We start from the raw sequence: 72,089 nt of genomic DNA, 5'->3' as shown, positions 1-72,089 counted from the left end.
ATTATGTGAATTGATATTTAACATGTAGTAAGACTAGCCATCCATTACTAAGTTGTTCTCATGTTGCAACTGATAATTCCCAAAACATTCAGAAAGAAAATTTAAAAATCTACAGCCAAAAGAGGGAAGGAATTTCTGCAAACATGTCTTTTTAGAATATTGTCAGAGATCACATAAATATATGCAATATCCCAGATAGGATTTGCTTCCAAACAAACTCTTTTCATGCACTGAGCTGACACTTCTGATGCAGGACACAAAGATGCAAAGCTTTGTTTATATCTTGACATGTATGGGTCCTAATGCATTCAGCACTGGTTGAGCAGATGAATACACAATATGCAAAAAAAATCAGCATTTAGTTTTCTGTTTTATCCATATAAAATTATATTAAAAACTGGTGTTGAATGAATACCGGTGTTAAAGGAGAAGAAAAGAAAGCATCACATAGCAAATTAATAATAAATAAATATTATTGATATGTTATATTGCTTTTATTAACCTTTTGAAATCTAAATTTATCCTTTGTAATTTAAATAAATAATGCAACTGATGCAAAAATTTCCTCATGAGTGTGGGTTTAAAGTAGTCACATTGCAAGGCAAAATGCAAATATATTTATCCAGTTTATTTTCTAGATCTGAAAGGTAATTTAGTAGAGCTCCCTAGCAGTCTCTGAAGCACAGCATCTTCTGGAAAAGACTGAGACTTTCCTTCATTGCACAGAGAAAACATCAGGTGGAATTTTTGGCATCCCCATGAAGTGCTAATGCTGGCAGGGTGTACAATACATTTAAGGAGAAACAGGCCAGAGGGAGAGTATGTGCTCCGTGAATCCTGATGCGTGGTCAAGTCTTGTGGTTGCCCAAAAGGGATCACTGAGGATATGCCTCCAGTTGCTGGGTAAATATATAGAGGTAATAGGATATTATACAATAATGTGTTTTATTTCTGTGCTCCCTTGAGAAGTAGCCATTTCTACTGGCCTTTGAGATCTATTTATTTTATCTGAATTAATTTATACAAAAGGAAGTACTCATAATAAAACATGTAATATTTATGATACAAAATACTAATTGATCATTCTTTTATTCTCTTTCTTGTTTTTCATCTGTGTGTGTATGTGTGTGTGTGTGTGTTGTATATATGGCATGTAGTCTTTAGAATTTATAATTATGAGCTTATTATATAATATATTATATAATAAATTAGTGTAACTATGAGCTTATTAGGGTGAGTCACAGGGTAGTCCGCTGTTTCTCCCAGCCTGGCCTGCTCTACCACTCAGCTGTCACCCTAACCAGGCACTTGATGGTGCCTGCACTTCTGTTCCAGGGGCTGTACCCTCTCATGCTCCTAGGACACAAATGCTCTGATCCTGAAGCTACCTCCTGATGCAATTACTGCTGGGCTAGGCACCCTGCTCCAAAATGGTTGCTCCTAAGCAGGGTGTGGACAATTACTGACTATCCCCTGACAGCTCTGGAGCCTAGCCATCAGTGGATGGATTCTTGCCATTGCAATACCTACTTACACTTAAACCCAAGATCTTTCACCCTCCCCAGGAGATCAGGAAACTTCACCGATTCAGCTTGTAGGACAGTGGTATTTGGATCCACACCTCAGCATCAGTGCTCCATATTTCCCCCCAACCCCATGCATGTACCCAGGCACATAGTCCCCACTCCTCTCCCTTTTGCAATAGGTACATGCACATGAACCTTTGTCCCTTCTTGGCATGACCAAGCCTCATGTATGGGTGGCTGGTTTTCTGAATTAATATTTATTAATAATAATAAATAATCAATTGCAACTCAATTGTCAAGAATGGCTTGATGATGTTGGTTTTGGTTTTTATTTATCATATTGATTGCCATAGAGGTATAATTGATTTTTTATCATAGCACAGGCCAATTTCATGTGTTTTTGTAAGCCCCAACAGCCAATCCAGGGATACTGACTAAGGACAATGCTAGAGCCTCAAATTCTGTTTTAAAGAGAAGGATTGCTGAATCATCACAGTTTTCATCAAGGGGGATAGTTCTTTGATGGTAGCCTATCAAATCCTGTAAGGATGATATAAACACAGTCAAGCAGCTAAGACAACAATGGATACCATGATACATTAGCAGATGTATAGTTACAGGTATATGCTCCAAAAGAAAAGAACGATCCTGGTGGTAAGGAGATATAACCATTTTCATACACAATGGGCTCCACCTGGGTACAGGGATGTCCCAAAGAAATACATTTGTGTGTACAGTTTTGAACCTTGGTGCAAGTGTCAGTTTTGTTTAAGGCAACAGTGGGTGTAAGTAACAACATAGTATTGGAAGGCATAGAATACTGAGGACTTCCCCAATTATAAGAATCTTTGTAGGATATTGGCTTTTGGATGCCTTTTTTTTGGAGAACATTGTCATATTTGTAATTTTGTGTACAGGACAGCATATAGGAAGAAGACAGGAGCCCAATACACTTCCCATATCAACACCCTGATAGATACAAATGTCAGATGAATTGACAGTTTCAGCCAGGCAAACCTAGATATTATAATGGGCTTTAGAAGTTAAGGAGTCTGATTTTACTGGATTTCCTACAGCCAGGGTACAACAGCAAAACAACATTATAATAAGAATCAAGACATTTATAGAATCTTGTGTAAGTTTAGCAAACAAAGCAGTAACCAAATTTTTCAGAGTGCATTCTAACCCCATTTGAGCCAACAGCTGTTGAGCTGAGGTTGTAAATGATTTTATATCTCCCCAAGTCACTAGAAGTCGAGTATCTGGGGAACTTCTTGTGGTGTTACTTCTTTTTTGAGGAGAGTGGTCATCCTTTTGTTTGGTGGAATCTTCCTCATTCAGAGTCAAGTGAAACTTGGTGATTGGGTTGTGAAGTCCCTGATGCTAACTCATGATTGACAGGTCTCACACACACTGGGCTGGAAGTCACACAGTATCTGTTGGTATAAGCATGGCAGCATAGCATTTCCCCTGTGTGATCAGAGGCACACGGTCTCCCAATCCTGGGTTGGGAAGAACCCTGTATTTTACATAAATTTTTGGCAATTGTTGTTTGGGAATAAAATGTCTATCCAAAGCAGATGACAAATTGTGAGGACTACCTTTGTATTGCATGTTTAGCTCCTTTACTGTCATGTGTAACTAATTAAAACAAATAAAAAATGCAAATAAATCAATATTTAAGGCATTATTAAAATGAGAGAGGCTAGGTCCCCTTTTTGTGTTTGTATTAAAAGGCCTGTTTTAAGAGTATAATGTGCTTGTTCACCCAACGCTTGTCTGGTAGGATCATGAGGAATTCCATGGGTAAAAATTATATTTAAATGAGTATAAAATTGTGCAAAAGCATGGGATGTATATGTAGGAGCATTATTCATTTGTAAACAAATAGGCTCACCCATAGTGGCAAAGCAAAGTAATAAATGAGAAATATAAGCAGATACCTTTTTCTTTAGACCCATGGATGCTGGTCCAAATAAACCTACAATGAGTATCAATGGAAACAGGAAGAAAGGAGTAAGGATGAAAAGGAGGGTAATAGGAAATATCAGATTATCAAAGTGTATTAGAATGTAGGCTTTGTGGATTGACAGTTTACCATATAGGGGCCTGGAAGGAATAATAAAAATGTATTGGATTATTCAAATTCTAATGAAGGTAAGGGAGGGGGATGGAAATAGGAAAGACAATAGAATTAATTGGTCATAACTTTTCTAGCCTGCATTTATACACTCGACCAGGGTAATTCCACATGTACAACCACATGTACAGCACATATCAATCTGGGGTCCTAAAGGCATTCCAAACATGCACAACTAATATGCTTTCCCAGATTTAATAAAAGCTCTGTTGTGACTTCCCCAAATATGTTTTCTTGTCCTTAGCCTTTACCTCTTCTCCCCATGATATGTCTAGAAGTCAGATATTTAATTCTCTGATGGTGTCCCCTCCCCCACCAGGCCTTTTATGTTCTCAGCATTCTGTCCTACTGTTTGTCCTCATTGCTGTCTGAATGGACTATTTTGTCCTAAAGCATTTTACCTTTTTCTTGATCTAGACTGTCATTGAGGCTTTCAGCTGAGGCTTTATGTGACATATTGTGCTTCTCCCTTCCTAGATTTCTACTTGCTTCTTTTTCAAAATATTTATCTCTGGATTCAAATGCTCATTCATATTCTGCATTAGCCTTCTTAATTCCTTCTGCTGTTATTTGCTTTCTCTTGGATTTTATTGATCTTTTAAAAAGATTATTCTTTTGAGTGACATGTCTGGTATTTCACTTTGAAAACTTTGGCATCAGTGCCAAGAAAGTTATAACTGTAGAATGTATCAAGTTGCCTTATTTTATGAATTTTCTTGTGCTCATTTTTAAATGTGCACTGATGATTAGATGGATATTCCCTCTGTATTTTCTTTCTTACTTTCTTTTTTTTTTTGGGGGGGGGTGCAGGGGGGGGCTTCCCAAGGAATAAACCCAGGGGTGTGTAAACTCTGATATCCTCAAAACATTTTTTTTTAATTTTGAGACAGTATTTTATTAAGTTGCTTAGGGTCTGGCAAATTGCTGAGGATGACTTTAAACTTTAAACTTTAAACAGTCATTCTGCTTCAGACTTCCAATACACTGTGATTGCAGGCAAGCACCACCAAGCCCTACTCCCTTTTTCACTTTTACTTGAGGCTCCTGTTAGTAAGCAGCCTTCTCTTATCACTGTAGTGTGGGAAATGGGTTTGTTGTGTAGTGTTGAGTTTAATTTCAGATGCATTTTATTGCCTTTATTCCCTGTTGCATCTCTGGTTCTGACCAGTGAGGACTGACCCTAGACATTGAGTTTATAGTGTGAGGGTCCCAATCTCTGTATGTGTCAATTGAATGAAGCCCTCTGGAATTCCAGGTGATGTGATGTAGACAGCAGAGTACAGTTGGTTTGTCCTCTGTCCTTACTCCTACAATGGAAAAGGAAGCACCTACTAGCAGTTGGAACTTTCCAAGGGCATTGCTTCTGTTGGATGCAGTCCTTATAACCAGCCCTGCTTCTGATTTTTCTGATTATGGTGAAGGGTCTGGAGTTTTTATGCTGTGTGTAGACATGGGTGCAGCTCAATTCAGAACAAAGGGAGAAACAGGGAACAGGATCACAGCTGCCCATCTGTAGTGCTTCCTTTAGTCTCATTGCTCATGTGTGACATCACAGGGCTTGCAGAAATTACCAGAAAAAGATACTCTCTGGGGATACTTGAGCCAGGCCCTCCAGGAGCAGGATGCATGTCATTGCTGGAGTGTGTCAGTGAGCAAGTGAAGAATGATAAACACCAAAAATAGTCTCTCAGGAGACTTTTCTGCTGTGCTCTCAGAGGGTGGGGTAACACCAGTTGTGTGTAATGATACTAGATGTGCCTTATGGTAGGGATAGCAATGGAGTGTGTGATTGGGACCTGGAGGAAAGGCAGAAGTCTGCAAATCCTGGGTCACCTGCCTGTCTCCAAATGTGTACAACTGTAGAACTCCTGGTGAGTTTGTGACAGAGTCTCTCCCTCCAGGGTTGAATTGAATCTGAGATGCCATTGACTGAGCAATTGCAGCAATATTTCTTTGAGGTCCCAGAGATTAAAAACTCAGGGATCTTTCTCCTAAAGCACAAGAAATAAAATCAAGAATTAATAAAGGGGATGGATTCAAACTAAAAAGTTTCTTCTCAGCAAAAGAACCAATCAATGAGGTGAAGAAAGAACCTACATTTTGGAAGCAAATTTTTTCCACACACACACGCCAGATAGAGCACTAACCTCAAGGATATATAAAGAACTCAAAAACTTAACAACAACAACAAAAAAAAACTCAATTAATACATGGGCTAAGTAGCTTAACAGATAATTTTCAGAAGAAGATATACAATCAATCAACAAATACATATATTAAAAAAAGTTCAATATCTTTAGTAATCAGAGAAATGCAAATCAAAACTACTCTAAGATTTCATCTTATGCCAATAAGAATGGCAGTTATCAAGAATACAAACAATAAGTGTTGGCAAGGATGTGGAGGGAAAGGCACACTCATACATTGCTGGTGGGACTGCAAATTGCTGCAGCCACTATGGAAAACAGTATGGAGATTCTTTAGAAAACTTGGAATGGAACCACCATTTGACCCAGTTATTCCCACTCCTCAGTTTATACCCAAAAGACTTAAAATCAGCATGCTATAGTAACAAAGTCACATCAATGTTTATAGCAGCTCAACTCACAATAGCTAAATTGTGGAAGCAATAAATTGTGGTATATATACACAGTGGAATATTACTCAGCATTAAAAGAGGATAAAATATGGTATTTGCAGGTAAATTGTTAGAGTTGAAGAATATCATGCTAAGTGAAGTAGGCCAATCTCAGCCCCCCAAAAAATAAACAAAGGCTGAATATTCTCTCTGATACATGGATGCTGATCCATAATGTGGATGTGGGGGCATGGGAAAAATGGAGGAACTCTGATTGGGCAAGGGGGAGGCAAGGGAGGAGAGGAGGTATGGGGAAAGAAAAGATGCTGGAATGAGATGGCCATTATTACCCTAGGTACATATATGATTATATGGTGTGACACTACATTCTGTACAATCAGAGAAATGAAGAATTGGGCTGCAATTGTGTAAAATGAATCAAAATGCATACTGCTCTCATATATACCTAATTAAAATAAATTAATTAATTTTTAAAAAAGTCATAAAAATTATGATTTTTATATAAAAAATTCAGTGGTCTTTGACTTTCAGAGCAGTAGGTTTGAAAAATAGGGCCCCTTTTGTAATGACTTTCACTTTACTGCACCATAAGAACATGCAGTGAAGTGAAGAGAACATCCCTAGAGCCAGTTCACCATCCACACCCCTGGTCTATCATCTGTCTAGACTACTTTGCTACAGACTTCTAAGTCCTTTGTCTGTAATGCTCCTGAGTCTTTCCTTTTTATCACCTCAACCCTTGCTAATGAGTTACTTCCCTAGCTCTGCTGAACCCATGATCTCTGCTGGACATGCTCTTTCATAATCAAGTGTTCTATATGTTCCCCCAGGTCTGTGCCTGTCCTCTTTTAAACTACAGCATTCTCCCATGGTTGAATACCTCAATGGGCAGCCTCTCTCCAGCAGATTTGATTCCATTTCTGGACAAGTAGGCAAGTGCTGGGTGCCTCTAACCCACCACCTTGCCCCTCTCATTTAAATTTGATTGAAATACATTTCCCCCTGAATATTTGAGAACTCAAGGATGGGGTTTTCAGTAGTTGAGAACCTCTGAAACTGCAAGTTGAATCCTCACAGAGGTATTTTTTTAACCAGGAACTTAGGATTTGTCATAGTTGATTCTATTCACCAAGCCTCTCATTATGGGCCAGATATGTTTAGAGACTTTATGAGACCAAACCTCAGAGGACTGGGGTTGCTCTTGGCAATATAAAAGGTGGCCCAAAGTTCCAACTCTGTGCCCAAAACGGCCTGCCAAAAAGAGGTGGAGCCAAATTTGAAGGCCATATAATTTTAAATATTAACCAGTGAACTTCACTCAAATAAAGATAGGTGAAAACATGAAAATTTTTGAGTTTTCAAAACACTTTCTCTAGTTTTGTTGCATCATAGCCCTCAAGAATGAAAAGGCCTCAGAAGTGCCTTGAGACTGACTGACTTTAGACAGTGACATCAAGTGAGTGCATTTGTCTCTATTTATTAAGTTCTTACCTTATCTCCAATGTAATCAACAGCTGAGTAAATCTTGAGGAGTTCTTTGGATACTGTGTGTTGTCTTGATACATCAATCAACAAGAAAGACAGAAAAATGAGCCACATCCTGAAACTAAGGTACAGAAAAGAGCTGAAATAGGCAGATAGGAGACTTGGGCATCAAAGTCAGACTTCTGTTAACAGAAATACCACAGTTTAACAGAATATAAAGACCACAGATACAAATGTAAGCCTAACAAAAACTGAGAGACCTCTCTAAAAGGGGACAAACTGCAGTGTAGTAATCTTAACCTGACTGGAACAAAGAGCACATGAAGAGCTCATGGACATTGAATGTCTTACCCAGAATTGGGTCAGGGGCTGACTTCTTTAATCCCATACATTCATGTAACCCTGAGAAATCTGTCACTCACTGGCAACCCTTTCTTGTAACCCCTCCTCTGCAGGAGTTCTGCTTCTTTCTATTACTTTAATAAATTCTGTTACTCTGCCCTAACTCTTCCACTATTTGTTTCTGTGAAATTCATCTGTTGAATTTGCAAAACAAAGTGTCAGAAAAACAAGCCTGATTCAAGAAAAATTATTGCTTACTGTTCTTCTCTGCATAATTGTGGACCCCAGAATTGGGCTAAAATTGAATGCCTATGAGATTACACATAGGAGACCCTTTCAGATCTCATTAAGAAGAATGAATTCTCCACATTGAAAATACAAAGATAGCATATTCTGTATAGCTGAGAAAAATTTTAACCTCCATATAGGAGCTTCCTTTTTATAGGACAATGCCCTACCCTCAAGACCTTACACATTCTTCTTTCAGAAGACTTTATCCTGCTGAAAAAAATGGAAAAACCAGGTAACAGAGGAGAAATTCATGGAAAAGTGGACAGTCGCTAGCAATGAACTCCTAACTGCTCAGACATGTCTAAACCTCACAGGTATGAAAGTACAGTTTACCACATCTCAGGAGGAAAGACACCATCAGAAGATGATTTCCCCTGCTAAACCTGGGTATCCATAGTCACATGGCTAGCTGGAGAACCTCACATATCTCTTCGGGAGACAAGCCCCAGATGCGACATCTCAACCAATCATGGGTTCAATTATTGTTCCTCTTGACCATCTGTATTTCTTCCTAAACTCCCTTTAGATGCACTTCAACCCAGTTACAGATTAGGCTCTCAGTTTCTGAGGTCTATCATCAGGTTGATGGCTGAGAATGTGGAGAGCTCCCCATGTTGACCACAGGCCTACTGTCTTGGAAAATACAGGCCACCAATCTAACTATCATGGCAGTAGTTTTCTAATTGGCTCAAGAACTAGATGGAATACATTCTTGCATGCGTGATGGAAAATTCTTGCTTATTTCTTCTAAGCAGAAGAACTCTGGGATGTGCAAAATCAAAGCTGAGACAAGACAACATTTGTTCCAGGATGAGAAAAGGTTTACACCACTCTAGACAAAGACTATGAAGTTGGTGATGAATCCATATGTCTATTGGCAGGATAAGCTCAATTGGATGAGAGAGTGGCCTAATATACTGATGTACTAAATTACTTTCATGAGACTTCCCAGATAATAAATTGGACTCACTTACAGATGTTTTTTTTTTAGTCAGCTATTTTGCTGTTGTGGCTTAAACACACAAAAAAAATGTAGAAGAGGAAAACTTTTTTTGAGTATTCACAGTTTCAGAGGTCTTGAGGGCTCATGGTTTCAGAGGTCATAGTCCAAAGAAGGCTGCTTCCATTGGTCTGGGTTTGAAATGCAGCTAAATATCATGGTAGAAATGTGTGGTGCACAGAAAGAGCTCACATTGTGATCATCAATCAGGGAGAGTCCACTTGCCAGATACAAATATATACCCAAAGCCATGTCCTAATACCCACCTCCTCCAGCCATATGCTACCACTTTAGTTACCACTCAGTAAATCCCTATCACTGATGGCTAAGACTGTCATGACCCAACCAATTCTCCTGTGAACTTTTTTTTGCATTGTCTCACATGTGAGCTTTTGGGGGACACCTCACATCCAAACCATAACAGATGTAAAATGCCACTGTTATTCCAACAGCAACCATGTGTCTTGGACTATATAAACATTCTTGAAAAACAAATGCATCTTCTTATTAATTTTTTTTTTGTATTAAAGGAGCACTCACTGGAAGACTAAAGGGAAGACTCACTCTTGCTGTCAGAATTGCCACTTCTCACATACCTCCCTTGCCTGGAGAGGGCTACATCATCTGTAATATTCACCATTGCACACATTTATCTTTTTCATAGGTGGGCACCATTTTATTATGCTTTTTGCTATTAGTGAGTCTTAGGCCAATCCCTCACATGAACATCTCATCAAGAGAATAGAGTCTTGGCATCAAAACACCTGGAACAGGAGAAACAAGAACAGTGAACTAATTTTTTGACATAGGAATAAAAGGATTTTGTTCTTGTTTTTGTTTTTTAACACAGGAAGACATTAATTCAAGAATTAATATATTCTTAAGTGATTAGAATAGGAAAGACTCTCACCCATGACCTGCACAGGTGATGGAATGATGGAAAGAGTTCCTCTTAGTGGAATGGGCTGGCTGCAGAATAAAGACTGAAAAAGAGAAAACAGTGGTAAAAAAACATATGACACAAAAATAATTTTAAAAAGCAAGGGCAGGACAATCTAGCTGATCTTTGGGAATGAACTTTCACACTGAGAAGAAAAAATCAAGATAGAGTCTGTTCTTGCTTTATTTATATCAGGAAACATCAAAGGTTTTCCATGGAATATTCTTTGCCAAATAAGGTAGGAGGTGAGCTGCCCAGTTGCCAATGGATTACATACAACTCCGAAGCTATGAGAGCAGTCTTCCTTATAGAGCAAAGATAGAGTTCACGTGCATTGGGCAATCTATTGAGTGGGAGGAGCCAAAAATAGTTTACAATGCCAAACCTAAATCTTCCTGGCTTCCAAACTGAGTGAAGATCCTCAAAAAATTAATGGGTGGCTTCTTGCAAAAGATAGTGGAATAAATTCAACTATACTTTCTTATGTACACATATGAATATGTGTGTATATATTTGTATCTGGCAAGTGGACTCTCCCTGATTGATGATCACAATGTGAGCTCCTTCTGTGCACCACACATTTCTACCATGATATTCAGCTGCATTTCAAACCCAGACCAATGGAAGCAGCCTTCTTTGGACTATGACCTCTGAAACCATGAGCCCTCAAGACCTCTGAAACTGTGAATACTACATGTATATCTTCACATCATGTACAATACAAGATTGGGATCCCAATTAGAATAATTAGCATAAATATGTCAAAATATACTCTAATATACAAAATATGCATACATGTACAACTAAAAAGAACAAATTTTAAAAGCTTTAATAAAGAATATACTAAGATGTTTATTTTCTACTTATTATCTCATTTCCATGAGAAAAAAAAATAAAACTTCGTACCCCCTAGCAAAAAGAGGAAAAAATGGGGTGGGGGGAGGGTGGTGAAGTTCAGTACCAAAGATTAGCTCTCTGTTTGGCTGTCACCTCTAGGTTTTTCAACTGTCATTTATCTTGACTTACATATTCCCACTTCTACAGAGACAGTATGTTTACAGACAGCTGCACACCTGCCCCAGAAGGCTACCACTTGGTAAAGATTAATGCAGGTTTTCCTTCTGTGCCTTCTAGGATTTTATCACACAAATACCTTGTGACCATCCTCTTATCTTAAATGGTAGGCTGATTAACACTCCCCCACTCATAACAGAAGTTATATATGAATTATGATGACTCAGTTTTAGAGAGCTGTCCTGTTCTCAAGATTGTGGTGAGAATTAAAATAAATCTTCCTGGAAAGCCTTATCTATTTTTCCCATACTTCTTACTGGTGCATTATAACTATATAATTGTGGGATTTGTTTTTATATATTTATGTATACACACAATATAACAATATAATTTGGCCAATTTCACTCCATGACACCCCTAATTCCTCCCACCTTTGGTCACTTTTCTCTACTGATCTCCCCTTCATTTGCATAGGATGCACCACCATTTTTTTTTCCTTTTTTCAATATACCTTTGCATATGAGAGAAAATACATATATACTGTATTTTTTATCTAAGTTCATTTTTTTAACTATTGGTCTGTGGTTTTGTTTTGATTTGTTTTGTTTTGTTTCTCTTGACTTGTTAATATCTGATTTTGATATAGGTGTTATACTGGCTTCTTAGAAGAAATTTCCTTTCCTTTCTATTTCATGTAATAATTTGAGGAGTATTGACATTAATTCTTCTTTAGAGGTTTTGTAGATCTCAGATGGGGATCTACTCAGTCCTGGTTTTTTTTTTATTTGTTAAAAGACTTTTTATTACTGCTTCTATCTCATTACAAGTCATTGGTCTGTGTAAGGTTTTCTATTACCTTTTGATTCAGTTTTTCATATCATATTTATCTAGAAATAGAGCCATTTCTTCTAGATTTTTCAATTTATAGAAATACAAGTTTTCAGAAATAGTCTCAAATGATCCAGCAGATTTCTGTGACATCTGTGGTGTTTCTCCTTTTTTTAATTACCATTTTTTTAAATTGGCTTTTTTTTTCTTTTTCTATTGGTTATGTTTGGCTGAGGGCTTATCAATATTCTCTATCTTTTCCAAAAACCAACTGTTTCATTTATGTTTTTATTGCTATTTTATCCTGAAGTTCATTGACTTTGGCTATGATCTTAATTATTTTCTTCCTTCTGACCGTTTTTGAATTGGCTTGTTCTTCCTTTTCAAGAGATTTGATATGCATCAGTAGGTTGTTTATTTGGGATATTTCTTATTTTCTTTTTTAAAAACTCATAAAAATAAATTTTCTTCATAGTGTCTCAGAGGTTCTGGTATGTGTACCAGTAGGCACATTGGTGCCTGAGGATTTTTAAAATCTCTCCTTTGATTTCTTTCTATCACCCATTCATCACTCAAAGATATATTATTCAATCTCCATATGTTTTTATAATTTTTGTGGAGCTTTATCATGTGAATTACTAATTTTCTTAGTTTATAATCTGATAATATGCAAAGAATTTTATTAATTCTTTGTGTTTCCTAAGTGTTATTTTGTGGCCTAAAGTATGATCTATTTTGAAGAAAGTTTCCTGAGCCACTAAGAAAGTGTATTGAATTGTTGTTGGATGAAATATTCTATAGCTGTCTGTTAAGTCCATTTGATTGACATTTTTTTTCTTTTTAAAAGCATCTTTACAGTGTCTGGATGACCTGTCCAATGGTGAGTTAGGTGTATTAAAATCATCCAGTATTATGGTACTGAGGTCTATATGAAGCTTCAACTTGAATAGTTTCTCTTTTATGTAATTAGTAGTGCCCACATTTGGGCATACCTATTTGTTATTGTTATATCTTCTTGATGAATTTCTCCCTTTACCAATATGAAGTGATCTTCTTTGTCTCTTCTTATTAATTTTGGTTTTAAGTCTACTTTTTCAGATATAAGTGTAAGATACTGCTGCATCTTTTCAGGCTTCATTCACATGGCATATCAGTTACTATCTTTTCACTTTCAGCCTATGGCTGTTCTTGCTGTAAGATGTGTCTGTTGCAAACAAATTCAGATGGATCTCATTTTTTAATTCATTCTGACAGCCATGCCTTTAATTGGAGAGTTGAGGCAATGTACATTTAATGATATCATACAAAGATGTTTATTAATTTCTCTTATTTTGATTTATCTATATCGTTTAGCTTGGTCCTATATTTTTATTTGTTTAGCCACTCTTCAAATGAAATTTGTTTATTTGTGTGATCAGGGGTATATTGTTATTTTTTCTGTGTGGAGTATTTAAGTACGTTCTGCAGTGCCAGTTTAGTCATCATAAATTTGTTTACTTTCTGCTTATCCTGGAAGATTTTTTATATTCTATTTGAATTTGGAAAACAGTTTGAGGGAATATAGCAGTTTGGATTATTTTTTCACTTTTTTAATAAATTATTGATTTATTTAGTTATTTATGACAGTAGAATCCATTTTGACATAATTCACTTCCTAGTACTTTTCCTTCCCCTTCACTTCCTACACCTTCTGATCTCTTCTTTCTACTGGTCTTTCTGACATTTACTCAAAGTTATTATTAATTAATTTCTTCAGGATGTACATATTGGTGAGATTCACTGTGGAAAATTCATATATGTATACAGAAAATTTATGTCCGATTATTTCCACTATTTTTTTCTTTTCCAATTTTTTGTCCATGCCTTTTATTCCCCTTTGTCTACTACACAGAACTTCTATTCTTTTTTTATCCCCTCTTATTGTGAGATAGATTCCATATATCAGAGAAAACATCCGGCCTTTTGTATTTTGGGATTGTCTTATTTAAATATGATAGTCCCCAGATCCATCCATTTATCAGCAAATATCATAGAGTCATTTTTATTTATAGCTGAATAATATTTCCTTCTGTATATATACTTCATTTCTTTAATCTGTTCAGTTGTTGAAGGGCATTTCAGTTGGCTCCATAGCTTACCTATTGTAAATTGTACTGTTATAAACATTGATGTGGCTGCATGACTGTAGTATGCTGATGTTAAAGCCTTTGGATATATACCAAGGAATGGAATAACTGGGTCAAATGGTTGTTCCATTCCTAGTTTTCTGAGGAATCCTCATACTGCTTTCTAGAGTGGTTTTCAAAGTGAGTAGAAGGATTATCAGAGCAAAAATCAATTAATCTGAGAATTTAAAAATACAAAGGATCAGTGAGACAAAGGGTTGGTCCTTTGAAAAGATAAAAATATTGATAAGCCAATAGCCTAAATAGCGAGAGAGAGAGAGAGAGAGAGAGAGAGAGAGAGAGAGAGAGAGAAATCACCACAGTCATCTCAGAAATTCAGTCAACCACTAATTTGAAAACTTATACTCCCAAAATTGGAAACTAAGAAGAAATGGATACATTTCTAGATAAAAAATATCTCCCAAAAACAAATTAAGAGGACATAGAAAACATAAAGAGAACACAGTAATTTGTAATGAGACAGAAGAAGTAATAAAAAGCCTTCCAGGGGCTGGGACTATAGCTCAGCAGCAGAGTGCTTGCCTGGCATGTGTGAAGCACTGGATTTGATCTTTAACACTACATATAGATGAAATAAAACAGAGGCATTCTGTCCATCTACAACTATAATTTTTTAAAGCCTTCCAAAAGAGAAGAGCCCAAGACCAGATGAATAAATTCTCAGCTAAATTCTATCAACCCTTTAAAGAATGACTAAAATGAATACTCCTCAAATTATTCCATGAAGTAGAAAGGGATGTAGAACTTCCAGATTTATCCTATGATGACAGTATCACATTCACCAATACCAGAAAGGGAGGGACACAAGAAGAAAAGAAAATTACTGATCAATATCCCAGAAGAACTTAGATGCAAAAACACTTCTTAAAATATCAGCAAATCTTGTTGAACATATTAAGAACATTATACACCATGGTCAAGTCCTTGAGAAGCCAAAAAAGTGCAGTCTCTTCAAACAACAGAATGGGTGAAATACTAAATCCTCTTCCCATGAGTGATGCCCTGGGTAGAGTAGTGTGGTACAGTCTTAGAAGTCCATTGATTCATTAACACTTAAAAACTCACCACATGATAAAACAACTGGCAATACCAGACTAAATCTCAGGCACTAGAAGCTTAATGCAGAAACTTATCTCACAGAACTCAAAAGCAACAATCCCCAGGAAGTGAAGCCAAAAGCATCTTCCATAGATCCTAACAACATTCCACTGGGAAGAGAAGCAGAAAAATGCAAAGGCAGTTTGGCACAGACAGTGGGCAAAAACTCTTTGTTTTTGTACTATTTTGTTTTGGTTTTGAATGTGCAATGATTAATACATGATGGGTATTTATCCATTTTTATACATACATATTTGTTTCTGCCTTTTCAATTTAAGTGTATCTTGAAGTAACTATTTTTTCATGCTCTTTTATTGAGAGTTGGGGGTTTTGATTGGTATATTAGTATAGTTTGGATTGATTTTCTATTGTCTCTTTCACAACTGTTTTTCTTTGTTCCTATTTCTCTCTTTTTTCTTACTAACAACCAAATCATGTTGTTCTCTCTCTCATTCTTCCTTTTTTTAACTTCCATTTTTTGTTCTTCCCCACTCTAAATGTATCCTATGTCATCTCTGCATTTGCCCTATTCACGTCTTAAATCTACAAACTCTTTTCTACCACCCCATCTCTTCTTTTTTAAAATATTTATTTTTTTAGTTGTAGTTGAACACAATACTTTTATTTCACTTATTTATTTTTTATGTGGTGCTGAGGACCAAACCCAGTGCCTCAAGCATGCCAGGTGAACGTGCTACAACTTGAGCCACATCCCCAGCCCCAATCTCTTCTTATTTTCTCTTTAAAAAAACTATATTTAAATGTATACATATATATTCATATACTTTTATTTTTCTCATTTCCACCATTTTACTTAAAGAAAGTTATTTTTCATGAATCAGTATTTTGAAAACTAAGGTATTTGATTAGAATATGTCAGTATTAATTTTGCTCTAGTAATGTTTTATTTTTTTATAATTTCTATTTTTTGTTTATATACTTTATTTTATTATAATTTTTTTAAATTTTTTTATTTTATGACTTTTTACTTTCACTTATCAGTTTTCCTTGACTCTTTTTTTCTATTTTCCTTCACTAACAGCCAATCTATATCGTTCTCTTTCACTCTACCTTTAATTTTATGCTTCTGTTTTTCCCCACCTCCTTCATAATCATCAAATCCTACATCACATCTGTTCTGTCCTTGGTCACTACTTAAAATTGTAAACCCTCTTGTAAACTTACTGCTCTTAATATGGGCAATGACTGATTATAACATTCATGATTATTGTGACAATTGACATTGTAGGTTTTATAGTAAGAGCTATTTGGTTTAATGCTATAATTGTTTGCATTGGTTGTTGTTATTATCTGTCTCCCCCTAAACTGTGAGGTACTGGGAACATTTAGGAACACTATAAGTCCACAAGATTATAATGTGTTAAAACTAACTATTACATAGGTGGACACACAAATATGAAAAAACAAGGGAACAAAACACACCAAAATACAAACAAAAAGAGAACTCATCAACATCACAGTGGAAAAAAATGTCAAGAGAAGATGATTATAATGTGCATAGTTAAATTGATCTTCAAGGTAAAGAATGATGTAAGAAAGAAAATATGGGAATCAACATATCACTTAAAGAAATAGAGATTTTCTAACAAAAAGAAAAAGAAATACTTAAAATGAAGGAATCAATAAACTAAATTAAAAAAAAATTCATTGGAAAATATTACCAGCAGACAAGACCACTTGGAAGACAGAGTTTCAGGCAACGAAGACAAAATCTTGAAAATAAAGTTGACCATAGAGAAAAGATGTTAATATACTGTGAACAGAACTTCCAATAAATATGGGATAACATGAAAAAAAATGTTAAAATATATTAGGGTAGATGAAGGTTCAGGAATACAAATCAAAGAATATATAATTTTCTCAATGAAGTAATACCTGAAATTTTCCTAAACCTTAAAAAATAAATTATACAGAATAAGAAAAGAATTTTAAAGGCTGCCAGAGAAAATGACATGTCACATTCAGAGGGAAGCCAATCTCAGCTGATTTTTCAACCCAGACACTTAAAGCTAGGATGTGTTGAAATAATATACACCAAACTCTAAAAGAAAATGGATGTCAATGAATAATACTATACCATGCAAAATATAAGTTCAGATTTGACAATGAGATAAAAACCTCCCATGATAAACAAAAATTAAAAGAATTTACAACCAGAAAGACAGGACTACATAACAGTCTCAACAAAATATTTAATGAATTAAAAATGACACATAAAACTGAACACCAACAAAGGAAGGAACTGTCATAGAAGAATAGTAAATCAAAAGAGAAACTGATTCAAATTAAAAATAAGAAATAGTTAAAAATGACACAAAATAAGAATCATTTCTCAATAACAACATTGAATGCAAATGGCCTAAACTCAACAGTCAAAAGACATATAATGGCAAACTGGATTAAAAAACAAGACCAAACAATATGCTGTCTCCAAGAGATTCACCTCATATACAAATACATGCACAGACTGAAGGTAAAAATATGGGAAAAAATGTATCACTCACATGGACATCATAAAGAAGAATAAGTTTCTATCCTTATATCTGATTAAGTAGATTTCAAGTGAAAATTATTCAGAAGGGACAAAGATGGCCATTTCATACTGCTTAAGGGAACTATATATCAACATGATATAACAATCTTAAATATTTATGCCTCAAACAATGGAGTCCACAAACCTCAAACAAAACCTTCACAATCCCAAGAATCAAACACATTAATACTGAGTAACTTCAAAAAGCCTCTCTTACCAATCAATAGTTCTTCAAAACAAAAACTTAATAAAGAGGCTATAGAACAAAAAATACAATTCATAATTTAGACTTAGCAGACATGTATAAAATATTTCATCCATCAAAGACTGAATACACCTAATTCTCAGCAGGACACAAGTCCTTCTCTAAAACAGACCATGTCTTAGGCCACTAGGAAAATACCAAAAATAGAGATTATGCATTTCATTGTAACAGATCATAATGAAATGAAATTAGAAATCAATTATAAAATAAAAATCAATGATAAAATAAAAATAAAAAATAAAAGCTACTCTAACACCCAAATTGAACAACCAAAGGATAGCTGAAGAGATCAGGAATAATAATAATAATAAAAAAAACTTACAGGTAAATGAGAATAGCAACACAACAAAATCACTGGGACACTATGAAGTTGGTTCTAAGAGGAAAGTTCATTACATGGAGCTCATCCATTAAAGGAATAGAAAGTCACCAAATGAATAATCTAACTTTACATCTCAAAGCCATAGAAAACAGAGGATACATCAACACTAAAAGCCATAGGAAAAAAGAAATAATTAAAAGTGTAACAAAAAATAATGAAATTGAAAAAATAAAAATGACAAAATAAAAGCTGGATTTTTAAAAAAAGAAATAAAATTCATAAACCCTTAGCCATACTAATGAAAAGGAGAGAGAAAACTCAAACTACCACAGTTTGTGATGAAAAGAAAATATCACTAGAGACACCACTGAAATACAGATGATAATCAGATGCTACTTTGAAAATTTATACTTCAATAAAATCGAAAATCTTGAAGATATAAACAAACTTCTAGAAACATATGACCTACCCAAATTGAATCAAAGGAATAGCAAAAAAGAAAAGCCTGAGTCTAGAAAGATTATTTGCCAAGTTCTCAGCCAAGTTCTATCAGACCTTAAAAGAAAAACTTACACCAGTATCCTCAAATTATTCCATGAAATACAAAAAGGGATAACCCTTTCAAACTTATTCTATGAAGCTATAATCACCCTGATATCAAATCATTCAAAGGCAAATTGTGAAATAAAAGTATCAGGCCACCACCCCTGTACAAAAATTCTCAGTAAAATACTGGCAAATCATATACAAAAACATATTTAAAAGATAATGCACCATGACAAAATGTGGTTCATTTCAGGGAGGCAAGGTTGGTCCAACACATGGAAATGAATAAACACAGTTCATCACACAATCTACTTAAGACAAGAATTATATGACTATATCATATGTAGAAGAAATATTTGACAAAATAGAGCATCCATTCATGCTCTAGAAAAACTAGTAATAGTAGGAACATACCTCACTTATAAAACTATATATGCTAAACCCAAGTCAAATATCATTCTAAATGGAGAAAAATTAAATGGATTCCCTGTAAAAATGAGAACAAGTCAGTGATGTCCTCTTTCACCACTCATATTCAACATAGTCTTGAAACCCTAGCCAGAGCAATTAGACAAAAGACAGAAATTAAACAAATATAAATAGGAAAAGAAGAGCTCATTCTATCCCTATTTGCCAATGATGGGACTTTATATTTAGAAGACCAAAAAAAATTATTAGAAAGCTTCTGGAACTAATAAACAATATCAGCAAATATTTTAGCAAAGTAGCAGGTTAAAAAGTACCCATAAATTAATTGTGTTCCTAGACACCAATGATGAATTAAATGAAAGAGAAATCAGGAAGACTATCTCACTCACAACAGTCTCAAAAAAATTAAAATACTTGATAATCAATCTAACAAAAGAGGTGAAATACCCCTACATTGATATCTATAGAACACTAAAGAAATAAGTTGAAGATCTTAGAAGATGGAAAGATCTCCCATGTTCTTAGATAGGAAGAATTAATATAATCAAAATGGCCATATATCCAAAAGCACTACACAAATTTAATGCAATTCCCATTAAAATTTCAATAAAGTTCTTCATAGAATAGAAAAAGCAGTTTTAAAATTCATTTGAAAAAATAAGCAGCCCAGAATAGACAACACCTAGAGAGAAAAGTGATTCAGGCATTAAAATACCAGACCTTAAATTATACTACAGAGCTGTTGAAGCAAAAATAAATAAATAAATAAACAAACAAACAGATAGTATTGGCACCAAAACATGCATCAAGAAGAATGGAACAGGATAGCAGACACAGAGTCATATCCATATATATCCATATCAAAGGAACTGAACAAGCATATCATAAAAAAGAAATACAAGTGGTCCAAAAATATTGAAAAATTGTTCAACATCTCTAGCAATTAGAGAAATGCAAATTGAAATATACTGATATTCCACCTCACTCCAGTCAGAATGGCAATTATGAGTGTCAGTAACAATGAAGTTGGCAAGGATGTGGGGAGAAAGGTAAATCCATACATTTCCAATTAATTCCAAAATTAATTGTAAGTTGGTACAACCACTCTGGAAAGCAGTATGGAGATTCCAAAGAAAACTTAGAATAGAGCAACCATTTGTCCCCATTATCCCACTCCTCAGAATATACCCAAAGGACTTAAAGTCAACATACTAGAGTGACACAGACACATCAATTTTTATAGCAGCTCAATTCACAATAGTCAAGCTATGGAATCAACCTAGGTTCCCTTCAGCAAATGAATGGATTAAAAAATGGGGCATATATGCACAATGGAATATTTCTCAGCCTTAAAGAAAAATAAAATTTTGGCATTTTTAAGTAAATGGATAGAACTGGAGACAATAAAATTAAGTGAAATATGACTATTGAAAAATACCAAAGACCAAATATTCTTTCTGATATGTGGATAATAACCCATAACAAGGGAGAATAGGGAGGGTAACATATAATTTTATTGGATTAGACAAATAGTAATGAAGGAAAAGAAAAGGAAGGGGACAGGAAAGACAGTAAAATTAATTGGAAATATTTTTCCTATCCTTGTATATTAATACATGAGTAGGGTAACTCCACAACACATACAAACCCAAGAATAGAATTCTAATTTGAATAAGTTATACTTCATAAATGTATAATATACCAAAATACACTCTATTGTCTTGTGTGTGTAAAAAGAACAAATAATAAATAAATAAACCACATTTCTTTCATACAATCTTGCCTATTTATATCTAGCAAATTCTGAAGTAGCAAAAAAGATTCAGTAAAATATTAAAATATTTGAAGTTTAAAAAAACAAGAGGAAATGCTTCAATTTTCCAAACTTTTTATCCTCTCCCACTGGAGTGATAGACAATGCAAGGGAATGCTAAACCCTCTGGACAATAATGTGGAATTTAATAATGAAATGTTTTCAACCAGGCTCACCCTAGTTTTGCATTCAGAATATTTTGAGGGGCTTTCCACATAAACTCATTGACCATCTGCAAGACTGAATTTAAGCTCCAATGAAATGGAAAAAAACTCATTTTAATTCTACATCTTTGAACAATTTCTTTTTAAATTCTCTAAATTAGTAAAATAATTCTCACTTAAACCAGATGTAAGTACAACGTAAGGCTCAAAATAACTTCATCAGACAGCTGGTCATGAAAACAATTGCCTTGATTCATTCTAAACAGGTAAGCTTAAGACCTGGCAAACATGAAACTGAATTACACTTAGAGATTTCAACTAGCATTAGGAAATACATTTGAACTGCAATGAACACAGAAGAGACAGGCAATGAATTTGAGTCAGACTGGGTAATACACTGGAATTGTCTTAAAAACAAATGAACAGTTATTTTTTAAAAGCTTCAGACCATACTTCTTCAGACAATGAAGATTCCAATGGGTGCTGTGAACTTACTTGGATGACTTAGTTCAATGTACTGGACCATATACAGTTGCTTACTAGTCCATGTACGATTTAAGAGCAGCTGCTTCCCCCCACAGGGCAAATCCACAGATAAAATCTCCCTGTTCCACTTCTGACAGTGTAACTTTTATCAGGACCAAGTACCAGTGGGTGTAAGGAGTTGATTAAGTTTTCATACTGGCATAATGCACCACATAAACACCACTATAGTAGAGAAGACACTTGATAGTGAGAAACTGCAGTAATCACATTCAAAATATCAGAATCACAGTATTTAGGAATCAGACTAGAATTTTGTGAATAGAGGAAGTGGCCTGATGAGCAGCACAATCTAGGCTCTCAGGTCTCAGTACTAGGGTGATTGTGTGCACTGTGACCAGCAGGGAGAGCTGTGGAACTGCTCTGTGGTCCATACACACAATACAGTATAGACCATTTAGTGAAGGTATCCTGGCCCTTTCTTTGCTCACAGATTAGAACTCACCAACTGTGTCTTCTCTGACCTGGCAAGGTACACTGAGCAAGGACCTCAATCCTTAAGCCAAAGGTATTTTCTCCCAATGCCCTCCAATGACCACTGACATGTCTTCTTTAGTGAAGTAACAAGTTTGGTGAAGAAATTATTAAAGTACAAATCACTTCCCATGTTTAATTTAATGACCCAATGCCACTTTGTAATACTTCTTTATTGAATCCTTTACATTAATGTACATGTAGACCATGTTTCTCATTACAAATAGGAAAAGAACTACTAGAGTACACTGTCCATTGTTGAAGCATTCTAGGAAACAACAGAGAACTGTTGGTCAAGCTCTGGGGAAAAAAGGTCAGCTGGGAAATTGGCCTCCAGGCCCTGGGCCAATAACACATGGTCACTGATGTGTGAAAACTCAGTATCTGTGATCTGGCTGAGTTCACCTTAGGGAGAAGCTCATTTGAATGAAAGTCCCACTCCTACCCCTACAGGGTGTTAAGAGCTATAATAAAGATTGTGGAGCTCCTTGTGTGGTGAACAGTCTTGAAAAGCTCAGCCCTGGGTTTTCTGTACCATGACCTGGGCTCCACTCCTGCTCACACTTCTGGCTCACTGCACAGGTCAGGGGAAACTTTGTGGGCTGAAGTTGGGGGTGGGGAAGGCACCATTAAACCTTTATGCCACAAATTCTCTCCTGATCGTTGGGTCTCTCTGTAGAGCTCCACTTCTCAGGCTGTGGTGACTCAGGAAACTTCACTGACCACAACTCCAGGAAGGAAAGTCACACTCACCTGTGGCTCCAGTACTGGGGCCATCACCACCACTAACTATGCAAGCTGGATCCAATAGAAGCCGTACCAGGTACCCCAGGGTTTAATAGGTAGCACCTGTTGGTTCTCAGGAGTGCCTGCCCATTTCTCAGGCTCCCTGCTTGGAGACAAGGCTGCCCTCCCCATCATGGAGGCCCAGACTGAGGATGAGGCAACATATTACTGTACTCTGTGGTTCAGCAACCATTTTCACAGTGGCACATGTAGATAGGGAAATGAGAGACAAATACCATAGCTCAGCCTCACTCTTGGCTCCTAATATCTCAATATTTTTGCAATAAATCTACATTGAACTAATGTGGGATCACTCAGTACACCTCTTCTCCATTGTTCCAGAAAAGTCCATCAAATCTATTGTTAATACCTCCAAAATATTTGGTTTTAACACATTTTATCATAAAGATGAATTCTTGAAAGTCAATGTATAAATCTTATCTGCTGCACAATTATGGACAGGAGAGGCAAAATACACACACACACACACACACACACACACTGATTTGAGTAGCATTTTTTTTGCCAAGAGAAAATTTTGGTGATAAGATACACAGTTATGATTATATTCATATAAAGATAGCAGAGGTTTATATAATGTAAAACATAGAATAAATATCATTGAAACTGGGAAACAATACATGTCCTTCTCACCAAATTTTTGAAAAGAATAAAGAGATCTAAAATGGACAAAAAAGATTCAAAGAAAAGTGATCTGAAATTAACAGAAAAGATCCAAAGGAAAAGAATTAATTAGTTTTCAAAATTTAATAATAAATGTAAATTTCCAGGTAAGTGTACCTGTACCTGTACAGGAATACTCAATACTCTACTCAATGCAGCTTTTTTTTTCCCAATGTTAAGCTAATTTACCAAAACTCATCCTCCCTGTGTGAAAGAGGAAATCCTGAGTCAATGAGCTGACACTCTATCCTCTCTGCCTGCAGTGAATGTTCCCAAAAGAGACTCCACAGGACCCTGCAGTATATGCTGAGAGTTCTGAACCTCAGGCTTGTAATGGCAGGTGTACTACATGTCATAGGACCAAAGTCTGCCAGGCAGGGATATTAGAGTACAAGGTTCATTCTATTCAAAATCAAGCCTACTTCACATGTGAATTACCTTTATTCTTCCCCCAAAAAAAATTCCATTAAAAGAAACTCAAAGGTAGGAGATACCATGAAATTCAAAGAGATATCAGTACAGTATAGAAAATGAACCAGGTGGAGAGAGGAGGAAGGGAAAGGGGAAATATTTGGAAAAATATTGGTCAAATTATATTGTTATATTGTGTGCATATATGAATATGTAACAAAAAATCCCACAATTATGTACAAATATAATGCACCAATTAAAAATAATCTCAAAGATATATTTGAAATTATAAAACGTGAGCAAATATTTTCTAGGGGAAAATAATTGTGATATATTCTGCAAAAACATTTTAAATATTTGAACATATAAAGTTTATCCTAATTTCTTACAAATTTAGTGAAGTAGAAATCCAACAACATTCATGTCTTCTAAAGGGTATGCCATCCCTTATATCCACAGCAGATGCTAAATCATCTTTTTCAGAATATACCCTATAGCAGCTCCTTCATTCTCAGGAACAGGAGAAACATACCTACTGATTCTAACATGGCTCATGTTTTCTCAACCTGATAATTTTACCAGGTTAACCTCATGAATCATCCTTCCCCACTAATTTGGTTGGGATTGTGTTGAAATGCATCACAGTTCTTTAGAAAGTGGTAGAATAAATATCATACCCCAAAAGAAGCTCTGACCTATTCAAGCAGAATCTCTCAAGATACCTCTATGCTTCATCCCCCATGGTGATAGGCTCCTGTAACCTTGTGTTCTGCCATATCCAGTTTATAAATCCATTGTCCTCTGGTTACAAGGGGATGGGAAGAGGGGAGATAGAGGATAATTTGTTAATAAGTTTAGAGATTATTTGGGTGATTATACAGAAAACACCATAAATTTTGTAAATTATTTCTCAGTATCTGCCGCAACAAAATTCTGAAACTCATGGAAATTTGGGCTCAAGAATATGAAAAAGAATTTCTCTGGCTTGCCCCAGAGCTGATATAGAAAGAGTCAAGAGAGAAGTTCTGCTTTGTGTGGCCCATGAAGAGTTATGCTGTTCAGGGGCTCAGGTGCAATGTGGGATTCTAGAAAACATCTTTAGGAGAGCTGAGTTTGTTGGATTATGCAAAACACAAATTGGGCTGCACACTAGATGGTCTGTGGAGGAGGTCAAAGGACAGAGATGGTAAAGTCTTCATATAATGTGGAGATTGCCTATTGTGACAATTAGGGGAAGAACACATAAAAAGTAGAGAGTGAACAAAAATTAAAAAGAAAGACAGAAAGCATAATTTAAGTTTGTGAAGAAAAGTCCAGAGTGCTCATCATGGTAAAGGTAAGAGTGAAGTTAGTGGGACAAGCTGGGTTATTGGAAGAGATTTGACTGCAAATGTTTTGTTGAAAAATGAGACTGAGGCATTATGGAATGTCACCCATTAGGAAATATGATTCATTGTTGGCCTTAAATGAGACTGGATGGAAGTAAGCTGCACTGGTGCAGGAAAGGTTCATGGAGAGTGGTGTAGGGTTGAGTCCCCACTCAAGCTCATCACCATGCTACAGATATTGTCAATAGCCTCCAACCTTGCTCAGTGATAACAGGAGATTCCTTATCACATGTGAGGAATCTTATTCTAAGCTTTATTTGAGATGTATCTTCTCCATAAACTGGTCCCTGCATTCCCCCATAACGAGCCACACTCATAATCATTCAGGTATATTAATTTAAATTCAGTAGAGGTAAATGCCAAAAAATAAATGAATAAATACTCCTTAAGGCCCCAACACTTTCCAGAAGTAAGAAGTGTAGAGAAAATTCCAAAAACCTAGCTTTGGCTCCCTGCCAACCACATCTGGATGCCCCTTCTATACTTCCCTCAGGGGAACACCAAACACTGGGCTCAGCACAAATGTGTCTCTGGCCACATGTTCCAAGTGACACCTCCTTTTTCTCACATCTCAGCACAATTGCTCCCCAGGAATACTCAACAGCACTGCTTAGATTCTCTACCTCATGAACCCTGGTCATAGAGGTGCTATTTCAGATACCTCCTCCTGGTATGATAGGAGCTGGGGTAGAGTGAGCCTGAATTTGAGTCTTCTGTGACTTCACCTTAAACCAGGACACAGAACAGCTATTGGGAGTGTTGAATAAATTTTCCTGGTGTCCCTATCTAGGAATTTCCTTCTCAGTACCTACTGGGTTGCTTTGCCATTACGCAGTAACGTATAATATACTCAGGCTTTGAAACTTCATTTTTCAAATTATATAACCCCGTTAGGTTCTCATCTACTTTCCCAGCTCCTGTAAACTGAAGACCCCAATATTCATCTCTATCTCATTATCTTATAACAGGTAAGGATCTCTAGAAAGCCTTGGGAGCAATGAATGTAAATATTTATTATCTGTTGGGAAACATGCCAGGACACAAAAAAGAATCTCTGACATTAAACTAAGTTCTTTCTTCAAATACCATGGAATGTCCTGTGTATCTCTCTGGGTCATTTCAGTGAATAAATTAGCAAAGGGGGGGGGAGAATATTTTGTTCAAAAATAAGCCATGATTCATGTTAAATGTATAAGTAACAAGTATCAAATATTTTATTCAACTTATCTAGCACAAGGAGAAAAATAAGATGGCAAAGCTTCGTCAAGGACTATTTTTTAAAATACAGTAAATACAGACCAAGAAGGAAGAATCTTTCAAACAGATTTTTGTGCTGGTAATAAACTGGATGACATCCCTCATCTTGTTAAAACTACAAACTTTATGTTCATCCCCTTGGTCCTAATGTATAAAAATTTATATGAGAGAAACCACATCAATTATAACCAATGAGCAGTTAAAAGAGTTTTCAACAGGTTGCCCCTCAGGAGTCTGACCAGAGCAAGAAGAATGCCCCAGGGTACAACATCATGCAGTAGGTATAATTTTCTAAATTAGAAAAAGAACGGTAATATCCTATTGGTTTGGCTTATGTATTAAAAAAAACAGATTAACAAACCTGGGGAAAGGGAAAAAAACAGCTAAAAACAAAAACTAAACAATAGACAAAGTATTTTGTCTATTTTCTTTAAACAAGGTTGACAGCTCTTGGGAAATCTTTATCCCTACCATTTACCTGAACTTTATTTCATTGATATTTTTTTATGAACAGTTTTTTATTGTGACCAGAGTCTTTTATCACAACACACGGTTCTGTCCGCAATAATATTTTTAGGCTGCAGAGAAAGTTCAGAATTCAGAAGTTGTTAAAAGAAATGTAGTTTAGAAGACAAGGAGCATAACTTTTAATAAAGTAAGTCCTAATGCAGAGAAAGGGAAAAGGTAGGTGCATTTCATTAAAATAGAAGATGGCATGAGTTGTCAAGTAAATGAAAAGGTTGAGGGAGAGGAAGAGACAGGATGAAATAAGAAAAGAGCAGTGAATGAATATAACCTAATTTCATATGTGCCACAGTCTGGCTGGGCACAAATCACGAGCCACCAAAGAAGGAACAAACTTTATCTCCGAACTCCCACCAACGCCACACACGCGGCCTTCTCCTGGGACACACCACACCAACCAGAAATCTCTCCTCCGGAAATCCCTCCTCCCACACTTCCCCAACCAATGGGAACTCTCCGGGAATCCCCGCCAGAACTCCAAAGTAGCACAAGAACTGCAAAGTAGCAGGAAGACAGCAGGGGTCTAATATAAAATTGAATACACAGCTTAACATAACCATTATCATCTCAATGGCTTTCAGGCATCACCTCTCAACCACACCATTCTGGCAAAAATGCCATGCATCATTCCAACTGGGCTATGGCTCTCAGTACATATGTACATATATGAATCTCACTGTTATGTATCTCCCCACGATATTAACTAAAAAACAAAACTAAACTGTATTAAAAGCAAGTAGCAGAAATATCAATAGAACAGAGGAAAGGAAACAGGGAAAGGTAGGAGGGAAGGTAAAGGAAAACTATGGAGGACTTAATTAAAGAAAATATATATTCCATGCTTCTATCAAAATCGATTCTATTGTTATGTGTAACTAAAAAGAACAAATAAGAGAATTTTCTAATAGCTTAACATAAAACTAGTAAACTAAATTTAGTTATTACATGTTACAGATTCAAATCCAATTTAGTTATTGAATGTTACAGACTCAAATCTAAAAAAAAAAAAAAATAGACTGTATTTCCAATTGATTATAAATGACTGAAAAATATCATTGTTAAAAATTCTAGGAGAGGCAAAGCCGCCCCCTCCCCCTGCACCGGCAAGGTAGAGGGAATGGTGACCATGCACAGAGCAGGCCCAGCGGCCTGCTGAGGGGCAGAGCCACCCCCCACCCCCCGTGCCTGCCAGGTGACCACCGACAGAAAAGGCCCAGTGGCCCGCGGTGGGACAGAGCTTCCAATCACTCCTGCAAGGTAGGCGGGCCTGCGACCCACCGGCAGAAGAGGAGCAGCGGCCTGCTGAGAGGCTGAGCCGCCCCCTCCCCCTGCACCGGCAAGGTAGAGGGAACTGTGACCACGCACAGAGCAGGCCCAGCGGCCTGCTGAGGGGCAGAGCCACCCCCCACCCCCTGCGCCTGCCAGGTGACCACCGACAGAAAAGGCCCAGTGGCCCGCGGTGGGACAGAGCTTCCAATCACTCCTGCAAGGTAGGCGGGCCTGCGACCCACCGGCAGAAGAGGAACAGAGGCCTGCTGAGAGGCAGAGCCGCCCCCTCCCCCTGCACCGGCAAGGCAGAGGGAACTGTGACGATGCACAGCAGGCCCAGCGGCCTGCTGAGGGGCAGAGCCGGCCCCCACCCCCCGCGCCTCCCAGGTAGGTGGAACGGTGACCACCGACAGAAAAGGCCCAGTGGCCCGCGGCGGGACAGAGCTTCCAATCACTCCTGCAAGGTACGCGGGCCTGTGACCCACCGGCAGAAGAGGAGCAGCGGCCTGCTGAGAGGCTGAGCCGCACCCTCCCCCTGTGCCGGCAAAGTAGAGGGAACTGTGACCATGCACAGAGCAGGCCCAGTGGCCTGCTGAGGGGCAGAGCCGCCCCCTTCCCCCAGCGCCTGCAAGGTAGAAGGAACTGTGACCACCATCAGAACAGGGCAGACCTGCAACCGAGAGACAGAACAGGCCCAGTGGCCTGAGGAAGGGTAGAGCCGCCCCCCCCCCCCCGCACCTGCAAGGTAGGCGCACCTGCGACCCACTGGCAGTACAGCCCCAGAGGCCAGCAGAGGGGCAGTGCCGCTGCCTGCGCCTGCAAAGTAGACAGAACTGTGACCACCGACATAACAAGCCTAGCGGCCCGCAGAGGGACAGAGCCGCCGCCCGCACCTGCGAGGGAGACTTTGCAACTATACAAGACCAATATAAATATATAGGGGGAAAATTCAATAGCACAACAGTTTCACCAAGTAGAAAGGAACGCGAACAGTATGAAGAGACAAGGAAAGAAAGGACCACAAGCATTGCAGGTCAACTCAACGTTAGAAGAGGTAATAGCTGCAGCAGATGGAATGTCAGATAAAGAATTCAGGATATACATGCTTCAGATGATCTGGAGTCTCAAGGAAGACATCAGACAGCAAAATCAGACAATGAAAGATCACTTCAACAATGAATTACATAAACAAATCCAAGAAGCAAAAGATCAACTATACAGGGAAATAGAGGTTATAAAAAACAAACAAACAGAAATCCTAGAAATGCAGGAAGCAATAAGCCAACTTAAAAACTCAATTGAGAATACTACCAGCAGAGTAGAACACTTAGAAGACAGAACATCAGACAATGAAGATAAAGTATTTCAACTTGAAAAGAACATAGACAGCTCAGCAAGACTGTTAAGAAACCATGAGCAGAACATCCAAGAAATATGGGATAACATCAAGAGACCAAATTTAAGAGCCATTGGGATACAGGAAGGGACAGAGTTTAAAACCAAAGGAATGAGCAATCTATTCAATGAAATAATACGAGAAAACTTCCCAGACTTGAAGAATGAGACAGAACCCCAAATCCTAGAAGCCTACAGGACGCCGAATGTGCAAAATCATAAGAGACCCACACCTAGACACATTATAATGAAGATGCCCAACATACAGAATAAGGAGAGAATTTTAAAAGCTACAAGAGAAAGGAAGCAGATCACATTTAGGGGTAAGCCAATCAGGATAACAGCTGATCTTTCAACACAGACTCTGAAAGCTAGAAGATCCTGGAATAACATATTTCAAACACTGAAAGAAAATGGGTTCCAACCAAGAATTGTGTTTCCAGCGAAATTAAGCTTCAGGATGGAAGATGAAATTAAAACCTTCCACAATAAACAAAAGTTTAAAGAATTTGCAGCTAGAAAACCATCTCTTCAAAACATCCTTGGCAAAACATTACAGGAAGAGGAAATGGAAAATAACAATGAAAACCAACAGTGGGAGGTAGGACACTAAAGGGGGGAAAATAATCAAAGAGGAAAACAAACCATGTTTAGTAACATAAATAAACAAATATGGCTGGAAGAACAACCCATATCTCAATAATAACCCTAAATGTTAATGGCTTAAACTCACCAATCAAGAGACACAGGCTAGTAGAATGGATCACAAAACAAGATCCAACAATATGCTGCCTACAGGAGACACATTTGATAGGAAAAGACATACATAGGCTGAAGGTGAAAGGTTGGGAAAAATCATATCACTCATATGGACTTCGGAAACAAGCAGGCATGTCCATACTCATATCAAATAAAATAGATTTCAAGCCAAAGTTAATCAAAAGGGATAAAGAGGGACACTACATACTGCTCAAGGGAACCATACACCAACAAGTCATAACAATCATAAATATATATGCCCCAAACAATGGTGCAGCTATGTTCATCAAACAAACTCTTCTCAAGTTCAAGAGTCTAATAGACCACCATACAATAATCATGGGAGACTTCAACACACCTCTATCACCACTGGACAGATCTTCCAAACAAAAGTTGAATAAGGAAACTATAGAACTCAATAACACAATCAATAACCTAGACTTAATTGACATATATAGAATATACCACCCAACATCAAGCAGTTACACTTTTTTCTCAGCAGCACATGGATCCTTCTCAAAAATAGATCATATATTATGTCACAGGGAAACTCTTAGACAATATAAAGGAGTAGAGATAATACCATGCATCCTATCTGATCATAATGGAATGGAACTGAAAATCAATGATAAAAGAAGGAAGGGAAAAGAATACATCACTTGGAGAATGAACAATAGGTTACTGAACGATCAATGGGTTATAGAAGACATCAAGGAAGAAATTAAAAAATTCTTAGAGATTAATGAAAACACAGACACAACATATCGGAATCTATGGGACACATTGAAAGCAGTTCTAAGAGGAAAATTCATTGCTTGGAGTTCATTCCTTAAAAAAAGAAAAAACCAACAAATAAATGATCTCATACTTCATCTCAAAATCCTAGAAAAAGAAGAGCAAAACAACAGCAAAAGAAGTAGAAGGCAAGAAATAATTAAAATCAGAGCTGAAATTAATGAAATCGAAACAAAAGAAACAATTGAAAAAATTGACAAAACTAAAGGTTGGTTCTTTGAAAAAATAAACAAAATCGACAGACCCTTAGACATGCTAGCGAAGAGAAGAAGAGAGAGAACTCAAATTACTAACATACGGGATGAAAGAGGCAATATCACAACAGACACTTCAGAAATACAGAAGATAATCAAAAATTATTTTGAATCCTTAGACTCCAATAAATTAGAAGATAGTGAAGGCATAGATAAATTTCTTAAGTCATATGATCTGCCCAGATTGAGTCAGGAGGATATAGACAACCTAAACAGACCAATATCAATTGAGGAAATAGAAGAAACCATCAAAAGACTACCAACTAAGAAAAGCCCAGGACCGGATGGGTATACAGCAGAGTTTTACAAAACCTTTAAAGAGGAACTAATACCAATACTTTTCAAGCTACTTCGGGAAATAGAAAAGGAGGGAGAACTTCCAAATTCATTCTATGAGGCCAACATCACCCTGATACCTAAACCAGACAAAGACACTTCAAAGAAAGAAAACTACAGACCAATATCTCTAATGAACCTAGATGCAAAAATCCTCAATAAAATTCTGGCCACTCGGATACAAAAACTTATCAAAAAAATTGTGCACCATGATCAAGTGGGATTCATCCCTGGGATGCAAGGCTGGTTCAATATACGGAAATCAATAAATGTTATTCACCACATCAATAGACTTAAAAATAAGAATCATATGATCATCTCCATAGATGCGGAAAAAGCATTTGACAAAGTACAGCATCCCTTTATGTTCAAAACTCTAGAAAAACTAGGGATAACAGGAACATACCTCAATATTGTAAAAGCAATCTATGCTAAGCCTCAGGCTAGCATCATTCTGAATGGAGAAAAATTGAAGGCATTCCCTCTAAAATCTGGAACAAGACAGGGATGCCCTCTCTCACCACTTCTGTTCAACATAGTTCTCGAAACACTGGCCAGAGCAATTAGACAGACGAAAGAAATTAAAGGCATAAAAATAGGAAAAGAAGAACTTAAATTATCACTATTTGCAGATGACATGATTCTATACCTAGCAGACCCAAAAGGCTCTACAAAGAAACTATTAGAGCTAATAAATGAATTCAGCAAAGTGGCAGGATATAAAATCAACACGCATAAATCAAAGGCATTCCTGTATATCAGCGACAAAGCCTCTGAAATGGAAATGAGGACAACCACTCCATTCACAATATCTTCAAAAAAAATAAAATACTTGGGAATCAACCTAACAAAAGAGGTGAAAGACTTATTCAATGAAAACTACAGAACCCTAAAGAGAGAAATAGAAGAAGATCTTAGAAGATGGAAAAATATACCCTGTTCATGGATAGGCAGAACTAACATCATCAAAATGGCGATATTACCAAAAGTTCTCTATAGGTTTAATGCAATGCCAATCAAAATCCCAACGGCATTTCTTGTAGAAATAGAGAAAGCAATCATGAAATTCATATGGAAAAACAAAAGACCCAGAATAGCAAAAACAATGCTAAGCAGGAAGTGTGAATCAGGCGGTATAGCGATACCAGACTTCAAACTATACTACAGAGCAATAGTAACAAAAACAGCATGGTACTGGTACCAAAACAGGCAGGTGGACCAATGGTACAGAATAGAGGACACAGAAACCAATCCACAAAACTACAACTACCTTATATTTGATAAAGGGGCTAAAAGCATGCAATGGAGGAAGGATAGCATCTTCAACAAATGGTGCTGGGAAAACTGGAAATCCATATGCAACAAAATGAAACTGAATCCCTTTCTCTCGCCATGCACAAAAGTTAATTCAAAATGGATCAAGGAGCTTGATATCAAATCAGAGACACGCCGTCTGATAGAAGAAAAAGTTGGCTACGATCTACATATTGTGGGGTCGGGCTCCAAATTCCTCAATAGGACACCCATAGCACAAAAGTTAATAACTAGAATCAACAAATGGGACTTACTCAAACTAAAAAGTTTTTTCTCAGCAAAAGATACAATAAGAGAGGTAAATAGAGAGCCTACATCCTGGGAACAAATCTTTACCCCTCACACTTCAGATAGAGCCCTAATATCCAGAGTATACAAAGAACTCAAAAAATTAGACAATAAGAGAACAAACAACCCAATCAACAAATGGGCCAAGGACCTGAACAGACACTTCTCAGAGGAGGACATACAATCAATCAACAAGTACATGAAAAAATGCTCACCATCTCTAGCAGTCAGAGAAATGCAAATCAAAACCACCCTAAGATACCATCTGACTCCAGTAAGATTGGCAGCCATTAGGAAGTCAAACAACAACAAGTGCTGGCGAGGATGTGGGGAAAAGGGTACACTTGTACATTGCTGGTGGGACTGCAAATTGGTGCAGCCAATTTGGAAAGCAGTATGGAGATTTCTTGGAAAGCTGGGAATGGAGCCACCATTTGACCCAGCTATTCCCCTTCTCGGTCTATTCCCTAAAGACCTAAAAAGAGCATGCTACAGGGACACTGCTACATCGATGTTCATAGCAGCACAATTCACAATAGCTAGACTGTGGAACCAACCTAGATGCCCTTCAATGGATGAATGGATAAAAAAAATGTGGCATTTATACACAATGGAGTATTACTCTGCATTAAAAAATGACAAAATCATAGAATTTACAGGGAAATGGATGGCATTAGAGCAGATTATGCTAAGTGAAGCTAGCCAATCCCTAAAAAACAATTGCCAAATGTCTTCTTTGATATAAGGAGAGTAACTAAGAACAGAGTAGGGTCGAAGAGCATGAGAAGAAGATTAACATTAAACAGGGATGAGAGGTGGGAGGGAAAGGGAGAGAGAAGGGAAAATGCATGGAAATGGAAGGAGACCCTCAGAGTTATACAAAAGTACATACAAGAGGAAGTGAGGGGAAGGGGAAAAATAATATAAGGGGGACAAATGAATGTCAGTAGAGGGAGCAGAGAGAGAAGAGGGGAGGGGAGGGGACGGGGGATAGTAGAGGATAGGAAATGCAGCAGAATACAACAGACACTAGTATGGCAATATGTAAATCAATGGATGTGTAACTGATGTGATTCTGCAATCTGTATATGGGGTAAAAATGGGAGCTCATAACCCACTTGAGTCAAATTGTGAAATATGATATATCAAGAACTATGTAATGTTTTGAACAGCCAACAATAAAAAATTTAAAAAAAATCTAATATACATTATATACATTTTTGCTGAGCACCATGATATAGCAAGTTTATCCCAAATTATTTTACATAACTAGCAAAAATGCTTTCATCAAATTTAAGTATCCTAATGGCATGCCATTTTAAACTTCTATTCAAACAAAAATGAAAAGTTATTTTGTTTTTAAGCTCTGAAAATCGAAATGATACAAAATTAATGTGGTCATTTAATAACTTCTTCTACTACACCCTCTGATTTGTATAGGAAAATTCTGAAATACCTTTCCAGACAAATTGGAATTTGAATCTTGTATTAAGCACAGATATCACACTAAAAGAATGAGTTCATTAAATTGCTTTAAAAAATTCAGGGGTGTCTATTCAGTGGAAGCCAAAGTATACAGATAAACATGCATAAAATTTATTATGTATGCAATGGAGAAACAAGCAAAAGCAACAGGAAAATTAACTTAGAATTCTGGGAACAATTTTTTCTAGTTATCATTATTGAAAGTTGTTTTTTTTTGGAAAATTAAATGTAAATTTTTTTGACACGGAACAAAAACTTCATAAAAATTTTACCTATGCAATAATAAAGAAAAGATGAGAACTGACATTCTTGTGTATAGTTCTCTATAGCCTTTCCTTCTTTTGCATATTCTCATTTCCACAGAAGGCAAGCTTATTTTTCAGCAAAGGGTAACACTTGTTTAAACTACATGACTCAAACAGGCTGCAAAGGTAGAAATGGGGAAGCACAGTGTTCTTGCCTTGATAAATCAGTGCCATACTCTTGGGCTTGTGAACTAGAAAGCAGCCTACAATGCCTTTGTGAGGGGATCTTAGGGCTTAGCACACTGGGTCCGGATTTTTGTGGTTTGGAACACTGACAATGACTAGCCCCATCACCATGGTAACCTGGCCACCCTCAGGTGCATAGTGTTCCTTTTCCTTCCGCTTTGTGCCACTGTCCTTTTAGCCCATTGGTTGCCAATAGTAAGGGTGTTGCTAGCTCATTGGATTAATATGGCCCTCAGGTAAATTTGCCTGGTAACAGGCTGCACATAAAAAGTTTGCCTATGCAATAATAAAGTGGATTGAGTTCTCTGAAACTGGTCTCTGGAGGTCCCTTTTCAACTCCCTCCCAGCCATACCCTCTTCATCTTTTTGTTGGACTTCAGCTGGACTAAGTGAGCCTACACCACACAGAACTCACATTTTCTACAGCATTATCTTTTTTTATAGAGCCATTTGATTCCACTAGAGAAGTCACCCACTTCCCTTTCCTCTACTTGATATTTGGCATAAGAATGTTTCCACCCACTTGCAGCTGGGAGATGATGATAAAATATTGCTTTAATTCTGTCTGGCACTGTAGCTTGATGTTGTGCTTGGAGAAATCTGGTCCTGAGACAGACACAGGAAGGATATGATTTGGTTGTTCCTTTGTCTCAAGTCACCAGGGTATGCTTGAGGGGATGGTAGATATACAAGGAATTTAGAGTCAGGGAAGACTTCAGAGTAGAAAGGTAACCTGCCACAAGCTCCTGAGAGTGGATCAATTGGAAGCTATTTATTTGTGCTTTCTGAAGCAGTTCAATTGTAATAGGACGCCAGTGAGGAATGAGTTTCTCCATTTCCAACTAACCAGGGCCAGAGTAAGCATGGACCCTTTGACTTGCAGGCAATTTAGTTGGTTGATAAGGAAAGCAAGTATTTTGATAGGTTCAATTTGGGCAAACTAAAAAGTTAACTAAGGCCTCACTGCACTGCCATGGAAAATGTGAAAAAAAAATCCAAATATGGCTATGTGAAGACCCCAGTTTGATGTATCCAGAATAATTCTCTCCAGTCTCAAAATTTCACATGCTCAAAATTTCATGAGAAACATCCACAGAAACTTTTTCTTGCAAATGAAAGGAAATCCACATGTGGTTATATGAAGATCCCAGTTCAACAGATCCACAGAAACTGTCTCTTGCCAATGCCTTCAGTATTGAAATTCTTTCATCCTCTTCAACAGTCTTTGCAGCTAGGGAAAAAATATGATGGTCATACATCTCAAATATTTTGGGTGGGCCTTTGTAGTAGCTAAAAGCCTGCCCAAAAGGATCCTAACAAAAGCAAATGTTTTTGGATAAAGGTTTAACTTGTAATTTGGTTTGGCCAGCCACTAAATTACCTCATCTCTCTGTATGAGAAATATTTCAATTTATTTGTAGAAATTTTTCACACATTCACTTCTACATGTGGGCTACCTTAGAGATTGTCTTTTCCAATAGGAAAGCCAATCTAGTTTTCCAAAGATCCTGGAAACTTCATGATATCCTTTGGAACTGTGTGCCACCCAACTCTTCTGCTTCTTTCTCCTCTTTCCCAGAAGAGCTGTAAGCCTTACAATATTGACATGGGGTCATCCAGGAGCAAATTTACCACCTCATTTTCTTCAGCATGAGGCTGCAGGGTAATATGGAGGAGGACCTGGAAGACTGAGGAGAGAAAAGAGGAGGATGAACTCCCCAAGGCTTGGTATGGGCAGGGACAACATACTGGAGACCGATGCATGAATTCAGTGGGTAGCCAGTGAATTAGTTGTATGATGAACTTCAACCTGAGGCCTCCACCACCAATCCCTCTCCTCCAACTGCCACAGCTGATGTCAGGTTAGGAGGGTGCTCCCTCTCCCATAGAGCAGAAACAGCCAAAGAGAGGCATGGGTGAGAGCTGCTCATATCCTCCCAGGTGAAGTGCCTCCAAGAGGGAAATGGTGAAAGGAAGAAAACAGAGAATACAGAAAAAAAGGAAAGAGGAATATGAAAAAACAAGAGAGAGGGGCTTCTGAGTCAGCTTTCTGGGAATTCTGGGGAGGTAGCACTATTTTAATTTTAATTGACTCAGAGTTTATTTAAATGAAGCAGCTACATCTCAGTGTATATGCTAAAACCATCAGAGTTATCCATTAACATCAGAAATAAGTGAGGCAGTATAAAAAATTTAAAATAAGAGACTTACCAAACATGAGAAAGAAAAACTAGAGCATAGGAACTCCTTGGGTGGTTTTAAAAATCTCTGACATATTCCTAGGTCTCTAGAAAACCACTTGCTTTTTCCTGGGCTATCTATCAGGTAGAAAGAGAAAAGACCTTAAGTTCTCTTCTCTGGCTGAAATTGCATCTTTGGTAGATGAAGTGAAGGACAAGATAGAGGTGTAAACTGATGCTATATTAATTAATGTCAAGTGTTAAAGTTGTACCCCAATACTCAGCAAAGACTGAAAAAAAGTATTGCTTCTGTGCATTTTTGGAAATATCTGTTTAATAATTAGCTAACCACTAATGTTTTACATGCAGAAGTTAGCCAATACATATGCAAATAATTCAGTTAAAGTTATAGCCCAGAATATCACAAAGCAATGCAACATCAATGACAATAATACCTACAACGGAAACAGCAGTGACAAAAACAACAATAAAATTAAAGCCCTCCTAGTAAGAGCTCTAATTTCCAGTCATTACATTGTAATACCCTAAGTCCATGTTTTTCAAAACCAAATATGAGGCAGTAACAGGAAAGTTTAACCCAAATATATTGAAGCCAGGAAAGTAAATTCAAATACACACCAGAATCCCACAAAAACCAGTTGATAGAAACTATTCATGAGGAACCAAAGACACTGGGAGTATTAGACAAAGACCTCATTTTTGAACGGTAATAAATATGTTAATACAAATAAAGAAAACCATGGAAATAATTTTAAAGGAAATTGTGAAATAAATATGTTATCAAATATAGAATAGATAAGAAAGGGAGAATTGCTGAACTAAAGTTCATATCAAATTATATTGTCCAAGGAAGCAAAAAATAAATAATAAAAACATGTGCTAAGCCTACAGGATCTATGTTTCACCTTCAAGCAAACAAAAATACACATTACAAAAGTTCTAGAAAGATATGTATGGGCAAAAGTACAATTTTTTGGAAAAATTATCAAGAAAATATTTCCAAATTTAATGAAAAAATAATAATCTATACATCTACAAACTTAATACTAAAAGACCTTTATCACAGTTCATATCTATACAGTCTATGGAAAGCACCATGAAGGGACAAAACTTACTAGATCTAAAAACTCAAATAGGAAGACAATTATACAAAGAATATGTGGAATTGAATCGCCATTTCTGAAGCAATGATTCTCAATAGGCACAGCCCTCCAAGATGCACAACTGTTAAGACAGATAAAAATTATGCAATGCCTCACTTCATACATTCTACATTAGCAGATCCAGACTCTGTGTCCTCAGAGAAAGGAAGCACATGTATTTTCGTACAATGAAAAGAAAACACAAATGTGTATGCATGCACATGCAAACACACACACACACACACACACAAATGAGCCCAACAGTGGCCACCAATTACTTTTTGGGAACAACTGCTGATCCAGAAGGAGGTTCAGAGACAAAGGCCTAGGAGGCCCCCAAGTTGGCTCCAGTCATCAAATGAATACATGAGGCAATGGAGGAACAAACAGCGGAAGAGATATATGATGTTGCATACTTATAATCTTTGAATCCTAGGTATCACAGAGCCAGAAAACAGGAGGAAATGCTTAGAAATAAAACAAGGTTTAACATTGGAATCAAACTTCTCACCATTTGCTCTGAAAAGATCAACTGCCTTAAAAGTTCCAACCTGCCTTGTTTGGAGGATGTGAGAGAATTAGGAGTCTAGCCTCTGCATGGGGATCTGAATGACAGAGCTCAGAGAGGCTCCATCATGGCCTGGTTGCTCTTTGACCTCCTCACTGTCCTAACCTCCACAGAGAACAGCCTCCCAGATACCAAACCCTGTTCTTTCCCCTCTAGTAACAATTCTTACTTGTCTCACATCTAGAGCCTTAATGAGGCTCCTGTTTCCAGGGTTCCACTCTGACACTGTGCTGACTCAGGTGCCCTCTGAACCTGCTTTTGTAAGACAAAGGGTAAATATTACCTGCACTATTTAAGTAAGAAATTACAGTAATTATAGATAGTGTGTTTTAGTCTGCAAACCAGACAATCCATGTGTGAATAGACTCAGTGACCTGCAGAGCTGCAGAATCAAGGTGAAATTTCAGATCCTGGGACCAACAGAAGGTATGTGTTCTGAGACCACCAGAGGGCACTTTGGGACTGCTGAGGGGTCCCAACAAAGCAGTTAGAAGCATTCACTCCAAGAAGCCCTGGTCTTGCAGGTGGGCACTCTGTTCACTGATGGAGACAGCTGTGTTTTGTCTGACCTGACTGAATCCCTGGAGGAGAGACCTTTGTCTTGTCCCATCAGGTGTTTCCTCCCAAGGGTCCCCCAAGGTGGAAAGCAAAATTTCATTCTCCTCAGTCTGAAATGTGTGTTGGACTCCTGCACTAGGGCTTAGCAAGGGGCTGGGCAGCCATGATGAAAACCAGTTGCATGAGCAGCCTTCCATTAGCAGGATGGTGCAGAATTAAAGAAGGCCTGGAACAGCCCATTCCTATTGTGAGAATCAGGGTCTGTGTCTACTATGACTTCTACTCCCCTTGCTGTTCCACATTTAATGCTCAGGTTAACAGTAGTCTTTAGCAAGTCTCAGTTTTTCTTCACATCAACCACTCAGTCTCAGAATCCATGAGAAATTTTTATCTTGCCCTTACTTCACCTCTTACTCCTATCTGTGTTTGCAGGTTCCCTCTCCTAGGGTGTATTCAGTCAACTGTCCTCCATCTCTGCAACTCCTGGATCACCAGTATTCTGAACCACGGCTTTAGTGTCAGCAGATCCCACATACAATGATACCAGTAGACTACAGGGAACCCTCCCTGGTGTCTTCCATGCTACTCAGACTCAAGGTAAGTATCAGGATTATGAGCTCTCAGAAACTTGCCAAGATCAAAAATGCCTTGACAAATACAGGTATTCTTCATATCCCTGACCTGCAACTGTAGGATAAGCTGATTAACATTGTAGTACAAGGTATGATGGTTCTAAGTCTTACAAAGGGCTATTAACCCACAGAGAAGGGACAGGAAATTCTACTTTCTATTATATTTGGTGCTAAAAGTCACAAAACCAGAATAATATTCATGATATATATTCTCAGGGAATTCTGATGCATAATAATAAAATCGTAGTATAAATTATATATAATTATAAATTTTCCAATGTGTTATGAAGTATCATACATGTGTAATGAAAACACAAAACTCCAAATTTTACTTCTTTCTGGCTTTTTAGTGATGTCTTATTATGTTTTCAACAATGAGTATGCATAAATAATTAAAAGTTCCCTTGAGAAGAGCACTGTGGTTAGCAGAATAATGGACACCAAAGACATACATGCCCTAAACCCTGTTAGGAAGCATGATAAAGTGATAATACATTACATGTGTAATTAATGTTATTTATCAACTCACATTAAGAGGAGAGATAATCCTGGAATTTACCTGCACACAGAGAGATCATGAGGGTCCTTAAAAGTAAAATAGAAAATTACAAGTGGCCAGAGAGATGTGATATGAAAAAGTTTCAATTACTGTTTCTAGCTTTCAAGATGGAAGAAGTGACCACCATCCAAGGAATGTGGGTGACTCCTAGAATCTGGAAAGAGCAAAAATATGGTTTCTCCCCTGGAGCCTCCAGAAGAGAGCATAGCCCTGTCAACCCCCTGAGGTTAGCCCAGTGAAATCCACGTCACTCTTCTGATCTCAGCAAATGTAAGACAAGTAGTTTGTATTGGTTTATGCCTCTTAATTTATAGTCATATATATATATATATATATATATATATATATATATATATATATATATATATATATATATATATATATATATCACAATTTTCCCCTTAGTCCAATGGCTTAATGTTTATGAGTAAATATTATTCATTTGATCAGGGTGATCTAAACTCTGGAACTTGTGCTCTGATATGTCTTTGGGCAAGTGTCTTACCAGATGAGCCAAATTCCTCTCTGTAAAAATGGACATGATAACATAATCTAAGCAAAAGGTTTATTATGACTCCATGAGTTTGTTTTCTAATGACTGTAAGCAGTGAGAATTCCTGCTCTATTCTGTTTCATGGCACTTTTATATTTGGTTATCAATTCCTGGTGAATTTTCCTGGGAAACAACAGGTCCCCCAAAGCATACAGTGTCCACATACAGTGGTAATATTAATCTGGGAACATTGCTTGACACACAAATATCTCCATCAGTATTTCTAGGAAAAAAATTAAAAAGATGGAGTCAGGAACCAATAGGAGACTAAATTTTTACATGTAATCTTCAGGAAACTTCATGGAACACTTTCTGGGGGCCCATAAAAAATGTTCACAGATGAAGATGTCCCCACAGGACTCTACATCTCAATAGGGGTAGACAGAGGAAGTTAGCTCTATGTCACTAATGTGGTCTCAGCAACTGTGATCTTCTGTGTAATCCGAGGACCTGCTTAATCCTAGGTTCTGCCTGTCAGGCAAATGAAAATATCACCACCCTCCAGACTGGGTCTTGAATCATTCCAGGCCCAGAAGTACAACCAGTGAGAGGCAGTGGATGGAGGCACATTCGCATGACCTGCTCCTCCTTAAGGTCAGTGGGGAGGAATAAGAAAGGCTGGGGTAGCCCACACCTGCTCTGGAACTCAGGGAACTGTGTCCAACATGGTCAGGACTCTTCTCCTTCTTATGATGCTCACTCACTGCCCAGGTAGGACCAGACCTCTGTGCCCCATGGCAGACCCCTGTCCTGAGTCTGTCCTCACTGGCTCAGATCCCCAAAGACATGCACCCTGGCCCTGACTTCCACTGTGATGTGTCTGCTTTTACAGGGTCCTTTTCCCAACCTGTGCTGACTCAGCCACCCTCTGCATCTGCCTCCCTGGGACAAATCACCAAACTCACCTGCACCCTGAGCAGTGGCTACAGTAACTACTATGTGGACTGGTACCAGCAAAGCCCAGGGAAGAGCCCCTGGTTTGTGATGGAAGTGGGCACTAGTGGAAATGTGGGATCCAAGGGGAATGGGATTCCTGATTGCTTCTCAGGCTCAGGCTCGGGCCTGGATTGGTACCTGACCATCCAGAACATTCAGGAAGAGGATGAGAATGTCTACTACTGTGGGGCAGCCCATGGCAGTGGGAGCAGCTACGTGCAACACACAGTGACACAGGCAAAGGGGAAGTTAGACAAAAACCTCCAGGCTGATGGGCCCTGTTATACTTCTCTTCCTAGTGTCCTGACTCGTAGTTCATAAGGAGCCTCCTGACCCTGATTAATGATTTCTACCTTCCCAGATATTTTATAAATTTAATTCACATTAATTATCCCCCATATGCAAATATGTTTTTAGTAGTGTTCAAAATATTGAGTCTGTATTTGGAGATGTTTGTTTCTAGTCATGAGTTTCCTGGTGTAATTTTATTTTAGAGATTGTAAAGTTGTTTACATATTTGTACATCATACAGTCCTTTTAGCACCATCTTCTGTTACTTTTGCTCATATTCAGCAATTATAAGTATTCTTCACAGTGATGGGATATGAATAGTTCCCTTGAAATTCCATATCTTGACCCTGATTAATGGGATAACATGTGCATAGAGGGTCCACCTGGGCTTCACCCACATTGCCACCTTCCACCACTTGCATGTGTTTGTTCCTGTTAGACATAGCACCAGAAACAAATAGAACTGAAGCAACACCTAGGATGAGGATTCTGAGCCTGCTCTATACCTGAGGCAGCTTGGGGAGTTATCCCATTGCTATTCATAGAGTGAATTTTTTCATGTGCAGGTAAGATCACTCTGATGTGTTTATTAACTAATTATCTGGATCAAGGGCATCTCTCACAGATGTAGAAGTTCTGTGTTTGGGATTGGGGTTCTCTGGTGATGTTATTATTGTGGCATCCTTTGTGGCTAGAAAGTTTCTGTACAAAGACACAGAACACCTGACTGCTGGGAAAACTTTGTGCAAAGACACAGAAAGCCTAGCTGCTGTAGCAATGCCCTGCATTAGGAGGTTCTGTGCTAGAGTATTATTAGACAGAACCTTGATCTCAGGCACACAGCTCCTTGGAATAAAGAAACTCTCTTATTAGACAACCATAACATTTTACCAAGCAATAGTAATTTCAGACAATGGACTTTCTTGAGAGTTACACAAAGCTCCTAACATTGCATATTGTAACCGTAGAATGTAACTGCAAAATAAGCAACCTCACTGATACAATTGTCCTTCTCCTTTCTTAAATTATCTGGGGACAGACCATGAATCAGCTCATGAGCATGAACTTAGGTGTGGTCCCTGAGGAAATCCCAAGACAAGTAGGGATCAGGATAAAGGTAAGACTTATCCTTGTATAATGTTAACTCTTCATTAATTCATATTCATATTTTCTCTCTCTCTCTCTCTCTCTCTCTCTCTCTCTCTCTCTCTCTCTCTCTCTCTCTCTTTCTCTCTCTTTCACATTTGACCACACACGACAGGACATGACCCTTGCTCTGAATAGCTGTCATGGTCTCTGGCCTAGGAAGTTTAACCAGGGTGAAATGAAGATGGAAAGGATTTCAAGGAGAGACCCCTCAGGGTTGCTTATAGGGTGGAATTTCTTTCACTACTCAAAAAATGCCAGGTGTTAGAGAGTATGTATATGTTAATTTATGCTCAGACATGGAGTCATAAGTTACATTTAATTTTCTCATTGTCTCTTATTCCTACATGAAGAATTCAGATCTTATAAAAATCCATAAGGCAATAAAATTTTATCTTGATAACAACATAAGTATAGACTTTTAAGCTGGAAAGTAAGTTTGAGATCATGTACTTTACTGTCTGGTGTAACCCAGGGAGGTTTAGTGTGATATTTAAACCACTTACCTGAGGAAAAACTAAATTTCCTTAACAAAATTTTCTTGTTAAACTATTTTAAGAAAGTCTTTCAGGATCTCTGGTGAGACACTTCTCAAAGTTGTTCATGATTAAAGTCAATGTTGACAAATACATTAGAATCTATATGATTTGTTGAATCTGGATAACTGATTATAATCAAAGTGATACTGTTCTCATTCAATGTCAGAATATTAAATAGTTAAAGAAAATAATGGTAAAATATACAATAGTCATATCAAGTATAAATTTTTACAGTTAATTGAATATAAAAATAATGGATGGAATTGTACCCTTATTCTTTGCTGTGAATTTCTATGTTTAAATTTTAATTATGGAAATATTGGCAATGGCAAAAGTGGTTAAAGTTTTCGGTTTAGAAATTTCCTCATACAGTGTTACCATGAAAGCAAATGTCCATCCAACTCATGGTAGTACTTTTCTAGTAGATTATTTGAATTCTGATCATACACAAAGATAGTGAGGTAGGGGCAGAAGCACAAGAAGGACTCAGAGACAAAGAGACCCTGTGGTCCAGAAATATGAATCCTCTTTGCAAATAAAATCTACTTGTGGTTCTGTAAAGGGTATGGGAGGAGGAGTTGAGGTAGGATGACTAGGAAGTAGCTCAAAGAGATTTTGAATGTGAAAATAAATCTTTGTCTTATCTTGACATAGTAAAGGATCTAAAAGAGTTTATTTAGGTAGAAAAATGCTTTTATCATACACATGTATGTGATTTATCCCCATGGATACCATGTATGCAATTTTTTAAAAGACAAGATAAAGAAGAAAGGGGACAGAAGAAAAGCTAGCCAGAGACTTTGCATAACTCAGGTGAGCAGTGCACATAAGGCAGGACAGGGAGATACCCAGTGATGGGAGGTTATGAACAGAATGTGAAGATGTTCAGTACTTATGTCCTGTGAGAGGCAAAGGGCCCTTTGCCATAAGAAATGGGCTCCAGATGCTCAGGGTGAGCATGGTCAGGTGGTATCAGCCACATGAGGACAATTCACTGTGACTCTTCTCATTGTGTGTTTCTCCACTAGGAACTGAGTTCATTCAGAACAGAAATTCTGTTTTGTTTTGACACTTCTGTATATACATAGCCCATAACACAGCCTGACAAAAAGAAATAACTGCATGAGTATCCAGATTGACCTCATGAATTCACCAGAAGAGGAAACCCAGAGAAAAATAGAATTAAGGCAAAGATCATGATTGATGCTCATTTCTAGACATTTCAAGTTGGGGTACTAAATTTATTCAAAAGGAGAAATTTGATCTTAGGTCTATGGAAGAGGTAAGGAATGTGGCCTTGAATGAGGGAAAGGTAACCAGTAGGATAGACTGGATTTCGTAGGTTTATGTGAAGACAGTACAGAAGCTCCTGATGGTTCTCCAGGTCCTACGTAAAGAAACCACAGGTGCAGGTTGATGGGGGTAAAAATTCTAAACACAGAAGATGGATTTCATGAACAAATGCATTGCAGAGCAGGGTGAGTTGTATGATTACCTAGCAACATTTATATTAATTAAGATCTGTTCAGATAATCATTAACAAAATGTCAAATCCAGAGGTCAAAATCCATCATGTGACTCCCCCAAATTGCAACATTCAAGATCTCAACTCAAAGTTCCACAAATGATTCCAATGCAAGAACTTGTGCATAAAGATTGAAGGACTTTTGGGCTTGCTGTCAACAGTAGAGCTGCTTCTGCACTGAATAAAGTGTATAAAGGAAGGAAATAATTGATTGGAAGAAAAGGTATGTGCTAAACTAGAATTCATTCTGTACAATATGGCATGTGAATAGCCCAGCAGGTATAAACCTTCTTGTTCCCTTGTACTTCTGTTATTTTATTAAATACTAAAACTGCTGTATTATCTAACATATAGATCAAAGCACACATCAGTTTATATTACAGTAGTTGGAATCCAATTATTGATTCACAATGGTGAAGCACTAAGTATGTGTCTGACTCTAAATTTATTTATTAGTAAAAGGATATCACTTTTACATCTTCAATGAGTTATTAACACTGTATATTGTCACTTAATTGTATATTTACACCTCCTAAAGACAGACACAACTTCTTGAACTGGCAAAATACAGTATTTACACTCAATGAATTGGTCGCAAATTATACAAGGTTCCGACTAATGCTTGTGTGTATGGAGATGGTGACCTGGTGAATTGTAGAAACCAGCTGAGGTCTCAGGGCTCTGAACCAAGAGGGGTTCTGTGTCCCATGACCTGTAAGGTACACTGTGGAACTGACCTAATGTCCCTACATAGCTCCTCAGTAAGGACCATTCATTCAAAGGAACCCTGGTCTGAGTGTTGGGTGCTGCCTTCACTTTTTCATTTTTTTTCCAACAGGTAATACCTTGCCAAGAGCCATCCATGAAATGTGCATGAACCCAATCTACATGGAAGCCATTGGGTAGAAATGTTTGGTATCTGGGAACTCCCAGCGGTAATTCTGCTAGTTTGAGGCTGCCCACTACTTGTAACTTCCTACTCAGCTCTGTCAGGTTCAGCACTGCAGTGTAGATGGGAAAACCCACTGGAGCCACACATTCACCCAGCCTCTCAGAGATGGGTGTGGCTTCCCAAGATGGCAATCAACTTGTTTGCAGTGGGATAAGGTCCCCTTGAAACCTTATCTGTGTCTTTGATGCACTCCCCTTAAATAAAGAACCAAAGCCATTTTCTAGTTGTTCAGTTCCAGCTCTTAATAGGACTGAAGAATCTATCAGGTGCTCCTCTTTGAACCTCATTTCTGTCTCTTTCTCTTGTTTCTTTACTAATTGTTTCAGACTGTCTTTGTCTTAGGTGTCTAACAACCTTCTGAGCAGGAAACTACCCTGGTGAGGCTAGACACCCTGTGATATCTTGTGCCTGAATGTGGGGCAGCTCTGAAGGAAATTAAGAGGAAAGACAAGTTTAGGTGAGCCAACCCTCCCCCTAAATCAGAGGATGAACCCCAATTTAAAAAGAGACTGGAGGCGGGGAAACGGTTCCACCAAAAGGTCTTACCAAAAAAATTTATTTTTTCTCTCTATTCTTTCCAGGACTAACCAGCCAAGATAAGAGAAGAATTTTAAGGTTAAAAAAATGTTCTAATTATGCTTTTTAATAGATTAATTTTTTGTTTTATAAGGATGATACTAAAAATAAGTCTGACAATTATTAAAACAAGAAGCTGGTAATCTGAAATATTTTATTTAACAATATTTTCATAGTTTTCTGATGTAATTTATCTATTAAAGCAAGCCTGTCTTATAACTAAATCTTATAAAAATTAATTAACTGTATTTTGAATTCCTAAATAGGTTAAATCAAATAAAAGTTCTGATAAGTATTTGAATCATATGGTGGACTTCCACTTACAAAATTTATAAAAATATTTTTCCTTTTATTTATTTGTCTGATTTGTAAATGTGTAGACACAATGGTTATATTTACATTATGACTGAATTACATGATATCAAAATTGGCCTAAATTAATAAGTGCACTCATAATCTAAAATTAAAATAAAAAATAGATACAAATACCTTTAATTCATATGATTCAATAAAATTCTATTTAAGTTTGGTAAACAAATAAAAATAAAGATGCCTTTAAAATTATTAATCTGATTTTTTTCCAGCTGGTTAAATAATTAATAAAGTCACTAATTCCTATACTGTATAAAATTTATGTCCATTTGCTTCTAACAATTTTCTTCAAAGGAAAAACATAACAAATACTGTTACCTACATTTGCCTGATGCCCTGACTTCTACAGTTAAAACTAAATGAATTAAATTTAAGGTAAATGGAATTAATTACAAAAATCATTATAATAAGAAATACTTATTGAATTACAAAGTTAAGACGGTAACTGTTAAATGTAACGTCAAGTATTCTTAACTCTTTTTTTAAAGAGAGAGAGAGAGAGAGAGAGAGAGAGAGAGAGAATGAATATCTTTTTTGTAGATGGACAGAACACAATGCCTTTATTTTTATGTGGTGCTGAGAATCAAACCCTGGTAGCGCCCGTGCTAGGCAAGTGCTCTACCACTGAGCACAATCCCAGCCCAGGTATTCTAAACTCTTTAATTTCCATGGGGTAGCATACATAAACATTATTGATGTTTTCATAGATTGGTAATAAAAAGAGATTTAAAACTGTTTTATGTCATTACTAAAAACACGGTTACTAAGAGATGAATCCCAACAAATATATTTCTATATACAAAGGGGTCCAAAAGTTTTGACTACATTTCAATTAAAATATTTCATCTTATTAAAATAAAACAGTTTAACTAAATTCAGAAATTTACAAGGTTGTTTCAAATATGAACAAAAAGAATTTACAGATAGGAAAGAGGAATTAGAAGGCTCTAAAAAAAAGAAATGTTTCTGGGTTATAAAATGTCTTTATATGGTGCAGACTTTAACAGAAATAAAAATGAAGATATTTCTGGATAAGAAAGTCTTTTATAATTTTTTTTTTAGTGGTGCTAAGAATCAAACCCATTGCCTCACACATGCAAATCAAGCACTCTATCACTGAGCCACAATCCCAATCCCAACTCCAAGAAAGTCTTTATATGGTGATATACAAGAGTGTCTAAAGTAAATGACAAAGAAGGTCTGAGTAAGTAGAGAACAAGTTTGTATGTGATTAAGTTGGAGATATATATATATATATATATATATATATATATATATATATATATATATATATAACAACCAATTGAAACTATCTGAGATTTTTCACTAAGATCAAATATTGATATGCTTACATAAACTGAAGTTTAATCTATGCATTGAGAAAATAAGGATTTATTAAAACATTAATCTACTCTCATTCCAATAGAATAATTTCTTATGTCTGATGAGTTTTAAAAAAGTTTCTGATGAGTTTCAAAAAAGCTAATTTTAAAGAAATTAAGGTTTACACAATTTTGACTAAACAATAACTTATTTTAAAGTACCACCTTGCATACCAGATTTCAAATTTTTATTTAAACACTCTTCATGAATAATTTGAAAACATCAATGTAATTATGAAAAATTATTACTAATATTTTTATATATCAATTGTATCTCTGTCTCCTTAGTATATAAATCTTTAAAATATTATGGGGACAAGTTCTTGCAGTACTGCATACGTGGCATATGTTAAGGGCATCTGAGTGGCAAACCACTCCCTTGTGCTAGGCAAATGATGGAAAACTGCTTACCCCATAGGCACAGCCTTGGGCATGAGGCCACTTGTTATAGTCCCTGTGCTTGCTTCACAGCCCATTCCTCAATTGGTCGCTGCAAGGATTCTTTGCCAGAAATAGTATTGGTGGCTGCCTATAATCTGCTTAGCTACTGCCTGCATATGTATACATGGTATCCGCACAATAAAATCAGACCTGCTTGGTCTCTGGGGGTCTTGATTAGCAACTCCTCAGCCACAATCTCCTCTACACTGTTCTGTGGACCTCCTCACTGGATGAGAGAGAGCCCATGCAAAGTATAAGATTTAAGAGAACATTTTACTAAGCTGATACTCTCCTACCTAAAGTTTTCTACAAAAATGGTCTCTTGCAAACTTACATAATGATAACAAATTAACTAAATTTTTAATTCTGTAATTTGATACTTTATAATTAAATAAATGTTACTAAAACATTGTTCCTCTCTACACTGAGAAGTAAACTTAACTATATTTCTAAAAGGCAATTAAGAAACAGTAGCTTTTTAAAAGGATAACAATATGAGAAATAAAAATGTTTTAACACCTTCCCTTCAGAGGGGATTAAAATTTCTCTTGTCTGTTTCATGTTTCAGATATAATATTAAATTATGTTAACTAATTTATATTAATCAAAAGTTATATATATAAATTTTTATGAAGTAACATTTAAATAAGAAAGTAAGTTTAGTTTCAAAATTAAAACGTCATACCTAACTTTTGCCAAGAGACCCATTTTATTTTATTTATTTTTTAATTGTTTTTATTTTTTAAATACATAACAGTGGAATGCATCACAATTCTTATTACACATATAGAACACAATTTTTCATATCTCTGTTTGTATATAAAATATGTTCAAACCAATTCATGTCTTCACACATATACTTTGGATAATAATGTCCATCACATTCCACCATCATTTCTAACCCCCTGCCCTCTCCCATTCCCTCCTACCCCTCTTCCCTATCTAGAGTTCATCTATTCTTCCCATGCTATCTCTCCCTACCCCACTATGAGTCAGTCACCTAATATCAGAGAAAACATTTGGCATTTGTTTTTTGGGGATTGGCTAACTTCACTTAGCATTATCTTTTCCAGCGCCATCCATTTACCTGCAAATGCCATAATTTTATTCTCTTTTATTGCTGAGTAATATTCCATTTTGTTTATATGCCACATTTTTTAAATCTATTCATCTACTGAAGGGCATTTAGGTTGGTTCTACAGTTTAGCTACTGTGAATTGTGCTGCTATAAACATTGATGTGGCTGTGTCTCTGTAGTATGCTGTTTTTAAGTCTTTTAAATTTAGACCGAGGAGAGGGATAGCTGGGTCAAATGGTGTTTCCATTCCAAATTTTCCATGTAATCTCCATACTGCTTTCCAGATTGGTTGCACCAATTTGCAGTCCCACCAGCAGTGTATGAATGTGCCTTTTTCCCCACATCCTTTCCAACACATATTGTTGTTTATCTTCATAATAGCTGCCACTCTCACTGGAGTGAGATGGTATCTTAGTTTTGATTTGCATTTCTCTAATTGCTAGAGATGATGAATATTTTTTCATATATTTATTGATTGATTGAATATTCTCTTATGAAAAGTGTCTGTTCATATGCTTGGCCCATTTATTGACTGGGTTATTAATTAATTTATTTATGTATTTATTTGGTATTTAGCTTTTGAGTTCTTTATATACCCTAGAGATTAGTGCTCTATCTGATGTGTGAGGGGTAAAAATTTGCTCCCAAGATGTAGGCTCTCTATTCATCTCATAGATTGTTTCTTTTGCTGAGAAGAAACTTTTTAGTTTGGTTCCATCCCATTTATTGATTCTTGGTTTTAATTCTTGTGCTATAGGAGTCTTATTAAGGAAGTTGAACCTAATCTCACATGATGAAGATCAGGACCTACTTTTAAGAGACTCCTTTTAAAAAAAAAATTAAGAAGTGTACATAAGAATCTCTTAAAATTCTACTATCCATAGATAATTACTATTAACAATTAGTACAGAGCTTTCTGATCTGTTTTCTCTGCCTATATTTATAGATACACGTTTTATAAATATATAATCATATTAATATTTTTAAAACTTATAAAATTATTTAAATTACCCATAATTAATATTCCTTTACAAATTACTTTTATTGTCAAAAATTCTTCATCATTGGGGCTGGGACTATGGCTCAGTGGGGAAGCACTGGCCTCGCACATGCGGGACCCTGGGGTTCAATATTCAGCACCACATAGAAATTGATGGATAGAATGAAGGTGTTGTGTCCAATTGCAACTAAAAAAATAATTAAAAAAATTCTTCAACAAATAGTTCATTTATCCAAAACTTTATATTGTACATTTAAATTGTTTTTTTATTACTTTAAAAGCAAACCTATTAAGAACATTCATGCAGCTGTATCTTTATACATGAAAATGATTTTTAACAGAAATCCCTTAAGATATCATTGCTAAATCTATGACAATTACAATTCTAAGACTTTTAAGTAATTTATTAAATCACTGTCCTGAAATATACTGCCAATTCACATCTACTGAACAAATTTTAAAGATGCAAATGTCCCATATATCAATCATCATTAAATTTGATGGTAATGAAATGTTTTCCTAAATTGGTAGGTAAAAACTATTTGTTCCTTCATTTTACTTTTTAATTATTAATAAATAAAAATATTTTTCTTATGCTCACCAAACACATGTGTTTCTTATTTTGGAAAGATATCTATTTATATCTTTATATATACTTTATAGAGCCTACCTCTCCTAAGTTAAAACTATCTCCTCTCACCCCATTCCAGGTTAAACAATCATTAAAGTGACATTCAAAAGATAAATTTTTATTTACTATATTCCTAAATGTACTATATTTCTAAAATAAACAAAAATACTATATATAAAAAGGTCAATTATATAAAATTATATTCCTTAATTCATAGCTATTATAACAATCACGTATATTTTTACTCTTGTTAATTTTATATGGTATTTTCCTTACAAACCTTACAATTATTGTTTTTAATGCCTTAAACAAGTATCAATTATAATATAACAACTAAGTCAATTTAAGATAATAAGGCTATTATCTATAGGACAAACAAGTAAAACTGGCTTTCAACATCTGTAATGACCTAATTTTATACTTTTTTTGCTCATCCTATTACTAGAGACAAAATCAAATCATACACTTTTGGTTAAAAACTAGGCTTTCTTTTACTGTAATGTCTCTTAAGCTTAATAACTAACATTGATTTTAATCTGGAATGAGGTGAGAGGCAGTTTTAACTTAAAAGAGATGGCTTCTCCATGACTCTGGAGTTCATAGAAAGAAGACCTTGCTGGGTTTCCCTAGGTACCCATCACCGCTTTCTGATGTACAGGTCTAGATTCATCACACCTGAATCTAAAACTTTAAGTTATTTTAGAAAAAAAAAGATAATATATTCTATGGAACTGATAGAAGACTTAAGTTTTCCATTACTTTTTGATCTTGCTAACCATATTTTCCACCAATATTCTCTTATCAAGAAGGATAATTATGATGAAGATTTACAGTGCAGCATGGAGAGGCACAGCTCTGGCTCCCCTTGCCCAAGTGCTGGACATGAGTGTCTATGAAGAACCTGCTGCAGCCACTGGGTGCTGCCTCTATGGTAAGGAGGAGGAAAAGGAGAACCAGCTCACAGGTCCAAGTACATAAATAAAGAATAATTTTTTCTGAAACAAATCTTTAATTAAATATAACATTTTTATACTTGTTATTTAGATCCCCTGGTGCCCTCACTGTGCCAGCAACAACTGTAGATAGGAGCCAAAGAATTCGCAAAGTTTGGGCTTATAAACTGGATTAAGAGAAGAGAAAATTTGTCATTATTTGAAAATATAATTTTGTTGCTGTAGACACCAAATTTTCAGGTGTAATTGCAAGACCCATTGAAGTTTTCGGGTATAATGACAAACATCAACACCAACTATTGCAGTGTCATGTAAACTTTTTAAAGATAATTGAGCTAGGACTGACATTTAAAAATGAACAAGAACAATGGCCTTCAGAAACTTCACTCTGACAGTTTAATTTTGAATTTAATTTGATACAGGACATATATGCCCCAAAATCTGTAGAACTACTAATATCATCTGACATCTAGTCTAAAAAGAAACATAAGGAGGAAAGAATTCAGACCCAGTATTTTGCATAACTTCTTATGACTTTGAGAGTGGTCCTCTATAAAGGGGTTAAATGATAATCATTTCTCAATGGTTAGGACTTTGGCTACTTAATAAAAATCCTGAGCAACTCTAATTTTTCCAAAGAAAAACTTGACATCTTTGAGATCCTTCAATTATTTTTTTCTGTCATTTATGATGTGAATATTTTATAAAGAGATGAAAAAAATCTTAAAGGTGGATTACAGGAAGTTGCTGAACAATTAGAGTTGACGCAGATAGGACACAACATCAGGCAGGATCTAATTTGTTGCTTACCACAATGGCCTTTTTCAAAATGAGAGATATTCTTTGAAGATGATATCAATGATACCAGATATTGTGGTCATTTGTATGACTTTGGTTCTAGTTCATCCTATGTACAAAGTGCATATGAAGAGGAATCCAACAAGCAGTCTTGACATAAAAGAGTTATTTTATTTTATTTTAGGTACACGCATGCTTGTATATAGGTTTTATCTCTGGTTGAATACCTTGAACAATAGATACCCACACCACCACCACCCACATTGTGGCCCATCTTGCTTTTGGCTTTTCACTACTAAGTATGATCACTCCTGTCACAGATCTCAATAAACAGAAGTATATCCAGGTTAAATTTTACCTTAATCTAATATACTTGCTAGTAAGCATGAGTGACAGAATGGCTAAAGCTACATCATATTGACTACTTTGGTAATAATAAAATGGGACAATTTGATACCTACTTTAGCTCATTTTTTCCCCTTTCCTAAATTAACTAGCACTGCAATTTATTCCTAGTTTCATGTCTCTCCCTTCAATTCTGCAAGAGTTTTAGCTATTTGAGATTGTAGACCATCAGTTTTGCACTTTAGACAATGATCTCATCTCCCAGTTTTATCAGAAATTGTTTATTTTTTGCTCCTAGTTAGAAAAATTACCAACTTTCAAATTTATACAGTTTTTTTTAACCTATAGAACATAGAATGTACACTGTGCAAACTGTCAATTCAGCAAAATTAACAAAAAACACCTAAGAAATTACTAAGGTGTCTGTTCACTTTCTTAGCCCATTTGTTGATTACGTTATTTGCGTTTTTGTTTTTGTTGTGATTATTTGTTTGTTTTGTTTTGTTTGGTTTGGTGTTGAGTGTTTTTAGTTCTCTATATATCCTGGAGATTAATGATCTGAGGTTCATATGATAAAGATTTTCTCCCATTCTGTAGGCTCTCACTTCATATTATTGATTATTTTCTTTGCTGAAAAAAAAGCTTTTTTTAATTTGAATCCATCCCATTTATTGATTTTGATTTACTTCTTCTGTTTTAGGATTATTGTTAAGAAAATCACCCTACTTTTTCTTCTATTAGGTTCAGGGTCTCTGTACTAGTGCCTAAGTCTTTGATGCACTTTGAGTTGATTTTTGTGCAGGGTGAAAGATAGGGGTTTAATTTCATTTTGTTTCATTTGGATTTCCAGTTTTCCCAGCACCATTTGTTGAGGAGGCTACCTTTTATCCTCTGAATATTTGGGGGGATTTGTCTAGGATGAGATAATTATATTTATGTGGTTTCTCTCTGTGTCTTCTGTTCTCTACCATTGGTCTATGTGTCTGTTTTGGTTCCAATACCTTGCTGTTTTTATTACTATGGTTCCATATTATAAATTAAGATCTGATGTTGTGTTGCCTCCTAGTACACTCTTCTTGCTAAGGATTGCTTTGGTTATTCTGGGTCTCTTATTTTTTTCCAAATAATTTTTTTGGAAAAAAATTGTTTTTTCTATTTCTATAAAGAATGTCATTGGGGTTGAGGTTGGGGTTCAGTGGTAGAATGCTTGTCTTAGCACACATGAGGCACTGGGTTCAACCCTCAGCACCACATAAAAATGAAATAAAGATATTATGTGTCCACCTTCAACTAAAAAATGAATATTAAATCCCATTGGGATTTCCATAGGAGTTGCATAAAATCTGCATTACAATTTTGGTAGTATGGCCATTTTGACAATATTAATTAAGCCTATGGGAGAACTTTCCATCTTCTAAGATCTTCTTCAATTTCTTTAGTGTTCTGTAGTTTTCACTGTAAAAGTTTTTCACCTCTTTTGCTAATCTATTCCTGAGTATTTGATTTTTTTGAGACTAGTATTAATGGAGTGGTTTTCCTAATTTCTTTTTCAGTGGATTCATCACTGATGTATAGGAATGCATTTGATTTATGGGTGTTGATTTTATATCCTGCTACTTTGAATTCATTTATTTATTCTTGAAGCTTTTTCCTGATGGAATTTTTTGGATCTTCTAAATATAAAATTATGTTGTCAAAAATAGTGATAGTTTGAGGTCTCCTTTTACTATTCATAAACCTTTAATTTCTTTCATCTGTCTTATAGCTTTGGATTCAGTTTCCAGGACCATATTGAAAAGAAGTGTGTCTTGTTCCACATTTTAGAGGGAATGCTTTCAGTATTTCCCATTTAGAATGAAGTTGGCCTTGGGTTTAGCATAGATAGGTTTTACAATGTTGAGATATGTTCCTAAGATCCCTAGTTTTTCTAGTGTTGTAAACATAGAAGAGTGCCATATTTTATCAAATGCTTTTTCTACATCTATTAAGATATCATATGATTCTTGTCTTTAAGTCTATAGAATCACATTTATTGACCAAACTTGCATCCCTGTTATAAACCCCATTTGATCGTGGTGCACTATGTTTTTAATGTTTTCATATACAATTTGCCAAAATTTCATTGAGATTTTTTTGAGTCTATGTTCATCAGGGATTTTGGTCTTTCTTTTATATGTCTTTTTCTAGTTTGGATATCAGGGTGATACTAGCCTCACAGAATAAGTTTGGAAGGATTCCCTCCTTTCCTATTTTATGTAATAATTTGAGGAGAATTAGTGGTACTTCTTTGAAGATCTTATAGAACTCAGTTGATAATTCATCTGGTCCTGGGCTTTTCTTGGTCGATAGACTTTTGATGGCATCTTCTATTTCGTTGTTTTAAATTAATCTATTTAAATTATGTAGATCCTCCTGATTCAGTTTGTGTAGGTCATATGTCTCCATAAATTTGTTGATGTGTCGAGATTTTCTATTGTATTGGAGTATATATAAATTTTCAAAATGTTTTCTAAGTGTCTTCTATATTTCAGTAGTGTCCCTTTGTATTCTCTCACCACCAGAGGGCACTGTAGGACTGCCTTGTGGTTCACACACAACTGTTCAGTTAGGACCATTCACTCAAATGAGCCCTATTCTCATCTCTGGACCCGCTGTGCTCTGATGGGGACTTAGCAGCTGTGTTCTGTCAGGCTTGACTAAGTCCCTGGAGAAGAGACCTTTGTCTCATCTCATCAGGTGCTTCCTGCCAGGGTTCCCTCAAGGAGGAAACTAACTTCATTCTTTCTCACCCTGCAATGTGTGCTACATTCCAGCACCAGGGCTCAGCAAGAGTCTGGGGCAACCATCATGGAAACAGAGTTGCATTAACATCCCTCCTCTACCATAGGGTGAAAAATTAAAGGACATCTAGAGTAGCCCAGCCTCACTATGAGAATTGGGGAGTGTGTCCACTAAAACCTAGAGTTATCTTACACCTCCTCATTATTGCATTAACATCAATCTTCAGCATCTCAATTATTAGTTCACATCAATCACTCAGTCTCAGAACCCATGAGAAAAATTTCTCCTCCCCTTATCTTATCCTATACTCCTATCTGTGTTTGAAAGTTCCCTCTCAAGCTTGTATTGAGTCAATTGCCCTCTGTCTCTACATCTCCTGAAGCACCTGCCAGACTCGCCTACCCCTGGAACAGTGGCTCTACTTTCACCATCTCTTACATACAGTGGTACCAATAGATTACAGGGAACCTGTCCTGGTGTCTTCTATGCTACTCAGACTCATGCAAAGTATCAGGGTTCTGGTTTTCCCGTGAATTTACCTGGAAAAAAGATGCCTGGAAAAGCACACATTGGTTCTGAATATGTCTGAGCTATAGCCTGAGTTGATTATTATGTAGTACATGGCATAACAGCCCTAAGATTTACTCAGTGCTACTAACTCACAGGGGAAGAAGAGATAACTCTACTCTGTATTATACATGGTGCTAAAAAGTCATAAACCAGAAAATCAAATTCATGATGTATGTTCACAGGACATTCTTAGTGGCTTTCTGATGTACATAATAATGAAACCATAGTACAAATCATATATATATATATATATATATATATATATATATATATATATATATATATATATATGATTTAATTATAAACTACCAAATGTGCTATGAAGAATTGTACATATGTAATGTAAAAGCACAACAAAGCACAACTTTATATGTTTGTGCCTTTTAGGTGATATCTTATTATATTTTTAATAAGTATTCATAAATGGTTAAAAGTCCCCCTGAAAAGAACAGTGTGGTTAGCAGAAGAAAAAAAAATTGTGCACACCCTAATACCTGGATTCTATGAATATGCTAGTGTGTACAATAAAGTGATAATAAACTACACATGAAATTAATGTTACTAATCTGCTCACATTAAGGTCAGGAGGAGGTAATCCTGAAATTTACCTGGAGTCAGTGGGATCATGAGGGTCCTTAAAAGTGGAAGAGAAGGTTAGAAGAATCAACCTGAGTGGTATGATGTGAGAAGGTCTCCATTTAGGGTTTCTGGTTTGAAGATGGAGACAGGGACCAGACAAGGAATGTGGGTAATACCTAGTATTTAAAAATGCAAGAAAATAGTATCTCTCCTGAAGCCTGCAGAAGGCAGTGCAACCCTGTCAACATGCTGAAGTTAACCCAGTGAGATTCGTGTACTCTTCTGACCTATGCAGATGAAAGATAAATAATTTCTGTTGATTTATTCTTCTTAATTTGTAGTCATTTCAATTATAGGTATATATGCCAAATTTTCCTCTTTTCCCAGTAGCTCAGTATTTATGGGAAAATGTCATTCATTTAATCAGGTTCACACAAACTCTAATGTGGGGTGCTGGATGTATCTTTAGGCAAGTGTCTTACCCAGTTCAGCCAACTTATATTTGGAAAGAAGGATATAATGATAGAACATGAAAAAACAGATTAATTATGACCACCTGAGTTGGTTTTCCAAAATGACCCTAAGCAGTGAGAACATTTAGCTCTATGCTCCTTTTTCATGATACTTTTCATATTTGATTATTGGTTTCTGGTGAATTTTTGGTAGAAAACAAACGCTCAAATTACCACATGCAGTGAATTTTTACACTGCATGTGGTCATTCACTGAGCACAATACTTGACCGAGAAATATCTTCATCAGTATTTTTAATATTCAAATGAAAAGGTAAAAAGTCAGAGACAGGATCCAAGAGAAGATTAAACTTTTACGTGTAATTTTCAGGAGATCATGGAACACTTTTTTGGGGACATTTGAAGTATGTTCACAGATTGAGATGTCCCCAGAGGACTTCACATCTGAACAGGGGTGGACAGAGGAGATGAATCCTGTGTCACTGATATGGGCTCAGCAGAGCCCCACCACCTGCTTCCTCCCAGGTTCTGCCCATCAGGCAAATAAAAGCATCACAACAGTCCAGATTTTCTTTTACATCATTCCAGGCCCAGAAAAGCAGCCAGTGAGAGGTAGTGGGTGGAGTCACATTTGCATGAGCTGCTCCACCTTGAGGCCAGTGGGGAGGGATAAGAAAGGCTGAGGGCAGCCCACAGCAGCTCTGGAACTCAAGAAACTGTCCAACATGGTCAGGACTCTTCTTGTCCTTATGATGCTCACTCACAGCCCAGGTAGGGATAGACCTCTGTGCCCCATGGCAGACCCCTTTTCTGAGTTTATCCTCACTGGTTTAGATCCCCCAAACACATGTATAGTGGCTGTTTTCTACCATGATGTGTCTATGTTTACAGGGTCCCTCTCCCAACCTGTGCTGACTCAGCCTCCCTCTGCATCTGCCTCCGTGGGACAAACAGCCAAACTCACCTGCACTCTGAGCAGTGGCTACAATAGTTATGTGGTGAACTGGTTCCAGCAAAGCCCAGGGAAGAGCCCCCGTTTTGTGATGCATGTGGGCAGTAGTGGCATTGTGGGATCCAAGGGGGATGGAATTCCTGATCGCTTCTCAGGCTCAGGCTCTGGCCTGGATCGATACCTGACTGTTAGAGTCTGTAAACAAGTCAAAAATAACACCTGGCATTTTGCCAGGGGAATGTTAGAGTTCATAAACAAGTCTGGATGGTGCCTGGCAAAATGCCTGAGGGGGTGGTTTGAGAAGTAACAAAAACAAGCCATTAAGTGTGGAGATTCCTTATTGGTTGACTGATGTATCTAGTTTATGCTAATTAGATAAGCTCTGTGGAATGTATAAATACTGCTCCTGTCCTGCAATAAAGGGCTCCTACTCCTGCTGTATCAACGTTCACAAGTTATTCGTCACCCTCCGCTTATTTTGCCCAGCCAGCCACGCTGCGGCAGATGGTGGCCCGTACGGGGAGCCCCGGGACACTCGGGGGTAAGTGACGAAAAAAAGCTGCCCGTCCATAGATAGGACGGGAGCAAATCTGCTCGTCCCTAGGCAGATAGGGCGAGAGGAAAAAATGACCATTTCGAGAAAATGGAGAAGATTGATACAGTATGTTTGTGTCTTGTTTTGTCTCAGTGTATTGTATTGTCTTTGTGATGAAAATATGGAAGGGGTGAGAAGTAAATTTCTAAGGGAAGAAGGCACCCCAGTGGAACCAAGAATAGTTAGGGCATGTGTTGATAAGAGCCCAGGAACTCTAGTCAGAAAGAAACAGAAAGTTCAGAAGAAGAAAGATTATCAGAAAAAACATTGCAGCAAAAGGCTATTACTAAATACTTTTCGTTACCGGAGGGTGCGTGAAGCGGAGAGGCGGCTGCCGAGTGTGCAAGCCGGTCACAGCGCAGCAAGGAGTTTCCAAGAGGCGGCGGCAACTGGCCCTTCCCCGCCTCCCGGCCGGGGAGCTGGCTCTTCCACTGCCACAAGCCCAAGTCTAGACCTGACCTGGAGACACAGTCTCACAGGCTCTTGCTCCCTGTGCCCAGTAGCATTTTGAGTCCGGGACTCTCCCCAGGGCCATCTGGGGCTACCCGGGACGCTACAGCCGCAGAAGACACTACTGGTGTCCCTGATGTTTGGTCATTTTCAATGCCAATAACTAAGCTACAATGGTTCTCCCACACCTGGAAGCTAATGAGTAATGAGCACCATTAAGGCTTATTTCAAATGTAAAAAAACCTTGAGATAATGTACTAAATTGTTCAGAAGGTTGTTTTCTTAGTGGAATGCTACAGGATTTTCTTTAGCATCTTTACAAGAGTCCCTACCTTCGTCCCAGTGCCGGTGAGGACGAGGATGGAAAAATTTCCCGTGTTGCTGAAAACCAGACTGAGATTTCAGCTGAGAACCGGACGAGACTTCGGATTAAGCTAGCTGCCTGCAGAACTTACCTGGACTGTGATTTAAGCTAGCTGCCTGCAGAACTTACCTGGACTGTGATTTACCTGGACTGTGAGTTAATCTATTGAGACACTGCTTTACCTAGACTGAGACAACAAACTGTAATCTATAACAAATTGTAACTCGGTATCTTTGCTAACAGTGTCATTGCTGGTATAATTTTTCCAAGGGCTTCTTGCATGGAGCCATCAAGTGGCTTGGTATTGTGGCATTTTGTATCCTCCCTTTCTGTTTGTAGCAGGTTATTTATGGTGTTTCTGTAAAAACCACTATGGTCGTTATTTAAATTAAACAAAAGGGGGAAATGTTAGAGTCTGTAAACAAGTCAAAAATAACACCTGGCATTTTGCCAGGGGAATGTTAGAGTTCATAAACAAGTCTGGATGGTGCCTGGCAAAATGCCTGAGGGGGTGGTTTGAGAAGTAACAAAAACAAGCCATTAAGTGTGGAGATTCCTTATTGGTTGACTGATGTATCTAGTTTATGCTAATTAGATAAGCTCTGTGGAATGTATAAATACTGCTCCTGTCCTGCAATAAAGGGCTCCTACTCCTGCTGTATCAACGTTCACAAGTTATTCGTCACCCTCCGCTTATTTTGCCCAGCCAGCCACGCTGCGGCACCTGACCATCCAGAACACCCAGGAAGAGGATGAGAATGTCTACTACTGTGGGGCATCTCATAGCAGTCGGAGCATCTTCATGTAATGCACAGTGACACAGGCAAAGGGGAAGTAAGACAAAAACTCCTAGGAGCTTCCTTATCATGATTAATAATATCTAACTTCCCAGATATTTTATAAACTTAATTCACATTAAATATTCCTCATATAAAAATACATTCTTAGCAGTAGTTGAAATATTGATTCTGATTTGGAGATGTGTTTATTCCCAGTCATGAGTATGCTGTTGTAATTTTATTTTAGAGATTGTAATGCGCTTTACATATATGTACATCATATAATTCCTTTTGTCACCATCTTCTGTTACTTTTGTCCATATTCAAAAAATATGAGTATTCCATACAGTGGTGGGATCTGAATATTTCCCTTGAAATTCCAGATCTTGACCCTGACTAATAGGGTAACATACACAAGTTTTCCACCTGGGCTTCACCCACCTTGCTACCTTCCACCACTTACTTGTGCACAGAACTCTCAAGGTGTGTATTTCTGACTGTTATAGACAGGTAAAAACAGAACTGATCAACACCCAAGATAGGGGATTCTAAGCCTTCTCTGCATCCAAGGTGGCTTTGGGATTTGCCTCATTGCCATCCTTTTAGTCAATTTATTTGTGTGCATGTAAAATCACTCTGCAATGTGTTTATGTTTCTAATTACCTAGATCAAAGTCAAATCTTGCAGGTTAATACTGACTTTGCTTGAGACACCAGTCATTTTCAGAGGTACCAGACAGATTATATTTAGGGTCACTTCACCACAACTTGAGGAATTTCCATGAACACTTCACATTTTCTGATTCAAAACAGTTAGTCACAGAACAAAATGAAAACTCTATTTTTTAAAAGATTACAGTATTATTATAGAGAATTCAAATCATAACAATTCAGTTAAAGAGACCAAGAAGTCTGCTTCTTGGAGTTTGCTGATTTTGAGCATCTTTATCTTCAGGATGCCCCCACTCTCTTGATATTTTCATAGAATTAACAAGCACAAAAGTTTATTCAGAAAATGTGAGTCCATGGTATTTGTTGAGTCTTTATTCCTTAAACACATAAATATAATTCTACTAAATTAAACTCAATCTCCAGTCTCCTCAACTTCATGAAGGTGAGGAGAATTTTTTGTAGAATGCAGTCAAAGCTCCAAATTTCTAGTGATCTCTTGTCTTTCTAGTATAGCCATCCTGCTTTCTTAAACCACCTGAATGATCTGATTAACATAAACTTGAGGGCGGTCTGTTCTAACCCAGCAGGGGCCAGGAGAAAGACCAGACTTGTAATTCCACAATATTAACACTTAACACACACACACACACACACACACACACTACAGTGCATTTGGACATTTATGTCAGAACATGACCCTTCTCTGAATGATAAGGCCTTGGAAGTTCTGCTAGTATGAAATGAAGACAGAAAGCATGGCAAGGAGCAGTTCCTCAGGGTCGGTTGCTAGGGTAGAATACACTGGTGAGACACTTTCAAAGTTGTTCTTGATTATAGTCAATGCTTTATTCAAATACTTTAGAAACGATATTAATCGTTGTTGATTACAAATAACTGATAACAATCAAAGTGATACTCTTCTCTTTCAATGTTAAAATATTAAGTATTTTTAAAAATAGATAGCAATAGATATATCACATGTAAATATGTACAGTAAATCAAATATAAAAAATGAGGAAAATTATATTCATTCTCCTTTTTAATCCATATTATTTTAGATATTTTTAATGTATAATTTTAATTATATTTTAAATGATAATACAATCTACTATTGGGATTGATGAATTGGCTTTTGATTACATTTAAAACCTCTTGGTCTGGTATAATTATGGTAGGATTCATTCGTCAAAGTTTTCATTATCAATCAAGACATTTAATACAATGTCCTATACAGAGCTTCCTTTCCTATGCAATAAAGGGAGAATCTGGGAACTTTCCATGAATATTCTCCAAAAATAAGAAGAAAAGACCTTTCAAAAATAGAATATATAATTGATACTTTAAATTTTTGCTCTAAGAAACTTTGAAAGGAACTTCTGGGGCTTTTTAAATTATTTGTTATTTTTAGAAATACATGACCATACAGTGTATTTTGAAATATTATACATACATGGAATATCACTTATTCTAACCCCATTCTTGCAGTTGTACATGATGTGGAGTTTTACAAATCATGTATTTATTTATGAACATGAAAAAGTTCTGTCTTGTTCATTCTATTTTCTTTTCTATTCCCATCATCCTCCCTTCCTGTCATTCCCCTTTATCTAATACAATAAACTTCTATTTTTTTCTCTCCCACCACCTTATTGTGTGTCAATATCCACATATCAAAGATAACATTCAGCCTTTGGTTTGGGGGATTGGTGTATTTCAGGTTAGTGTGACAGTCTTCAGTTCTACCCATTTACTGGCAACGGCCATAGTTTCATTATTCATTATATCTGTGTACTCTTATTCTTTGATGAAAATTTTTATGTTTAAATTTTAGTTATGGAAGTATTGGAAAAACTATGTTTATGTTTTAGGTTTAGAAATTGTCTCATTTACAATAAATTGATGAACACCCAAATCCTCATGGTAGAACTTCTATAGTAGATAATTTGGAGCCTGGTCATAAATAAATATAGAAGGGGATAAGCAGAAGGACCAAAAGGACTCAGAGACAAGGGAATCTTGTGGTCCAGGAATAAGAATCATCTTTACAAATGGAATCTATTTGTGGTTCTGTACAGGCTATAGGAGGAGGAGTTAAGGTAGAATGGCAGGGCAAAAGCTCACAAAGACTTTGAATGTGAAAATAAATGTTTATTTACTCATAATGTGGAAAAGGAATATAGAGTTTAGGTAGAAAAATCGTTTTATCACAAACATGTATGTGAAATATCCCAACAAATACCATGATTGTAATGAAATAAAAATGAGAAAAACGGTGGAGAAAAACTCCCCAGGGACTCTGTATGACTCAGGTGAGCAGTGTACCTGGAGAAGGAACAGGAAAGTACACAGCAAGGGGAGGTTTAGACAGTCTGTGGAGATGTTCAATGCTATTGTCCTATGAAAGGAAACAGGCTCTCAGCTATCAGACGTGGATTCTAGATGCTCAGGGTGAGCCTGGTTACTGCAGTGTCAGCCACATGATACTTCTGGGTGACTCTGCTCACTCTATTGGGTGCTTCTCCACTAGGTGCTAAGCTCATTAAAAAAGCAATTTTGACACTTAAGCCCAGGAGACAGCCTGACAAATGGAAAAACTATATGGGAGCTCAGATTGACTTGTGAATTCACCAGCAGAGGAAACCCAGGGGAACAGGATTAAGGCAAAGGTCATGATTGAACCTGATTTGTAGACATTTAAATTTGAGGTTCCAAATTGATTCAAGAGAAAGTCAAATAAGAAATTTGGGTGTCTCGGTCCGGGTCCTGCTGAGGGCAGGTCAGGACTCACCCATTGCTTGGGTTGCCTGGCAAGGGGAACGAAATGCTGCCATTCGCATAGGATACCAACATGGCAGAGATCTGATGTCAGCAGAAAGCGGTGGAGGAGAGATCTTCATCAATACCAGCGGTGACATAAGCAGTTGGTCTTCTGGTAAGGGGGGTGAGGCTCAGTCACCCGAGTCTCCTCAATTTGTCCTCGAGCCGGAGGGAAGGAGCCGGGCCGCCGCCAGCCCCCGGAGCAGGCCCAGCGGCTCGCCAGCGTGGTGACCGCGTGACCCCAATTGGAGAGGGGGCGGAGCGGAGCCGCCACCCACACCCGCCAGGTGGGCAGACCCACGACCCAGTAGTACATGGGCGTGGTAGGAGGGGCAGGGCAGAGCCGCCCTTCGCGCTTGCAAGGTAAACAGACCTGTGACAGCCTGGCGGGTCAGGCCCAGTGGCCTGCCAGTGTGGTACACACGTCACCCCAACTCGAGTAGGGGCAGAGCAGATCCTTATCCCACGCCCGGATCAGGCCCTGCCGGTGTGGTGGTCACGTGACCCCAATTGGAGTGGGGGTGGAGCAGAACCGCCACCCGTGCCCGCAGGGTGAGCAGACCAGTGATCAACCTGCAGATCAGGCCCAGGGGTCCGCAGGCGTGGTAGGAGGGGCAGGGCAGATCCGCCGCCCGCGCCTTCAAGGTAGGCAGACCTACAACAGACCGGCGGATCAGGCCCAGGAGCCTGCCGGCGGGGTACAAACACCACCCTAATTGGAGTAGGGACAGAGCAGAGTCGCCTCCCTTGCCAGGAACAGACCCAGCATCCTGCAGGCGGGGTAGTCACGACACCCCAATTGGAGTAGGGGCAAAGCAGAGCCTCCACTCGTGCCCGAAAGGCGGGCAGATCTGCGACCGACCAGCAGGACAGGCCCAGTGGCCTGCTGGTACGACAGACACGACACCCCAATTGGAGTAGGGGCAGAACAGAGCCGCCACCAGCTCCCAGAACAGGCCCAGTGACCTGCCGGCGTGGTAGCCACGACACCCCAATTGGAATAAGGAGAGAGCAGAGCCGCCGCCCGCACCTGCAGGAAAGATACGCAAGCAGTATGAAAAGACAAGGAAAGAAAGGACCACAAGCAATGCAGGTCAACGCAACTTTAGAAGAGGTAACAGCTGCAGCAGATGGAATGTCAGATAAAGAATTCAGGATATACATGCTTCAGATGATCTGGAGTATCAAGGAAGACATTAAACAGCAAAATCAGACAATGAAAGATCACTTCGACAACGAATTACGCAAACAAATCCAGGAAGCAAAGGATCGACTATACAGGGAGATAGAGGTTATAAAAAACAAGCAATCAGAAATCCTAGAAATGCAGGAAGCAATAAACCAACTTAAAAACTCAATGGAGAATACTACCAACAGAGTAGAACACTTAGAAGATAGAACATCAGACAATGAAGACAAAGTATTTCAACTGGAAAAGAACATAGACAGCTCAGCAAGACTGTTAAGAAACCATGAGCAGAACATCCAAGAAATATGGGATAACATTAAGAGACCAAACTTAAGAGTCATTGGGATACAGGAAGGTACAGAGCTCCAAACCAAAGGAATGAGCAGTCTATTCCATGAAATAATACAAGAAAACTTCCCAGACTTGAAGAATGAGACAGAATCCCAAATCCTAGAAGCCTACAGGACGCCGAATGTGCAAAATCATAAGAGATCCACACCTAGACACATTATAATGAAGATGCCCAACATACAGAATAAGGAGAGAATTTTAAAAGCTACAAGAGAAAGGAAGCAGATTACATTTAGGGGCAAGCCAATCAGGATAACAGCTGATCTTTCAACACAGACTCTGAAAGCTAGAAGATCCTGGAATAACATATTTCAAACACTGAAAGATAATGGGTTCCAACCAAGAATTGTGTATCCAGCGAAATTAAGCTTCAGGATGGAGAATGAAATTAAAACCTTCCACGATAAACAAAAGTTTAAAGAATTCGCAGCTAGAAAACCATCTCTTCAAAACATCCTAGCCAAAGTATTACAGGAAGAGGAAATGGAAAATAACAATGAAAACCAACAGTGGGAGGTAGGACAGTAAAGGGGGGGGGGGAAACAATCAAAGAGGAAAACAAACAATGTTTAGTAACAGAAATAAACAAATATGGCTGGAAGAACAACCCATATCTCAATAATAACCCTAAATGTTAATGGCTTAAACTCACCAATTAAGAGACACAGGCTAGTAGAATGGATCACAAAACAAGACCCAACAATATGCTGCCTACAGGAGACGCATTTGATAGGAAAAGACATACATAGGCTGAAGGTGAAAGGTTGGGAAAAATCATATCACTCATATGGACTTCGGAAACAAGCAGGCGTGTCCATACTCATATCAAATAAAATAGATTTCAAGCCAAAGTTAATCAAAAGAGATAAAGAGGGACACTACATACTGCTTAAGGGAACCATACACCAACAAGACATAACAATCATAAATATTTATGCCCCAAACAATGGTGCAGCTATGTTCGTCAAACAAACTCTTCTCAAGTTCAAGAGTCTAATAGACCACCACACCATAATCATGGGAGACTTCAACACACCTCTCTCGCCACTGGACAGATCTTCCAAACAAAAGTTGAATAAGGAAACTATAGAACTCAATAACACTATTAATAACCTAGACCTAATTGACATATATAGAGTATACCACCCAACATCAAGCAGTTACACTTTTTTCTCAGCAGCACATGGATCCTTCTCAAAAATAGATCATATATTATGTCACAGGGCAACTCTTAGACAATATAAAGGAGTAGAGATATTACCATGCATCTTATCTGATCATAATGGAATGAAACTGAAAATCAACGATAAAAGAAGGAAGGAAAAAGCATACATCAATTGGAGAATGAACAATAGGTTACTGAATGATCAATGGGTTATAGAAGACATCAAGGAGGAAATTAAAAAATTCTTAGAGATAAATGAAAACACAGACACAACATATCGGAATCTATGGGACACATTGAAAGCAGTTCTAAGAGGAAAATTCATTGCTTGGAGTTCATTCCTTAAAAAAAGAAAAAACCAACAAATAAATGATCTCATACTTCATCTCAAAATCCTTGAAAAAGAAGAGCAAAACAACAGCAAAAGAAGTAGAAGGCAAGAAATAATTAAAATCAGAGCTGAAATTAATGAAATCGAAACAAAAGAAACAATTGAAAAAATTGACAAAACTAAAAGTTGGTTCTTTGAAAAAATAAACAAAATCGACAGACCCTTAGCGATGCTAGTGAAGAGAAGAAGAGAGAGAACTCAAATTACTAGCATACGGGATGAAAAAGGCAATATCACAACAGACACTTCAGAAATACAGAAGATAATCAAAAACTATTTTGAATCCTTATACTCCAATAAATTAGAAGATAGTGAAGGCATAGATAAATTTCTTAAGTCATATGATCTGCCCAGATTGAGTCAGGAGGATATAGAAAACCTAAACAGACCAATATCAATTGAGGAGATAGAAGAAACCATCAAAAGACTACCAACTAAGAAAAGCCCAGGTCCCGATGGGTATACAGCAGAATTTTACAAAACCTTTAAAGAAGAACTAATACCAATACTTTTCAAGCTACTTCAGGAAATAGAAAAGGAGGGAGAACTTCCAAATTCATTCTATGAGGCCAACATCACCCTGATACCTAAACCAGACAAAGACACTTCAAAGAAAGAAAACTACAGACCAATATCTCTAATGAACCTAGATGCAAAAATCCTCAATAAAATTCTGGCGAATCGGATACAAAAACATATAAAAAAAATTGTACACCATGATCAAGTAGGATTCATCCCTGGGATGCAAGGCTGGTTCAATATACGGAAATCAATAAATGTTATTCACCACATCAATAGACTTAAAAATAAGAACCATATGATCATCTCGATAGATGCGGAAAAAGCATTTGACAAAGTACAGCATCCCTTTATGTTCAAAACTCTAGAAAAACTAGGGATAACAGGAACATACCTCAATATTGTAAAAGCAATCTATGCTAAGCCTCAGGCTAGCATTATTCTGAATGGAGAAAAACTGAAGGCATTCCCTCTAAAATCTGGAACAAGACAGGGATGTCCTCTCTCTCCACTTCTCTTCAACATAGTTCTCGAAACACTGGCCAGAGCAATTAGACAGACGAAAGAAATTAAAGGCATAAAAATAGGAAAAGAAGAAATTAAATTATCACTATTTGCAGATGATATGATTCTATATCTAGCAGACCCAAAAGGCTCTACAAAGAAACTATTAGAGCTAATAAATGAATTCAGCAAAGTGGCAGGATTTAAAATCAACACGCATAAATCAAAGGCATTCCTGTATATCAGCGACAAATCCTCTGAAATGGAAATGAGGACAACCACTCCATTCAAAATATCTTCAAAAAAAATAAAATACTTGGGAATCAACCTAACAAAAGAGGTGAAAGACTTATACAATGAAAACTACAGAACCCTAAAGAGAGAAATAGAAGAAGATCTTAGAAGATGGAAAAATATACCCTGTTCATGGATAGGCAGAACTAACATCATCAAAATGGCGATATTACCAAAAGTTCTCTATAGGTTTAATGCAATGCCAATCAAAATCCCAATGGCATTTCTTGTAGAAATAGAGAAAGCAATCATGAAATTCATATGGAAAAATAAAAGACCCAGAATAGCAAAAACAATGCTAAGCAAGAAGTGTGAATCAGGCGGTATAGCGATACCAGACTTCAAACTATACTACAGAGCAATAGTAACAAAAACAGCATGGTACTGGTACCAAAACAGGCGTGTGGACCAATGGTACAGAATAGAGGACACAGAAACCAATCCACAAAACTACAACTATCTTATATTTGATAAAGGGGCTAAAAGCATGCAATGGAGGAAGGATAGCATCTTCAACAAATGGTGCTGGGAAAACTGGAAATCCATATGCAACAAAATGAAACTGAATCCCTTTCTCTCGCCATGCACAAAAGTGAATTCAAAATGGATCAAGGAACTTGATATCAAATCAGAGACGCGCCGTCTGATAGAAGAAAAAGTTGGCTACGATCTACAGTCGGTGGGGTCGGGCTCCAAATTCCTCAATAGGACACCCATAGCACAAAAGTTAATAACTAGAATCAACAAATGGGACTTACTCAAACTAAGAAGTTTTTTCTCAGCAAAAGAAACAATAAGAGAGGTAAATAGGGAGCCTACATCCTGGGAACAAATCTTTACTCCTCACACTTCAGATAGAGCCCTAATATCCAGAGTATACAAAGAACTCAAAAAATTAGACAATAAGAGAACAAACAACCCAATCAACAAATGGGCCAAGGACCTGAACAGACACTTCACAGAGGAGGACATACAGTCAATCAACAAGTACATGAAAAAATGCTCAACATCTCTAGCTGTCAGAGAAATGCAAATCAAAACCACCCTAAGATACCATCTCACTCCAGTAAGATTGGCAGCCATTAGGAAGTCAAACAACAACAAGTGCTGGCGAGGATGTGGGGAAAAGGGTACACTTGTACATTGCTGGTGGGACTGCAGATTGGTGCAGCCAATTTGGAAAGCAGTATGGAGATTTCTTGGAAAGCTGGGAATGGAGCCACCATTTGACCCAGCTATTCCCCTTCTTGGTCTATTCCCTAAAGACCTAAAAAGAGCATGCTACAGGGACACTGCTACATCGATGTTCATAGCAGCACAGTTCACAATAGCAAGACTGTGGAACCAACCTAGATGCCCTTCAATAGACGAATGGATAAAAAAAATGTGGCATTTATACACAATGGAGTATTACTCTGCATTAAAAAATGACAAAATCATAGAATTTACAGGGAAATGGATGGCATTAGAGC

At 37.3% G+C, this 72,089-nt stretch overlaps 2 pseudogenes and 2 gene segments (V, D, J or C); 3 read left to right on the top strand and 1 right to left on the bottom strand.

Moving 5' to 3' along the window:
• Nucleotides 1-35,910: 35,910 nt before the first annotated feature.
• LOC124078072 (cyclin-I-like) lies at nt 35,911-37,517 on the bottom strand (annotated as a pseudogene).
• Nucleotides 37,518-42,731: 5,214 nt separating this feature from the next.
• On the top strand, nt 42,732-43,466 carry LOC124078065 (immunoglobulin lambda variable 9-49-like). The segment is given in 2 exon segments: nt 42,732-42,920; nt 43,042-43,466. Coding segments are annotated over 2 exon segments (471 nt in total).
• A 10,428-nt stretch (nt 43,467-53,894) lies between these two features.
• LOC124078064 (CCR4-NOT transcription complex subunit 7-like) lies at nt 53,895-54,984 on the top strand (annotated as a pseudogene).
• Nucleotides 54,985-60,236: 5,252 nt separating this feature from the next.
• On the top strand, nt 60,237-62,878 carry LOC124078070 (immunoglobulin lambda variable 9-49-like). The segment is given in 3 exon segments: nt 60,237-60,347; nt 60,468-60,709; nt 62,662-62,878. Coding segments are annotated over 3 exon segments (372 nt in total).
• The last annotated feature ends 9,211 nt before the right edge of the window (nt 62,879-72,089 follow it).

Source organism: Marmota monax, unplaced genomic scaffold (assembly GCF_021218885.2).
Source record: "Marmota monax isolate L192 unplaced genomic scaffold, Marmota_monax_Labrador192_F-V1.1 WCK01_AAM20220418_F8-fsc00465, whole genome shotgun sequence".
Lineage (NCBI taxonomy): Eukaryota > Metazoa > Chordata > Mammalia > Rodentia > Sciuridae > Marmota > Marmota monax.
The sequence above is the reverse complement of the archived record's forward strand: the minus strand, read 5'-3'. Positions and strand labels throughout refer to the sequence as shown.